At 42.2% G+C, this 60948-nt stretch overlaps 3 protein-coding genes, 3 non-coding genes and 1 pseudogene across 9 annotated transcripts in view; 6 read left to right on the top strand and 1 right to left on the bottom strand.

The window, feature by feature from the left end:
• The window catches only part of LOC129862294 (casein kinase I-like), an 85336-nt gene extending 61962 nt beyond the window's left edge, over nucleotides 1-23374 (top strand). Inside the window, exons 7-14 of one of the 4 annotated variants that reach the window (XM_055933788.1) lie at nucleotides 4999-5084; nucleotides 5444-5528; nucleotides 9022-9170; nucleotides 9470-9577; nucleotides 12886-12999; nucleotides 14769-14875; nucleotides 17415-17438; nucleotides 18065-23374. In XM_055933788.1, the coding sequence (XP_055789763.1) occupies nucleotides 4999-5084; nucleotides 5444-5528; nucleotides 9022-9170; nucleotides 9470-9577; nucleotides 12886-12999; nucleotides 14769-14875; nucleotides 17415-17438; nucleotides 18065-18119 (728 nt within the window). In that variant the 3' untranslated portion in view covers nucleotides 18120-23374. The remainder of the gene's footprint in view (nucleotides 1-4998; nucleotides 5085-5443; nucleotides 5529-9021; nucleotides 9171-9469; nucleotides 9578-12885; nucleotides 13000-14768; nucleotides 14876-17414; nucleotides 17439-18064) is intronic. The other 3 variants (XM_055933790.1, XM_055933789.1, XM_055933791.1) reach the window with 3 other exon arrangements.
• An 8070-nt stretch (nucleotides 23375-31444) lies between these two features.
• Nucleotides 31445-38066, top strand: LOC129862968 (40S ribosomal protein S17-like). Its single transcript, XM_055935063.1, has 5 exons — nucleotides 31445-31597; nucleotides 32483-32634; nucleotides 34101-34206; nucleotides 36273-36338; nucleotides 37607-38066. The coding sequence occupies exons 1-5, from the start codon at nucleotides 31445-31447 to the stop codon at nucleotides 37682-37684; spliced, it is 555 nt and encodes a 184-aa protein (XP_055791038.1). The 3' UTR covers nucleotides 37685-38066.
• On the top strand, nucleotides 32275-32405 carry LOC129863030 (small nucleolar RNA SNORA71). The gene has a single exon (XR_008760900.1). It is a non-coding gene; the product is annotated as a small nucleolar RNA SNORA71 (small nucleolar RNA).
• On the top strand, nucleotides 33810-33934 carry LOC129863034 (small nucleolar RNA SNORA71). The gene has a single exon (XR_008760902.1). It is a non-coding gene; the product is annotated as a small nucleolar RNA SNORA71 (small nucleolar RNA).
• On the top strand, nucleotides 34735-34863 carry LOC129863029 (small nucleolar RNA SNORA71). The gene has a single exon (XR_008760899.1). It is a non-coding gene; the product is annotated as a small nucleolar RNA SNORA71 (small nucleolar RNA).
• LOC129863031 (small nucleolar RNA SNORA71) lies at nucleotides 37340-37462 on the top strand (annotated as a pseudogene).
• A 5604-nt stretch (nucleotides 38067-43670) lies between the features above and the next one.
• On the bottom strand, nucleotides 43671-45015 carry cart2 (cocaine- and amphetamine-regulated transcript 2). The gene is made up of 3 exons (XM_055933795.1): nucleotides 44663-45015; nucleotides 44290-44373; nucleotides 43671-44023 (listed from the first exon to the last, which is right to left on the bottom strand). Exons 1-3 carry the CDS (start codon nucleotides 44825-44827, stop codon nucleotides 43916-43918), a joined length of 357 nt encoding a protein of 118 aa, XP_055789770.1. The 5' UTR covers nucleotides 44828-45015; the 3' UTR covers nucleotides 43671-43915.
• Nucleotides 45016-60948: the final 15933 nt, after the last annotated feature.

The raw sequence follows: 60948 nt of genomic DNA on the forward strand, positions 1-60948 counted from the left end.
GAGTGCCGAGACAGGATTGTGTTGAGGCACAGATCTGGGGAAGGGTACCAAAACATTTCTGCAGCATTGAAGATCCCCAAGAACAAAGTGGCCTCGAGCATTCTTAAATGGAAGAAGTTTGGAACCACCAAGACTCTTCCTTGAGCTGGCCAAACCTGAGAAATCAGGGGAGAAGGGCCTTGGTCAGAGAGGTGACCAAGAACACACTGGTCACTGACAGAGCTACAGAGTTCCTCTGTGGAGATGGGGGAACCTTCCAGAAGGGCAACGATCTCTGCAGCACTCCACCAATCAGGCCTTTTTGGTAGATCGGAAGCCACTCCTCAGTAAAAGGCACATGACGGCCCGCTTGGACTTTGTCAAAAGTTACCTGAAGGACTCTCAGACCATTAGAAACAAGTTTCTCTGGTCTGATGAAAGCAAGATTGATCTCTGGCCTGAGTGCCAAGCGTCACGTCTGGAGGAAACCTGGCACCATCCATATGGTGAATCATGGTGGTGACAGCATCATGCTGTGGGGATGTGTTTCAGCGGCAGGGACTGGGAGGCTAGTCAGGATCGAGGGAAAGATGAACCGAGCAAAGTGCAGAGATCCTTGATGAAAACCTGCTCCAGAGCGCTCAGGACTTCAGACTGGGATGAAGTTTCACCTTCCAACAGGACAATGACCCTAAGCACACAGCTGAGACAACACAGGAGTGGCTTCCTGATTAAACATCTCTGGAGAGACCTGAAAATAGCTGTGCAGCGACGTTCCCCATACAACCTGACAGAGCTTAAGAGGATCTGCAGAGAAGAATGGGAGAAACTCCCCAAATACAGGTTTGCCAAGCTAGTAGTGTCATACATAGGGTTGCAATATTCTAGGAACTTTCAATAAATTACATTGTTTTCCTGAAATCCTGGTAGGCGGTTTCCCGGTATCAGGAAGGAGTGAGCAGGAAATCTGAAATCCTCCAACCAGAATTTTTGGAAAACCAGAGAATTTATTGAAAGTTCCTGGAATTTTGCAACCTTAGTCATACCCAAGAAGACTCAAGGCTGTAATCGCTGCCAAAGGTGCTTCAACAAAGTACTCAGTAAAGGGTCTGAATATTTCAAGTAAAATAAAAATAAATATATATATATATATATTTGCACACAAACTGTTTTTGCTTTGTCATTATGGGGTATTGTCTGTAGATTGATGTGAGACGAAAAGAAAAAAAAATGCATAAAAATATTGAATACATCAAAACTAAGAAATTACAGCTATGGAATCATGTAGTAACCAAAAAATTGTTCAACAAATCAAAATATGTTATTTTTGAGATTCTTTAAAGTAGCCACCCTTTGCCTTGATGACCGCTCGGATATTTTGAAATGGCGTCCACTTCTAGGCCGAGTTGCTGTCATGTTAAATCTTCTCCATTCGTCAATTATTTGCCTCACAGTGGACTGATAGAGCTCAAAACTTTTTGAGATTATTTTATGGCCATCCCCAGACTGATGTGCTCTCACTATCCTCGTCCAGATGTCCTCTGAGATCTCCTTTCCTCTCGGGATGTTGTGCTTTGAATTCACCTGGATGAGTAACACAACTGACCAGGTTTCTTTTCTCTATTTATCCCGCTCAAACTCTTTCCTAAGATCTCTCCTTTGATTGGTTCATTTGGTACCCAATTATTTACCCAACTTATTCCGTTTAAGAATGATGGAGGCTATTGTGTTCTTGGGGACCTTCAATGCTGCAAACATTTTTTGGTAACCTTCCCCAGATCTATGCCTCGACACGATCCTGTCTCGGAGCTCTACGGGCAATTCCTTCGACCTCATGGCTTGGTTGTTACTCTGACAAGCACTGTCAACTGTGGGACCTTTAATAGACAGATGTGTGCCTTTCCAAATCATGTCCAATCAATTGAATTTACCACAGGTGGACTCCAATCAAGTTGTAGAAACATCTCAAGGATGATCAATGGAAACAGGATGCACCTGAGCTCAATTTTGAGTCTCATAGCAAAGCGTCTGAATACTTATGTAAATAAGGTATTTGTTTTTTATCTTTAATACATTTGGAAACATTTCTAAAAAACTGTTTTCATTTTGTCATTATGGGGTATTGTGTGTAGATTGAGGATTTTTTTAATTTAATAGATTTTAGAACAAGGTTGTAACGTAACAATGTGAAAAAGGTCAAGGGGTCTGAGTACTTTCCGAAGGCACTGTGTATATAAACTCAAAACACAAAAAAGAAACTTCCCTTTTTCAGGACCCTGTCTTTTGAAGATAATTCATAAAAATACAAATGACATTTTTTGGTAACCTTCCCCAGATCTATGCCTCGACCTATGCCCAGATCTTCATTGTAAAGGGTTTAAACACTGTTTTCCATGCTTGTTCAATGAACCATGAACATGCACCTGTGGAACGGTCATTAAGACACAAAGCTTACAGACAGTAGGCAATTATGGTCACAGTTATGAAAACTTAGGACACTAAAGAGGCCTTTCTACTGACTGATAAACACCAAAAGAAATATGCCCTGCTCATCTGCATGAACGTGCCTTAGGCATGCAATGTCCGTACTGTGAGACGCCTAAGACAGCGCTACAGGGAGACCGAACGGACAGCTGATCGTCCTCGCAGTGGTAGACCACGTGTAACACCTGCACAGGATCGGTACATCTGAACATCACACCTGCGGGACAGGTACAGGATGGTAACAACTGCCCGAGTTGCATAAGGAACGCACAATCCCTCCATCAGTGCTCAGACTGTACGCAATAGGCTGAGAGGCTGGACTGAGGGCTTGTAGGACTGTTGTAAGGCAGGTCCTCACCAGACGTCACAGGCAACAATGTCGCCTATGTGCACAAACCCACTCGCTGGACCAGATGGCACTGGCAAAAAGTGCTCTTCACTGACGAGTCGCGGTTTTTTCTCACCAGGGGTGATGGTCGGATTCGCGTTTATTGTCGAGGGAATGAGCGTTACACCGAGGCCTGTACTCTGGAGCGGCATCGATTTGGAGATGGAGGGTCCGTCATGGCCTGGGGCGGTGTGTCACAGCATCATCGGACTGAGCTTGTTGTCATTGCAGGCAATCTCAACGCTATGCGTTAAAGGGAAGACATCGTCCTCCCTCATGTGGTACCCTTCCTGCAGGCTCATCCTGACATGACCCTCCAGCATGACAATGCCATACTGCTTGTTCTGTGTGTGATTTCCTACAAGACAGGAATGTCAGTGTTCTGCCATGGCCAGCGAAGAGCCCGGATCTCAATCCCTTTGAGCACGTCTGGAACCTGTTGGATCGGCGGGTGAGGGCTAGGGCCATTACCCCCCCAGAAATGTCTGGGAACTTGCAGGTGCCTTGGTGGAAGAGTGGGGTATCATCTCGCAGCAAGAACGGGCAAATCTGGTGCAGTCTATGAGGAGTAAATGCACTGCAGTACTTAATGCAGCTGGTGGCCACACCAGATAGTGACTTACTTTTCATTTTTGACCCCCCCCCCCCCCCCCCCTTTGTTCAAGAACACATTATTACATTTCTGTTAGTCACATGTCTGTGGAACTTGTTCAGTGTGTCTCAGTTGTTGAATCTTGTTATGTTCATACAAATATTTACACATGTTAAGTTTGTTGAAAATAAACGCAGTTGACTGTCAGAGGACGTTTCTTTTTTTGCTGAGTTTAGATAGATATACAGTACCAGTCAAAAGTTTGGGCACACCTACTCAGACATAAAGACACAAACTATGAAATCATGTAGTAACCAAAAAAGTGTGTATTTTATATTTGAGATTCTTCAAAGTAGGCACCCTTTGCCTTGATGACAGTTTTGCACACTTGGCCTTCTCTCATCCAGCTTCATGAAGTGGAATGCATTTCAATTAACTGGTGTGCCTTGTTAAAAGTACATTTTGAGGAATTGATTTTCTTAATGCGTTTGAGCCACTTGTGCTGTGACAAGGTAGGGGTGATATGCAGAAGATAGCCCTATTTAGTAAAATAAAAAGTCCATATTATGGCATGAACAGCTCAAATAAGCCAAGAATAATGACAGTCCATCATTACTTTTAAGACATGAAGGTCAGTCATCTGGAAAATTGCAAGAACTTTGAAAGATTCTTCCTGCAGTTGCAAAAACCGTCAAGCTCCATGATGAAACTGGCTCATGAGGACCGCCACAGGAAAGGAAGATGCAGCGTTACATCTGCTGCAGAGGATAAGTTCAATACAGTTACCAGCCTCAGAAATGGCAGCCCAAATAAATGCTTCTCAGAGTTCAAGTAACAGACACATCTCAACATCAACTGTTCAGAGGGGACTGTGGGAATCAGGCCTTCATGTTCGAATTGCTGCAAAGAAACCACTACTAAAGGACACCAATAAGAAGACTTGCTTGGGCCAAGGAACACAAGCAATGGACAGTAGATTGGTGGAAATTTGTCCTTTGGGCTGATGAGTCCAAATTTGAGATCCCTTCTGCGCCATCCCTTCTGGTTTGTGCTTAGTGGGACTATAATTTGTTTTTGAACGGGACAATTGCCTATCACACCTCCAGGCTGTGGAAGGGCTATTTGACCAAGATGGAGTGCTGCATCAGATGACCTGGCCTCCACAATCACCCTACCTCAACCCAATTGAGATGGTTTGGGATGAGTTGGTGAAGGAAAAGCAGCCAACAAGTGCTCAGCATATGTGGGAAATCCTTCAAGACTGTAGGAAAAGCATTCCAGGTGAAGATGGTTGAGAGAATGCCAAGTGTGTGCAAAGCTGTCATCAAGGCAAAGGGTAGCTACTTTGAAGATTCTAAAATATGCTAATTGAGTCCATGTGTGTTTTTTCATAGTTTTGATGTCTTCAATTTTATTCTTCAATGTAGAAAATGGTACAAATAATCTTTTGATGTGAGGAGATGTGTGTGGAGCGAGACCTCCAACACAGGAGTATGGTAGATAGGTTATATATTGGTCACAGCTGAAAACGGACACCCCTCCCTTTTTGTTTCAGAGCAAAGTCGACGGGATGACCTGGAAGCCCTGGGCCACATGTTCATGTATTTCCTACGAGGGAGTCTGCCGTGGCAAGGACTCAAGGTAGGGGAGCTAGGCATGATGTCAGCTGGGTCATGTTCAGTAGGCACAAAATGGGGGGGTACTATCTGAGCTCGTCCAATAAGAAATGCTTGTTTATGTTTTTTGTTTGCGAAGCATTTTTCTATGATGTGCCCTTATAATGAACTTTACCCAGATGTTAGAGTGTGATGCGCTACTAGTTGTGATTCAAGTAGGGAGAGAGAGAAGTAATGTTCACCTGAAGGAAGCACAGGAGTGATAAAGTGGGTGATTGAAAGACTGGCTAGGAGGAGGGAAAGCGAAATGTAACATTGGGGTGAAGGGAGGGAGAAAATATGGAAAAGGTGTGTTTGGACTCAATTTGTGCCTTCTACCTACAGGCTGACACCCTGAAAGAGCGATACCAGAAGATTGGCGACACCAAGCGCAACACTCCCATCGAGGTCCTCTGTGAAAGCTTTCCAGGTATAGTGCCAATCTTCCACCCTGACACTAGTGCATGCCTTTGAAATGGTTACATTTCCTAGAACACACACTTTGCACTGCATGTTATGGCAGTTAATAATCGCAATAGAATAATCAAGAGCGAGCTGGACTTAGAAATGTGCTTAAGTGAGCAGAAGATGCTTCTTGAAGGACAGGCGCATTGGAGAGTGAATGAAAGAGCATGTATTTGCAAGACACCACGTTTCCATCCAACCTTTTCATGCGGATGAATTTAGCTGTCGCATGAAAAATGTCACAACTGGGCTGATGGAAACAGGAACTGACGGTTCAATTTTAGAAATGCCGACAGACAATTTGTTCGTTTGACATGGTGGTATCTTTTTGGGTCGGTAAAAATTCATTATACGAAACATTTGCAAATATTGATATAATAACCATCATATCGAAGTAGTCACGCAATATGTTGTGTGGTCCTCCCACACCATACACGACTCGGGAAAGCATGCAGTTTATTAGGCTACAGATTAAATACGTTATGAGAACTTCACAGAGTGTGAATGTGAAAGGGGATGAGCTTGATGCTCATTTTCCAATAAATAGCGAGGGTCTTGTTCTGGTCACATGATTGATGCTTGGCTGCCGTTTGACAGATACAAATAATATCGCTCTTATCCATAATAATCTCATAATATAGGTAGCCTACCTGCACTGTATCTGCAAGCTATTGGCTAAAGAGCATGTGCCAAAACCAGAGTGGGCACATTTGCTATTTAAATCAAATTTGATTTGTGTAGACCTTACAGTGAAATGCTTACTTACAAGCCCTTAACTAACAATGCAGTTTTAAGAAAATAACAACAAAAAATGAATAGATAAGAATAACAAATAATTAAAGAGCAGCAGTAAATAACAATAGCGGGGCTATATACAAGGGGTAACGGTACAGAGTCAATGTGCAGGGGCACCGGTGTAAAAGTAATATGTACATGAAGGTAGTCATTAAAATGACTATGCATAGATAATAAACCGAGAGTAACAGCAATGCAAATAGTCTAGGTAGCAATTTGTTTAATTGTTCAGCAGTCTTATGGCTTGAGGGTAGAGGCTGTTTAGAAGCTTCTGGGACCTAGACTTGGCGCTCCGGTACCGCTTGCCGTGCGGTAGCAGAGAGAACAGTCTGAATCGGGTCGCTGGAGTCTTGGACTATTTTTATGGCTTGGCCCCGGTGATGTACTGGGCTGTACGCACTGCCCTCTGTAGTGCCTTGCGGTCGGAGGCCGAGCAGTTGCCTTACCAGGCAGTGATGCAACCCGTTAGGATGCGCTCGATTGGTGCAGCTGTAGAACCTTTTGAGGATCTGAGGACCCATGCCAAATCTTTTCAGTCTCCTGAGGGGGAATAGGTTTTGTCGTGCCCTCTTCACGACTGTCTTGGTGTGCTTGGATCATGTTAGTTTGTTGGTGACATGAATGCCAAGGAACTTGAAGCTCTCAACCTGCTCCACTACAGCCCCGCCGATGAGAATGGGGGCGTGCTCAGTCCTCCTTTTCCTGTAGTCCACAATCATCTCCTTTGTCTTGGTCACGTTGAGGGAGAGGTTGTTGTCCTTGCACCACACGGTCAGGTCTCTGACCACCTCCCTATAGGCGGTCTCGTCGGTGATCAGGCCTACCATTGCTGTGTCATCGGCAAAGTTAATGCTGGTGTTGGAGTTGTCCCTGGCCGTGGAGTAATGTGTGAACAGGGAGTACAGGAGGGGACTGAGCATGCACCCCTGAGGGGTCCCCGAGTTGAGGATCAGCGTGACAGATGTGTTGTTACCTACCCATACCACCTGGGGGCAGCTAGTCGGGAAGTCCAGGATCCAGTTGCAGAGGCAGGTGTTTAGTCCCAGGGTCCTTAGCTTAGTGATGAGCTATGAGGGCACTATGGTGTTGAACACTGAGCTGTAGTCAATGAATAGCATTCTCGCATAGGTGTTCCTTTTGTCCAGGTGTGAAAGGACAGTGTGGAGTGCAATAGAGCTTGCATCATCTGTGGATCTGTTGGGGCGGTATGCAAATTGTGGGTCTAGTGTTTCTGGGATAATGGTGTTGATGTGAGCCATGACCAGCCTTTCAAAGCATTTCATGGTTACAGGCGTGAGTGCTACAAGTTGGTAGTCATTTAGGAACGCTACCTTAGTGCTCTTGGGCACAGGGACTATGGTGGTATGCTTGGAACATGTTGGTATTACAGACTCAGACAGGGAGAGGTTGAAAATGTCAGTGAAGACACTTGCATGTTGGGAGTACATGTCCTGGTAATCCATCTGGCCCTGCGGCCTTGTGAATGTTGACCTGTTTAAAAGTCTTACTCACATCGGCTGCAGAAAGCGTGATCATTCAGTCGTCCGGAACAGCTGATGCTCTCATGCATGTTTCAGTGTTACTTGCCTTGAAGCAAGCATAGAAGTTGTTTAGCTTGTGTCACTGGTCAGCTCTTGGCTGTGCTTCCCTTTTGTAGTCTGTAATAGTTTGCAAGCCCTGCCACATCCGACGTGCGTCGGTTCGATGTAGTACGATTCGATCTTAGTCCTGTATTGACCCTTTGCCTGTTTGATGGTTTGTCGGAGGGCGTAGCGGGATTTCTTATAAGCTTCCGGGTTAGAGTCCCACTCCTTGAAAGCGGCAGCTCTACCCTTTAGCTCAGTCCGAATGTTGCCTGTAATCCATGGCTTCTGGTTGGGTTATGTACGTACAGTCACTGTGGGGACGACATCCTCAATGCACTTATTGATAAAGCCAGTGACTGATGTGGTGTATTCCTCAATGCCATCGGAAGAATCCCGGAACATGTTCCAGTCTGTGATAGAAAACAGTCCTGTAGTTTAGCATCTGCTTCATCTGACCACTTTTTTTATAGACCGAGTTACTGGTGCTTCCTGCTTTAATTTTTACTTGTAAGCAGGAATCAGGAGGATAGAATTATGGTCAGATTTGCCAAATGGAGGGCGAGGGAGAGCTTTGTACGCGTCTCTGTATGTGGAGTAAGGTTAAGGTTTTAAGTAAGGAGTAACGTTTTTTTCCTCTCTGGTTGCACATTTAACGTGCTGATAGAAATTAGGTAAAACTGAGTTAAGTTTCCCTGAATTAAAGTCCCTGGCCACTAGGAGCGCCGCCTCTTGATGAGCATTTTCCTGTTTGCTTATGGCGGAATACAGCTCATTGAGTGCAGTTTTAGTGCCAGCATCGGTCTGTGGTGGTATGTAGACAGCTACGAAAAATACAGATGAAAACTCTAGGTAGATAGTGTGGTCTACAGTTTATCATGAGATACTTTACCTCAGGCGAGCAAAACCTCGAGACTTCCTTATATAACGTGCACAAGCTGTTTACAAATAAAGCAGCAGTTTTTGTGACAAACCATCAGTAGAGGGGAAAATGCGGCCTTAGTGCACTCAATTGTCAGGTATGACTAGATGGACCTCTTGTTTTGCCTGAACCATGTTGACTGTGTTGCCCCATTGTAGAAGAGATGGCCACCTACCTGAGCTACGTGAGGCGGTTGGACTTCTTTGAGAAGCCCGACTACGAGTATTTGAGGACTCTGTTCACCAAGCTGCTTGAGCGCAAAGGATACACCTTTGACTACACCTACGACTGGGATGGCAGACCGATTGTGAGTAGCTAGCGTTCACGTGCTAAATAGCATAAGTGTAGTGTCACATACAATAGTCATATAGCAGCTGTTGAAAGACTAGAAGAGTAAATGTGCTGATTAGCAGCAGCTTGCTAACTGTTCAGTCCTGTATGTTTTTGTATAATAACTTTGTGTACCGTTCCTAGCTGGAAAGTTGGGAAATCAAAAGTAGAAAATAAATTTAACACAAGTGAAAGAATTAAAAATGTATATTTCCTTGAGCCTTTTTGTTTATCTGTCAGTCTCTCTCTTTCTCTCGCTTTCACTCTTTCTCTCAGCCTACTCCAGTGGGGGCTGTCAACGTGGACTCGGGTGCGTCTGCCATCACGAGAGAAAGCAACACTAACAGAGACAGGCCCTCTCAGCAACAACCCCTACGGAACCAGGTAAACACAATAGTCTCACTCAGCAGTTCACTTCAGCTCTGCCTGTTCATCTGAAAAAGCCAATAATTTCCAGAAAATCTACTGGAATCAACAAATTCATGAATATACAAATCCTCATGAAGAATATGTGCATGGTTCTAGTCAATACTATTTCCATTCCTGTCAGTTGATTTGGACATGGAATTTCTCAATAGGAGAGCCAATTCCTAAATTGAAGGAGATTGAAATGGTGTTGGTCCCCACCTTGCCAGCAACAAGGACAATGAATAAGTATTGCTTGCTTGAACACCTTATATTTGTATAAGTGACCTACTGTAGAATTAGTTTCAATGCTATGGAGTTGCATGGCTTATATTTAGACAATCCCAAACCCATAATCATATCACCTTAGCTCTCAACCAGCTTTACAGTTTACACTACAGTAAATCCAACACCATTTAAATTCGTACAATTTTAAGGCGAAAGAGTAGTAGTCCATATAGTTTTTTTCAAACTGGGTGGCTTTGCTTATGCTCCACACTTCGACCTTTCCTCTCAAATCTTTTTTCGGTTGGTTTGGTGTAATATGTATTCTGCCCTTGACTTGCGTTCCCATGCAAAACTAGACAGATAGCTAACAACTAAGTCTTCAATAAAACTCCCAAGGCGTGACTTTTCTTGAATTAATATATTGTAGCGACCCGCACAGACAGCTGTGTGTTATGTGTTAGGCTAGTAGGTGGTTGTGTTCGCGGGGTCCGACATGTCAGTCAACCTGCTATCTGCCAATCACGGGAATGCCTGGAATGTTCTGATGCCGGGCATCCTGGCGGTTGGCGGAGTGGCGTGGAGGGGGGTTGGGCAGGGGGATGGAGCATTGGAAGTTAAGACCAGGTTTTGCCTTTGTTCTCTCTCTTACGTCTGGGCTTCACAAGAGAAGGTCACGATTGGCTTGTGGGTTATCTTTAATTTATTTGGCGTGGGCTACGGCCAAACAGTAGCCTGTGTAAAGTTGGTTTAATAAACCGTCCATTCGTAAACTCAATCCTCTGTCTGGACAGTCGTTCTTTTATGATCTAGTCAGGTCATTACAATATTGAAAACGTTTATGTTATGAAACTGCAAAATACAGAAAATAATATACTTTAGTATTCAATTCACACGGACATACTGTAGCTGTACATTATATATTTGAAGTTGCATAAATACAAAGCACGTGCTACGGTACCATGCATCTGGCATGATGCCAAACCATATAGCTAAATGTTACTCATATGGTAATTGGCTTACTCCTTTCATTACTCTAATAATGTACAACCAGCTATGTAGAATAACAAAGCATAATACACTAGAAACAGTAACAAAACTACAGTATTGTATATTTTACAATTCGTTCGCATGACGCACGAGCAAAGTAATACAGCTAACGGCATACATGAAAGGCATTGCAATTTGTGTGAGTAAATACAACCAACCAACATTGATATGTAAGCAACTATCAATAACAAGATTATCATCACTAGCTAAATGCTTGAATCGAACTTACAAACATTATACAGTATTTTCCAAGGCTGAAGCGTGACAAGAAATAACTACACTGAAAGACCTGCACCGTAGCGTTGTTTTTAGCTGCTTCTATGCGTGCAGAACGAATTCTCTATTTCCTTTTTGCGTAGTCTTTCTAAGTACCAGAAAGCTCCACTAGGGGGCGAATAACACCATGAAAATACATTTTAACCATTGTAATAAAATAATCTGTTACCTCCTAACAGGATGGCAGCACAATATGGCTTGATTTTCTAACCGTTCTAGTAGAAAATTATATTTCTCAGCATCTCCGAACTTGGAAAAGACCGAAGCAAAAGGAGCTTTCAGGTCGAAATTAGAACCTAACATGTAGTCTCAGCTGATCTTTTAGGTGAGTTGCTGTTGGCACCAAAATACCTCGTCCATCTCCGCCTCTGCCTGGCTGTGTTGAACCGGAAAGAGGCATGGAGAGAAGCAAAAGGAATTTCACAGCTGGAAGTCCTCCAGCTATTGCTCCCAACAGGCAGTGAAGCTTGTCTCAAATTTGATTGGCTGCAGCTAGAGTAGTTTTACGTGAGTGTGTGTGTGGCGCTGCGCCCAGGAGTCCCAGACTTATCTCTAATCATTGCTTCAGCACTGAACAACAACCCACCTGTGTCTCCATTGTTGCTCCAGTATGTGCCAAAAAAGGGATTGTAAGAGCAAGATGGAGAGAGAGAGGGAAGAGGAAGAAATTGAGATGGAGGGGGGATTTAGGTAGAGGGAGAAAGAGGAAAGCAATGGAAGGTGAATAAGGCAGAGTGGTCTTAAAGAAGAGAACTAGAGGTAGAAAAAAGGAGAGAAATGAGAGGGGGAGATAAAGGAAACATCCTTGGTTTTAAGTAGGTCGACGCATATCACCCCATCAGTCTCTCCAAGCACGAGTCGTTTTATTGAGCCAGGACATCAGACACGCAATACAGGACATGACAACCAGTCTGAAATGAACTCGCAGTAATTACCAGTTGAAAGCTCCCAGACTGCGTAAGACCCCTGCAAAAACTTTATTAGTAGCTAATCCCTCAATGTCCTGTCACGTGCAACCTGTCCTGTCACGTACAACCTGTCCTGTCACGTACAACCTGTCCTGTCCAGGGGAACAGTGATGAACGAGATACATGGGGGAGATAAAGCAGTGCCTGCTGGCCCAGACCACTCAATCAATGCAGCCATGACAAAGAAACAATGCAAGTCTCTTAGGAAAGCCACCAGGCCTTTAAAATATGGTAATACTGAAAAAGATGTCAAACATACATACAGGGTTTCTTATAACTGTCTAAAAACGTTTTGCTTTAAAATCACAAATCAAATTAAAGTAGACTCAGTCATATGAAGTAGATTGTGGGTCAATTTCCGCAACAACTTAGTGTTGAAACGTGAGGCTCTACTTCTCCGCTGTTTTGGTCCCGTGGCTACCACGCGGTCACCGCGTGAAGCGAACCCTTGCACATGCGCAGATACTGTATGAGAGTGAAGTGTTGCATATCGCTCATCTCGATATCGGCGATGCTGCTCGTGGCAATGTCATTTTGCTGAGTCTACCTTTAAATTTCTAATTTTAAAGCTATTGATTTTGCCATACTTTTTTTGTTTTGACATGGTTGTTTTCAACTACTTACACTTATTCCCAGCTTCACCACAAGTCTCACCTCTGTTTTTCTTTGTTTTCCTGCGTTGCATGGCCTGTTGGCACCTGCTGCTCTCACTCACTTGCACCGCCCACCCACATCTTGCTCTGCCCATCCGCCTCCCCAACCAACCAGACGGCAGCATCAGACCGCAGAGGGGCATGGGATGCACAGCCCCACCGGCAGACAAACTCCTCCTACCTGAGCAGCTCCCACCTGGCCGCAGACAGGCATGGGGGCTCTGTGCAGGTATTCACCAACCACTGAGATACCGACTATTACTTAGTGGCTGGCTTCCCAACCAAAAAACCTGCTTCGTTGCCTATGTCCTTGATAGCCCTCTAGCCCACAGATCCGAAGGGACGTAAAAGATGAAAGCAATATGGCAGAAACTCTTCATAGGTGGGGCCCTCGCCACATTGCTTTCACCCGCTCTTTGCTCTTAAGATAGATGTTGTACTGTGTATGCGAAGGTGTTCCACATGCTGTTATGATGATCAACAGCAAAGGTTGTTCGACAGGGAGGGACCAGCTTTTTCATAGCAGCATGCAGACATTTAGTCTGAGAAGGAGGCAGATGGGGAGAGACCGGTTCACAAGGCCCACCAGACACATGTTCACTCACACTCGAGCAAGATCCTTTCCCATTAAGGGAGACCGGGAGTCGAGTTAAAGGCTAATGAGCCACATGAATGACACCATACATGGATGTCTGGAAGTGGCTAAGTTGTATGGAGGGAATTCAGTAACTTCACTTTAGTTTATATTTCTGTCATGAGGGCCTACGTATTACTGTCATGTTTGACTGAACGGGAAAGATGCCGTAAGCATTCATTACAGATGTCATAACAGCTTATGACAACTGGCATTACGCTTACTTGAAACTATTAGTTGTAGTTAAGATAGTTGGCTAGAATAGTTTTTAAGAATTCACCGATAAATTGGTCCACATGGATAAACTAAAGACATAGAAACCGTAAATGACTTAGTAACAGGAAATACATTCATTTCCATGACAGAATTAAAAGTCATTTTGGACTGACCAATTTGAAATACATTCAACTTAAGTTACATATCACACAATATTTTGAACATCAGAGCAACCTTGAGGGAATCTTATTTGAGTCAGAAACCAAGACTTAAAATAACTAATATTGGCACAAGATGGGGGGGGGGGGAAGTTGGCGCATAACTAATGAAATTACAGTTAATGAAAATGTATGTCAATGCAGTATAAACTAATGTATAGAATTTATCATACAAGTGAAAAAAATCACATTCTACAGCACAACGGCAGAGTCATGTCTGAAGTGTAAAACTAACAATGATTCAATAATCCATGTTTTCTGGGAATGCTATAAAGTCCAAAATGTATGGGTGGAGCTAGAAAGTTGGCTGTCAGAAGTATTACAATGTAAACTTAATTTTAATCAGTCTGTCTGCATATTAAAAGACATGGCATATGAGGGTATAGTGATACTCAATTGACTGGACGATTCTCATCACTCATCTGGAAAAAACGTATGACAACGTGGGAATCAATTAACACAATGGGAAAATCGAATGATTGATTATTGAAATGGCATCTGCGATCAAGGAAAAACAAATCGGTACAATTTAAGGCCATGTGACAAACAATAATGCAGGCACTAAGGATGGAGGTGTGAGCGTACGGGTCTGGGCAGAGGAGATGTAGTTTCTTTCTGTAAGTTGTTTGCATATTTATGTTTGTATTTGGAGTGGGGGAAAAACATAATTTTTTTAATAAACTAATACAAAATTGAGTTAGCTAGCAGTAGACCTAGCCAACATGCATACATGAGTAACAGTTTTATGTGACTCGTGACAGTGTTAAGTTGGTTGTCACAAGATGTTATCATGACACTTTGGGCTATAGTATGATCATGACCGTGTTTTGTTAATCTTACGACGCAATGTCAAGGTTGGCATTTAGTCATCCTAGCAGAATTATCTTTATTTTTGCATGACTGATATTACTTTTTTCCCATGTGCCTCAGGTGGTCAGCTCCACCAATGGGGAACTGAACGCCGATGACCCAATGACGGCCCATTCCAACGCACCTATCGCAGCGCAGGCCGAAGTGGAGGTGGTGGATGAGGCCAAGTACGTTTCTGCCGCTTTTTCTTCTGTCGTAGCTAGCTTGCTCTCTCCCCATTTTTGCTTGGTCATCTGTCCCTTTCGATAGCACTTCGTTTTTTAGTTGTAATAACATTTTATTTGTCACATGCTTCTTAAACAAGTGCGGACTAACAGTGAAATGCTTACTTTCGGTCCGTTCCCAACAATGCAGAGAGAAAGAAAAGAGAAATAATAGAAAAGTAAAACACTGAATAATATGCTGAACGAAAATATTTTACTGAGACACAATTCATATAAGGAAAACAGTAAATTGAAATAAATGTTTTCGGCCCTGATCTATGGATTTCACATGAATGGGAATACAGATATGCATCTGTTGGTCACAGATACCTTTAAAAATATATATTTTTAATAAGTAGGTGCGTGGATCAGGAAAGTAGTCACTATCTGGTATGACCACCATTTGCCTCATGCAGCACGACATATCTCTTTCGCATAGAGTTGATCAGGCTGTTGATTGTGGCCTGTGGAATGTTGTCCCACTCTTCTTCAATGACTGTGCGAAGTTGCTGGATATTGGCAGGAAACATATTGGCAGAAACATGCTCAATGGGTGACATGTCTGGTGAGTATGCAGGCCATGAAAGAACACAGACATTTTCAGTTTCCAGTAATTGTGTACAGATCCTTGCGACATGGGGCCGTGCATTATCATGCTGAAACATGAGGTGATGGAGGTGGATGAATGGGACGACAACGAGCCTCAGGATCTCGTCACGGTTTCTCTGTCCATTCAAATTGCCATCGATAAAATGCAAATTTGTTTGTTGTCCATAGCTTATGCCTGCCCATACCATAACCCCACTGCCACTGAGTCCCTCTGTTCACAACGTTGACATCAGCAAACTGCTCACCCACACAACGCCGTACACGTGGTCTGCCCTTGAGGCCGTTTGGACGTAGCAGTAGCATATGTCATGAGTAAAAAAAGTTAGTGCAATGCTGATAGTCCATTTAGCTATTTGGTTAACTATTTAACTAACTATTTAGCTGTCTTATGGCTTGGGGGTAAAAGCTATTCAGGGTCCTGTTGGTTCCAGACTTCGGTGCTTTGTTACCGCTTACCGTGCGGTACAATTTTTAGGGCCTTCCTCTGTCACCGCCTGTTGTAGAGGTCCTGGATAGCAGGGAGCTCTGCCCAAGTGATGTACTGGGCCGTACGCACTACCCCTCTGCGCAGCGCCTTGCGGTCGGATGCCAAGTAGTTGACATACCAAGTGGGGATGCAGCCAGTCAAGATGCGCTCAATGGTGAAGCTGTAGACATTGTTGAGGATCTGAGGGCCCATGCCAAATCTTTTCAGCCTCCTGTGGGGGAAGAGGCATTATTGTGTACTCTTCACGACTGCGTTTGTGTGTTTGGACCAAAATTGATCCTTAGAGATGTGGAAACTGAGGAACTTGAAGCTCTCGACTCTCTTCACTTAAGCCCTGTCGATGTGAATGGGGGCATGCTCGGCCCTCCATTTCCTGTAATCCATGATCAGCTCCTTTGTCTTGCTGACGTTGAGGAAGAGGTTGTCCTGGCACCACACTGCCAGGTCTCTGACATCCCTATAGGCTGTCTCGTGGTCATAGGTGATCAGGCCTACCACCGTCGGCATACTTAGTGATGGTAATGGAGTCGTGCGTGGCCACACAGTCGTGGGTGAACAGGGAGTACAGGAGGGAACTAACCACACAACTCTGAGGGTGTGGTTAGTGTGTTGAGGGTCAATGTGATCGATGTGGTGTTGCCTACCCTCACCACCTAGGTGCGTCCCGTCAGGCAGTCCAGGATCCAGTTGCAGATGAAGATATGTCCAGGCTTTCAAAGCATTTCGCGGCTACAGATGAGTGCTACGGGTCAATAGTCATTTAGACAGGTTACCTTGGCGTTCTTGGGCATAGGGACTATAGTGGTCTGCTTGAAACATGTAGGTATTACAGACTGGGTCAGAGAGAGGTTAAAAATGTCACTGAAGATGTTGAAGAAATGTATTGGAAGACGACTTATTAGTGGTATTTTGGGTAATTTCTTTACTATGACTCTTGCTCAGTCCATGAGACTGACTAGCTGTCCAATTCCAACCAGTTTGAAGTACCGTGAAAGTGTATTAGATACAAGAAATCAAACTGCCTGAGCTGGGATAAAATCATGTCCAAACAAGTTGTCTCTTGTGGCAGGAACCTGTCGGGACCGGGTGGTAAACTGATAATCTTTTGGTTCAGTTAGTTTCAAACATTCTTAAAATGTCTGATTATCTGAATTATTTTAGTCTGAAAATACACTTTCTAGCTAAAAAAAAAAAAGAACAAAATTCCCCTGGTATATTTTCACCTGTCTTTGGTTTAGTTTCCCTTGCATGAACTGCGATGATTGTCCTTTCCCCCACTCTGCCCAGACACAATCTTACGTGTGTGTGCATGCATGGAGTTCTACCTTGCACAAGGACTATCTTGCATCGTTGTCTCGATCTCTGTACAGTATTAATCTGTCTTTTTCCCTCACACTCTCTCTGTAGCTGCGTGAAAATGCTCAACCTGTGGTGAGTCCCACTCCCATACACATCAGCCATTCAAAGGGAGTGGACCAGACTAGCACTAAACGAATACCGCCAGGCTAGCACCAGACAACATATCCAGCACTGTGTTGATTTATTGGCTTCACCCTTGACATTCCATTAAACAAATAACAATGTTGCTTTCATATTGGATTTGAGGTTTCTCACATGGAGTGAATAATATCCTTTTCACACTACTAAGAGGAGCTAAAGTATGATTATGTAGCTCAACTGGAAAGACTAAGGCCAAAGCCACACAGTGCTTCTCTCCGTCAAGAACAGATTTGTGATGGCATTCGTATGGGGTTCACAAAGAACTGCAACGTTGGTTATACAGTTACCTGCCTGCAACCTTGTTCGATCTAATTGTAGAACATTACGGAAACATTTTGTGCCAGCTGGGTAGCATACAGTCTGGGTTTATTCCCTCCCCATCACAAGCTCGCTCTGTTCTCACGTCACACTCTCGCACTCCATTTTTATAACTGTTAAATGTTCACATTAATTACATATTTGAAGTTGAGTAAGTTTGGAGTGATTTCAGCATAATATTGAGAGATATAGATTGTCAAGTAACTTTCCTCTTCTGTCTCTTAATCCTTTCTCTTCAGGTGTTGTTGCTTCTTCAAGCGAAAACGGAAGAAGAACTCTCCACGGCAGAAATGATCTCCTGCTACCCTGTCCGGTGTCGCTGAGCGAGTTTGGTTTTAAAGAAACTAATGAAGGGACATTTCTGGGAGGGAGTTGTGAGAGAGACTTGTTATTACAAGAGAAAAAATGGGATTCTTACTGACCTGGACCTACTGAATGGAACTACTATACACATGAAGACCTTGGCCACAAAGTCCTTTCTTTTCTTTTCTTTCTCGGTGGCTGAATGGATGAATGACTAAATTTGACTTTTGACCTTTCCTCTGGATACTGGAGGATGCTTGAGGACATCTCTTCATCTGCCCCAGTTTTTTTTCTTTCTTTTGCTCAAGCGGAGATCAAAAGTCAAGTCTTCCCCTCTCCATTTCTCTTTTCAGGTGTGAGGAGACCAGTCTAGCAGTCTATAGACCTCTATCACCTTTCTCTTTCTTTCTTGTGTCTCCTCTTTCTCTCTCACCAAACCCACTCACATCCACAGTAAAAGCCGGTCTTAAGCTGTCCCTTTTGCTTTTTGTTCATACAAATTCATGTCTGTACATACGTAGGTGTGGATGTTTGTTTGAATGTGCCCTAATGGCTAATTGGTTCATATGCCACGAAGCTCCTCCCACTCAACCCTGTTTGACTGTCTTTTGAAGAAGGCATTATAGATGATGCTTCCTAGTCCTGAAGTAACCTTGCTCCAACCCTAGACACCTCCATGGTCCCTTGTAGATCGGCAAAGATGCCACAGATTCTTTCAAATCTATCAAGAAGGGTCTGCAGGTTGATTTGGGATTGGCATAAGTAGTCAAAGCAAAAGAAGCACTTTTCTAATGGATCCTTGCCAGAAAAAAACCTGATGAGTACCAATTCACCTCTAAACAATCACTAAATTTGCCTGCTGCCTCCATATGTGTTAAAACCAATTGTGCTAATTTCAATGATATGCAAGAAAAATGTTAGACCGCAGCGAGTGACCAAAGGAATGTGTGTGAACAGAGGACCTATTATGTTACCAGATTTAGATTTAACTGAAAATGATTTGTATTCTAGATCCATGTTTGATGCACTGGTCATTATTACCCACCCACTCCTTTTCAGCTTTTCAATTTCAGGCCAATTGTAAAAAAAAAAGTTGGCTAATTGTAAAAAAAAAAAAAATAATTGGCTAATTGTAAAAAATAAAATAAAAATGCTGGCCAATTGTAAAAAAATAAAAATGTTGGCCAATTGTAAAAAATGTTGGGGGGGGGTATCACCAATAGATCTGTTATGAGTTGCATTTCGCATTGCTTTTGGTAACATTGCCGGTACCTGTAAACTGGTCCCTGTTATCCACAAACACCTAACTTTGTTTCTGTGTGGATTTAGGAAAAGTTGCTTCCAAATGCTGATCTAAGGTCAGTTGTAGATTTTTTTTTTTGACCTCTCAATGTTTAAAGCTAGGATTGGGCTAGAGTGAACTGACACCAGATGTACACTTTAGGGAGGCTTCTACCTCCAGTCTGTCTGTTTTGTAATGAATCTGGGACAAGGAGAACAGACTTGGCTCTCCTATTGATTTAGATGCTACTGCTCCTCCTGCTGGCCTTACCATGTAATGCCTTAATCAGACCACATCTCTTCAGAGCCTATCAGGATAGGCATCTGTTCACTGCAACAACACACCAGCCAATAAGAAGACATGTTGACAAGTCTGGTTCCTATAGAGCAGTGTTGCTCAACTGGATTCCTGGGGTATCTTATGGTGTTACATATTTTTGTTCTAGCCCAGCCTGAACACCTGAATCACCTAATTACAGGTTTAATGATTAGTTTAGTATTATTTTTGAATCAGGTGTGTTTGCTGGGCTAGAACAAAAAATGGAGCTACGGTGTGGACGCTCAAGACCTGGACTTAAGAAATGGAACCTGTAGAGAGGGAGACTATACAGCTGCCTCAATGCCCCTTAGAAGTCAAAATTATTTAGCCTGTGGAAATGGTTGCGTTTTAGGAGGTGACACTGTGGTCTCTCACTTTAAATCAATTTTAGCGCAGACAAGGTTGAGAAAGCAGAATTTGAAGGTTTCAAATAGAGGAACCTCAATTTCTTTCCTCTAAGGTCATCAGAGTGAAAGGAAGTGAAGGGCCTTTTATTATTCTTCAGATATGCTTATTTGTGTTTCTCTGCAGTCAAAACATTTGAGGTTGTAAAATGCTACATTTTACAATAATATTCTACCCTCTTGGTAAACCTCATTGTTTACTCCTGAGTTATCTTGTCTGTTTTCAATTTATTTTGTTTTGTGTTGTCAATGTGAACTGAAAATGTATGATGTCCTGTAATTTGTATTTTTTTAATCATTGAATGATCTTGCTTTTTCATGGGGGGAAGTATTTAAACAGCGATTGAGTGCACTACTTATTTTGTACCTACTGTTGACTGCAGTTAGAATGCCAGCCTCGCTCTCTACCATCTAGATACTATCCACTGTTTCACTTGTGTATTATGGAAATGGTGGAAAGAACTCTGTGGCTTTGAGTCAAGCTGGAAGAATTGTCAATTTCCTTATGCTTCTATTGAATAACTCCCTTGTACACAGACAGACACACGGGCTTGTGTGATACGTTCCTATGATACGTTTTTATCTTTGGAGTCAGTTCTCTAGCTGTCTTTTATAGGGATGGACAAACAGAAGCTATGTATATTTTTGAGTAACAAAGCAGTTTTTTTGGTGCTGTGTGCAAATGTTGTATTCTTCTTTGAAAGTGTATGTCTTGAGTAAGTATCTCTGCAGTTTAAATTATTTCAAACGTACTTGAATTGAAAGATGTGGGATGAGTCTTGGTCAAGTAGTGGAATGTCAGGATTTACTCAAATGCCATTGTCTGACTAAATAATGTGCTTGTGAGTGACCTTAATTCATGGATGGTCAGTTGATTCACCCACCTATCATTCAGACTTTCAGACATCGCTGCTGACCACACCAGGATAATTGTGAAGTGGGTAAAAGGCTTAGGCTGTTGTGTCATGTGGTGTCGCTCTCCTTCTCTTGATCTCTCCCTTTCTCTCTCCTTCACCTTGTTGTTTTTGGTGGCTTCCTCCCTTCCTTGAAGTAATTAGTGATATATAACGTGACAGTTGAAAGAAATGGCTTTTCCCGTATGGATTTCACCTGTCTAGTCATGTCCAATCAGTGATTACTTGAAGGAAGAGAGAAAGGACTGTATTTATCCCAGGCCTTTTGACTTTCTATGACACTGGTGCAGCATGGAGGTGCTGACCCCAGTGTTTCTTGAGAGAACAGAGGATATATTTTCCACTAGTTACCACAGCCATATTGTCAAAATTGGCTATATCGTAAAAATGTATGACACTTTTTGGTCTTAATTTAAGGTTAGTGTTATGCATAATATTAGCAGTGTGGTTAGAGGTAGGTTTAAAATTACATTTTTAAGAACATAAATCGTAGAAGTAGGGAGTGTTTATGACTTCGTGGCTAGGGTAACTAGTGAAGACCAGAGGACTTTTACTAGCTTATTCACCGGAGTCCCACACGCCCCCTGATGGCAGTATATATTTGCCCATGCAGCCTTCTGATCCCACTGGGGGTAATTTTGACGCTGCACATTCCTTTTCCTCCATAACATGTTAACGCAACCTCCTCCGATGGCAGGGTTTGTTTGAGATGTCACTCACTGTATCAGGATGCGCTGACTATGAATATGTATACCTCAGAGAAAAGCCATTACTGTCTCTAGCACACACACGCACACACTTTTTGTTCTTTCATCTCAGTCTTTGCTCCCCAGTGCCAGCTTCATGACCTCTAACCTTCCTCTGGTGCCATGGGTGCTGAAATGTTAACATGTTGTAGACATGAGCCCTATTCTCTGCTCTTAAGATGGTGACATTTTGACACTTGCGTTTGGTGGGTTAGCTGTATCATTGCAAGTGCTTTTGGAGAAACCATTCAGAAATATTGTTTTGTTTTTTGCCATGTTATTGCTTACCTGCTGTCTTCCCAGGCCGTGCTTGTGTAACAACCATACCATCTCAGAATTGGTATGGTTATGTAATGTCAAAAATACGCAAAAGGTCTTATTTTGCTTTAGATCATTTACGTGACTAAGAATTCATGAGGCTTCTACTATAGTAGTATTGCTTATGATTACACATCATTTTTTTCAATAAGTATTCTTGACCTGCTTTTCTTGCTTGATCCCAACAACCAAAGTTATTGTTTTGGCATCCTTGTTTTCTTGTCATTGTACTTCCTTAATATTAATGGAACCACTTACTTTAATACATACTTGAAATGTTTTGCCACAGTTTGTGCAACATGTACATATGTACAGTCACTTATAAATGATCTAGATGCTACGGGGGGGCATGACTTGGTACCCTCTCCATCAGCAACTAGAAGACGACACTGAGTCAGATGGCTTTGACCAGTTGTATCCTCGTCATGTCTTCTGCATCTAGGGGTAGATTAATTCAACCTGCGGTTTTCTCATTGGCTTTAAGCACAATTATTATTGTACTGGTATGCTTTTGTGTATTTAAAGAATACTATCTTGCTTGAATGAAACGGGTCCATCAGGGCCTTAATGACCATTTTCATCGTTGCTGGTTCCTTTTTCATTCTCACTGTCATTCCAGACAATCTCTCCACTTCCTCAGTGTTGGAGAGACCATTTATCGATGGTTGCTTGCATTTGTCCACAAATGTGTAGGGCACGAGCTGCAAAGACTGCTCAAGTGAGGTAGACTTTTTCCGACATTACGTTCAGAGTTGTTTAAACTGTAGACCTCCAGTGGTTAGAGACAAGACTGCAATATTGTACTGATTATTTTCAATTGTAAATTATGTAAAGTTGATTATGTTCAAATGGGAGTCTATTTTCTTGATCCGTTTTTCTTTTCTCCCTCTTCAAAGCTGTCTCCTGTTCTGGTAATAGTTTCAAAGCTATGAATATGAGTCAAGTATTACAATTGTATTATGAATATTACTGTGTTGAATCATGAATGTTACTTCAAAATGTATTTGAATGCTTTAACCTGGTTAAGGGCTCCAATCGTGAAGAACCCCTTTTTTTTCAGGTTTTTGAAATAATTTTTTTTTTACAGAAAGAAACGAGGTCTAGACTCTTTCTGTCTTAATGCCTACCCCCTTCGCCCCCAGAAGCCTCAAGTGAAATGTGTCTTGGGACCTTTCCAAAATCTTACTTTTTATTCCCTCCTAACTTAAAGGGGAAATCAAGTTTGCACCCTTTTTTATGTAAAATAAATCTCTCTTAACCTTTACTCTTGGCCCTGTGTTTCCTTCAAAGTTTTTGAAGTCTATTCGGATTCTTGAATACACTTTAGTTTCATTTGATGACAATGTGTTATGAAATTTTATATTTATTTGTGTATATAGCTGCCTTAATGTTGCTGGACCCCAGGAAGAGTGCTAATTGGGATTCTTAATAAAAACAAATTTCCTGACGGGCCGCCCTCAGATGGTGAGGTTAGGCAATAACGCTTCCGCCACACTGATTCTCCACACGGGTGCCCCCCAGGGGTGTGTGCTCAGCCCCCTCCTACACTCCCTGTTTACCCATGACTGCGTGGCCACGCATGACTCGAACTCAATTATCAAGTTGGCTGACAACATGACAGTGGTAGGCCTGATTACAAACAATGACGAGATGGCCTACAAGGAGGAGGTTAGAGCCTTTGCGGAGTGGTGCCAGGAAAATAACCTATCCCTCAACAAAACAATGGAGCTGATCATGGACAACAGGGAGCACCATCCTCATTGACGGAGCCGCAGTGGATAGGGTCAAAAGCTTCAACTTCCTTGGCCTGCACGTCACTAAGGACCTGAAATGGTCTCACCACACTGACAGTGTTGCCTGTTTTGCATGTTATTTTGGAATGAATGTGTCACGTATCAGTTGGGAAACAAAGTAAAGACAATTGTATTGAGTGAATGAAGTCACATACAGTCTCTTGCTTTCTAAAGGCAGGTGTTTCAGTCTAGCTCAGTGCTTTCGGTGGTGGAGGGGCAGCCAGTGGAAAATACAGAGCGTAGACATTGGTAATCTTCTCTAGTTGTGCCGTGATTGGCTCAGTGTTCTATCCCTCATGGGGACACTAGGTCATTGCAGAATCTGCAGGGAGAGCTTGAAACTTCAAGCCCCTTGGGTGCTGCCATAGATTTACATTAGAAGTGCCTGTCCAATAAGGGTCAAGGTCATTAGCCACAGATAAAATCACTTTATAGCTAGACAAGCAGTCATCGTGAATCACATCGACAATCTACTGGCAAAGCAATCACTATTTTGCTTCCCCTGCCTGCTATTTGGTGGAGAGGATTTGTGGGCCAAGTCTGGGTTTAAGAATTTAAAACATGTCTGAAAGGGTCTCTTTTCCGAGCTTAAAATGATAAACAAACATTCACACGCAACACCATGGGACAGAAAAGGTTGAATACATTGGCCATGCTGTCAATCCAGCATGACTTCTGCCGAGTTAAGACAATTTGGAACTCGGGGAAAAACGTTTTGAACTGTCATCCAACTCGGAATACAAGTCGGGAACTCTGGCTTTTTTCTAGAGCTCTGACCTGAAGATCACCGACGTCATGATTCGACCTTGTTTGTCTTGAAAGTACCATAAATCCAGAGAATGACAGACTTTGATGACAGTATTTGCCCACGAAGGACCGCCACACCACCTTCCTGTTCAAGTGAGCACAGCACAACAGCGCTGAGTCCAAAAATGTCTTGCATGCTGCTGCATAAATGATGTAATATGCCAGGGAGATATGTATACTGTAGCTAAGAAAGTAATACTAAGTGTATGTTGTGTAGTAAGATGTTAGTAGCCTATATGCCTCACCCTAATAATTTGGTCTATTTACCCCACTTAATTTCGCCTAGTGTTCTAACTTGGTGGTGCACATGTGGTCTATAACCTGTTTTAGAGAAATGTAATCATTGAATATTGTAAGAGCTTTCATTGTCTGCTTATATGCCCCCTTTATTTATCCTACGGTTCTGACTTGGTGTACAGGGAGAACACAGTAAGAACGTCCCATGTTCTGAATTCTGTTGCTGTACATTTCAAAAGTGCTAAAGAAATAGTTATTGACTAACGTTACGTCTGTCCTAGCTCGCTCAATGTCTTAATCGAAATTACGGATTGCCTCTTATCCACTTGTCGTCCCCTTATGCCATACTTTGTACATCTCAATTGTCATTAGAATCCACATTTGTTCAAGCAAGTCAGCCATATCAGCTATGTTTTTTTTAAAGGCAGTAAATGAAAATGAATTAACTGTTTCGCTGCCAGACAAGGCTCCGCTGATAGCCAGTTGTAGCAGTGGTCAGATGCTAGGACTGCTGTTGGGACAGCTTTATGAAGGCCCGAACAGTTTGTGGGCACCATGTCACTCATATAGTGCAATTAATGCATTGTTTAGTGTTGTTACATCCTAAAATCGCCACTGAATACTTTATTTACAGTTTATACACCCCACATTTATTTATATACTAGATTCTTGGCATAGCTCACTCTATATCTACTGCTGTACATAACATTGTTAGTATATCTTGTGTAAATGTATCTGGTGTACATTGGGCTCCCGAGTGCCTCAGTGGCCTAAGTCACTGCATCTCAGTGCTAGAGGCGTAACTACAGATCCTGTGAGGAGCCAATAACATAAGCATTTCGCTGCACCCGCTATAGAGTACCACAGTAGGAGTCATAATACCCATAAAACCTAGCAGTCAAATAGGGAAACGCTTCCAATTGTTTTTCCACCATTCATTTTTAGAAACACTTCAAATAAGGGCTGTGTTTGGCGTAGGCTTACACAGGCGTGACATTTGATAACCGTGTAAATTTCTCTAGGAGAAAGTGACTTATCAATATATTTGCCTGTATTATCTGCAAAAAATGAAATGCTAATTCGCTGCTAATGTGGCTATTATAAAGAACTGCAGAAACTGATCTGGATGAGACTGCCAAATCGAGGCAAAGGTAAGAATCTCTGGATTAACTATCAAATGTTAGCTAAATGTAGTCATGAATAAATTGTCAAAATTTCTTTAAATTAACAATTCTGTGAACTGTCTTGTGCAAGTTTTAAATTGACAATATATGTTCGCAAAGGTTTCAGCTAGAGATGATGTGCAGGAGCTAGCAGGTATTTGTAGTCTTGCATGATGTCTATTTTGATGCCAATTAGCTTTTTTGAATGTGAGAATAAATAGAGCCGAATACATTGAGTCACCATGTCCGAGAGAGATTTACATTGTTATCAAAACGTCACACCAGGGTAAGCCTACATGCAACACAGCCCTTATTTGAAGTGTTTCTAAAATCCCCTATGGGAAATATGAATGGTATAAAAAAGATTGGAACCATTTCCCTGATTGACCGCTAGGTTTTATGGGTATTAATGACACCTCCACTGTGGGGTTCAATAACATCTGCTAAACTGTAACTATGCCACCAATAAACTTAGAATTGATATGCATTGTGTAAAATGTGTAACCCTTTAAGCATATTTCCCAAAACATGTTAATGAACTGGAGGTGTAAAAATATGACTGAAAATATGAACATGGGAATACTGCATATACTGTATTTCACTAATATACACTAGAACAAAGTGTTAACTTATAATGATGACATGTCATGATCACCTGAATGAAAAGCAAAGCATTGGCAGAATGATTACATATGAATCAGACAGATGGAATTGGATTCTCATGTTATGCTTCGGAAAGTATTCAGAAACCCTTCACTTTTTCCACATTGTTACGTTACAGCCTTATTCTAAAATGTATTATCATTTTTTCCCTCATCAATCTACACACAATACCCAATAATGACAAAGCAAAAACATTTGACGTAAAAATTTTACATTTACATAAGTATTCAGACACTTTACTCAGCACTTTGTTGAAGCACCTTTGGTAGCAATCACAGCATTGTGTCTTCTTGGGTATGACGCTACAAGCTTGGCATGCCTGTATTTGGGGAGTTTCTCCCATTCTTCTCTGCAAATCCGCAAACTGTCAGATTGGATGGGGAGCATTGCTGCACAGCTATTTTCAAGTCTCTCCAGAGATGGCAAATCAAATTGTATTTGTTACATGCGCCGAATACAACAGGTGTAGACCTTACAGTGAAATCCTTACTTACCAACAATGCAGTTTTAAGAAAATACCCCCCCCAAAAAGTAAGAGATAAGAATAAAAAATAATTAAAGAGCAGCAGTAAATAACAATAGCGGGGCTATATACAGGGTGTACCGGCACAGAGTCAATGTCAATGCGCGGAGGTAATATGTACATGTAGGTAGAGTTATTGAAGTGACTATGCTTGGCCCCTGTGATGCACTGGGCCGTACGCACTACCCTCTGTAGTGACTTGCAGTCGGAGGCCAAGCAGTTGCCATACCAGGCAGTGATGCAACCCGTCAGGATGCTCTCGGTGGTGCAGCAGTAAAACCTTTTGAGGATCTGAGGACCATTTGCCAAATATTTTCAGTCTCCTGAGGAGGAATAGGTTTTGTCATGCCCTCTTCACGACTGTCTTGGTGTGCTTGGATCATGTTTGTTGGTGATGTGGACACCAAGCTCTCAACCTGCTCCACTACAGCCCCGTCGATGAGAATGGGGGCGTGCTCAGCCCTCCTTTTCCTGTAGTCCACAATCATCTCCTTTGTCTTGATCACATTGAGGGAGAGGGGGTTGTCCTTGAACCACACGGTCAGGTCTCTGACCTCCTCCCTATAGGCTGTCTCATCATTGTCGGTGATCAGGCCTACCACTGTTGTGTCATCAGCAAACATGCCTGTTGTGTCATCAGGAGTCGTGCAGTCATGAGTTAATAGCATTCTCACATAGGTGTTCCTTTTGTCCAGGTGTGAAAGGACAGTGTGGAGTGCAATAGAGCTTGCATCATCTGTGGATCTGTTGGTGCAGTATGCAAATTGGAGTGTGTCTAAGGTTTCTGGGATAATGGTGTTGATGTGAGCCATGATCAGCCTTTCAATGCATTTCATGGCTACAGACGTGAGTGGTACGGGTCGGTAGTCATTTAGGCACGTTACCTTAGTGTTCTTGGGCATGGACTATGGTGGTCTGCTTGAAACGTGTTGGTATTACAGACTCAGACAGGGAGAGGTTGAAAATGTCAGTGAAGACACTTGCCAGTTGGTCAGCGCATGCTTGGAGTACACGTCCTGGTAATCCGTCTGGCCCTGCGCCCTTGTGAATGTTGACCTGTTTGAAGGTCTTACTCACATCGGCTGCGGAGAGTGTGATCAGTCATCCGGAACAGCTGATGCTCTCACGCATGTTTCAGTGTTACTTGCCTCGAAGCGAGCATAGAAGTGATTTAGGCTCGTGTTGTATTGTCTGGTAGGCTCGTGTCACTTGGCAACTCTCGGCTGTGCTTCCCTTTGGTGTCTGTAATAGTTTGCAAGCCCTGCAAAGCTTCAGAGCCGGTGTAGTACGATTCAATCTTAGTCCTATATTGATGCTTTGCCTGTTTGATGGTTCCTCGGAGGGTATAGCGGGATTTCTTATAAGCTTCCGGGTTAGAGTCCCGCTCCTTGAAAGCGGCAGCTCTATCCTTTAGCTCAGTCCGAATGTTGCCTGTAATCCATGGCTTCTGGTTGGGTTATGTACTGTATGTACAATCGCCGTGGGGACGACATCCTCGATGCACTTATTGATAAATCCAGTGACTGATGGCTTTATCAAAGCCAGTGACTGATGTACTCCTCAATGCTATCGGAAGAATCGCGTTACATATTCCAGTCTGTGCTAGCAAAGCAGTTCTGTAGTTAGCATCTGCTTCATCTGACCACTTTTTAATGACCTAGTCACTGGTGCTTCATGCGCTAATTTTTGCTTGTAAGCAGGAATCAGGAGAATCTAATTATGGTCAGATTTGCTAAAATGGAGGGCGAAGGAGAGCTTTGTAAGCATCTCTGTGTGTGGAGTAAAGGTGGTCTATAAACATTTATATCTGGTTGCACATTTAATGTTCTGATAGAAATTAGGTAAAACTGATTTAAGTTTCCCTGCATTATACTCCCCGGCCACTTCTGGATGAGCATTTTCCTGTTTGCTTATGGCGGTATACAGCTTTTAGTGCCAGCATCGGTCTGTGGTGGAATGTAGACAGCTACGAAAAATACAGATAAACTCTCTAGGTAGATAGTGTGGTCTACAGCTTATCATGAGATACTCTACCTCAGGCACGCAAAACCTTGAGACTTCCTTAAATATCATGCACCAGCTGTTATTCACATATATGCATAGGCCCCCACCCCGTGTCTTACCAGAGGCTGCTGTTCTGTCCTGCCGATGGAGTGTATAACCCGCCAGCTGTTTGTTCTTAATGTCGTCGTTCAGCCACGACTCTGTGAAACATAAAATATTACAGTTTTTAATGTCCCGTTGGTAGGATATACGTGCTTTCAGCTTTGTCCCATTTATTTTCCAGCGATTGAACATTGGCTAGCAGGACGGAAGGCAAGTGCAGATTAGCCACTCGTCACCTGATTCTCAAGGCACGCTGATCTTTTTCCACTAAATCTCTGTTTCCTTCTCCAGCGAATCACGGGGATCTGTTGCCTGGTCCGGTTTCTGTAGTAGTATATTCCTCCCATCCGACTCATTGAAGAAGAACTCTTCGTACAGTTTGAGGTGAGCAATCACAGTTCTAATGCCCAGACGCTATTTTCGGTCATAAGAGACGGTAGCAGCAACATTATGTATAAAACAAGTTATGAACATCATGAAAAAACAAACATAATAGCATGGTTGGTTAAGAGCCGATAAGACGGCAGCCCTCCTCTCCGGCGCCATTGTAACAATGCTCGATCGGGTTGAAGTCCGGGCTCTGGCTGGGCCACTCAAGGACATTCAGAGACTTGTCCCGAAGCCAATCCTGCTTTGTCTTGGCTGTGTGGTCATTGTCCTGTTGGAAGGTGAACCTTCACCCCAGTCTGAGGTCCTGGGTGATCTGGAGCAGGTTTTCATCAAGGATCTCTCTGTACTTTGCTCCGTTGATCTTTGCCTCAACCCTGGCTAGTCTCCCAGTCCCTGCTGCTGAAAAATATCCCCACACCATGATGCTGCCATCACCATGCTTCACCGTAGGGATGGTGTCATGTTTCTTCCAGACGTGACGCTGGTTTTTGCTCAGACATGCACTGTCAACTGTGGGACCTTATATAGACAGGTTTGTGCCTTTGCAAATCATGTCCAATCAATTGAATTTACTACAGGTGGACTCCAATCAAGTTGTAGTAACATTTCAAGGATGACCAATGGAAACAGGATGCACCTGAGCTCAATTTCATGTCTCATAGCAAAGTGTCTGAATACTTATGTAAATAAGATATGTGTTTTATTTGTAATACATTTGCACAAATTTCTAAAATCCTGTTTTTGCTTTGTCATTATAGGGTATTGTGTGTAGATAGCTGAGGATAAAAAAAAATTTTTTTTTTAGAATAAGGCTGTAACGTAACATAAAAATACTTTCCGAAGGCACAGTATACGCAACATGCAAAAATGTAAACGCTTTTACTGAGTTACAGTTCATAGAAGGGAATCAATCAATTAAAAATAAATTCTTTAGGCCCTAATCTATATATTTCACATAACTGGGCAGGGGCCGGCCATGGGTGGGCCTGGGACAGCATAGGCCCACCCACTTGGGAGCCAGGTCCATCCACTGGAGAGCCAGGCCCGGCAAATCAGAATGAGTTTTTCCCCACGAAAGGGCTTCATTCCAGACAGAAATAATCCTGAGCAACATCCCCCCCCCTGCCTTGTCTTATTTCACACATAGGCTACAAATGTTTATTGGATGTTTTTTTGCATATCCCATTCCCACTGAGAGTGGAGTCATGGCCTGGGATTAGCCATTATTGACAGCGACCCTGGAGCAATTAGGGTTAAGTGGGCTCCCGAGTGGCGCAACGGTCTAAGGCACTGCATTTTAGTGCTAGAGGCGTCACTAGAGACCCTGGTTTGATTCCAGGCTGTATCACAGCCTCTCGTGATTGGGAGTCCCATAGGGCGGCGCACAATTGGCCCAGCGTTGGTTAGGGTTTGGCCGGGGTAGGGCGTCATTGTAAATAAAAATTTGTTCTTAACTGACTTGCCTAGTTAAATAAAGGTTAAATAAAAAAGTGAAGAGCACATCGAAACTTTTCCCCCTAGTCAGCTCGGGGATAGAACCAGCGGCCTTTCGCTTACTTGGCCAAAGCTCTTAATCGCTAAACTAACCGCCGCACTTATGCGCAATAATTTCACTCAACTGGGGAAACCACATGTACAGTAATATAGCTGTGATGAACTGCAAGTCTGGTTATATATTTTTACGAATTCGTCTACCACTAGGGGGCGGCACCCTTTCCCCTTGGTTTCCCACATCCGCGTGCCCTCTTATTACACTTCCGCTGAAGCGCTTGTATAGTCCTCTTCTACCAGCCCGATTCAACATGGTGGGTACTTCAACATTTACAACCCCTCTAAATCTATCGTAATCCTCCGTGTTTTTACTAGCCATAATGTTATTTATCTCTAGAATAGTGAAATGGTGTATGTATTACTCAATCGCAGTGACATATTGCGTTAGGATGCCCTTCCTGGCAGACTTTATGAACAATATGAGGGTTCTCCGAGATGCTAACGGAAGAAGCATTATGCTAGCATTTGGCTGCACATGAACAACCACGTTTTCCATGTCTTGATTTGATTACAATCAGTAGAGAACTGGCCATGCCTTTAATATTGTACATATTATCCGCAGGGTGGTTAGTGGTGTAGGACGTTGGTTTCAGCTGTTTGTAAGAAATACATTTTGTTCCGTGATACTGATTAGCATAGCTAGCTGATTGCGAAATCATCCCACTAGCTAATTAACCATCGGTGGTCTGTTTTCCCAATGTAGGGGACCCATTGTTTCTGACTTACTCACCGGTGTAGTTAATCGTGAGATCCATTTACTAGCATGTAGGTAGTTGGCTAGGTAGTCAGTCTGCGCAAAGTTGCTAGCTCGTTAGTATTAGGTACGACCTTGTATGTTAGATCCAAATGTAGCTTGCCTGGTCATGCCAGCCGTTGGTATACTTATACCTCCTAAAATGTCAACCGCTTTTGAAATGTAATTTACGTTGAACCCTGTATCGAAAGTGGCTATGGCTTTGATTTAAGTGGCCAGGTCATTGATAGTACAGGAAAAGTGAATTGAGGGGCTTTCCCGTGTTCGATGGGTCCTAAGTCCCTACCGAACCCTGGTTTTCTCAGATATTTTAAATTCATAAAATGTAAGCCCATTCAGGAGATGAGAATAACCTAGTCATTTGCACAACTCCTTTGTTCCACAGGGACGAGTCAGGACCAAGACGGTGAAAAAAGCCGCCCGGGTCATCATTGAGAAGTACTACACCCGGCTGGGAAATGACTTCCACACCAACAAGAGGGTGTGTGAAGAGATCGCTATCATCCCCAGCAAGAAGCTGCGCAACAAGATCGCTGGGTGAGTCTGGTTTCTTTAGCTTTATTGTCTCTAATAGCCAAGCGGACTCGAACCTCGGCGGCATATATAAAGCTTGTCTGGGGTCAAGCAGCAGATGTTGCGTAGACAACGCTGTACAGCAACGTTCAACCAACCTTGGGGATATTTTCTTCGTTCTCAATTTGGAGTCTCCTGGGTCTAGTTTCAGGTGTAGCCAGCAGATCCGACACCTTACGCTTGCTCACAGCTGCACTACAGGGTCAGACCCGCAATTTATAAAATTAAGTCACCACGGAGCCAGCACGAGACATGGCTCGGGAAACGTACCGCAATCATGGATGAGAAATGCGTTGTACTCTGAATTGTCCTGTTATTCCAGCTGTTATACTGAGAAGATGAAATGACTGCTTGTTTTTCTGGAAACTGCCCTTTTCATCCTCATGATAGGTAGCAGAAGCCACAGCAGCCATTTTTGGTATGTCGGTGTCAGCTAATTGGCTCCTTTGCTTTTTTCAATGTTGAAGTATCTCATTAATTTCATATTTATTGAATCACATTTATTTATATAGCCCTTACATCAGCTGTGGTCACAAAATGCTGTACAGAAACCCAGCCTAAACCCCCAAACAGCAAGCAATGCAGGTGTAGAAGCACGGTGGCTAGGAAAAACTCCCTAGAAAGGCCAAAACCTAGGAAGAAACCTAGAGAGAAACCAGGCTATGAGGGGTGGCCAGTCCTCTTCTGGCTGTGCCTGGTGAAGATGATAACAGAACATGGCCAAGATGTTCAAATGTTCATAGATGACCAGCATGGTCAAATAATAATAATCACAGGGGTGCAACAGGTCAGCACCTCAGGAGTAAATGTCAGTTGGCTTTTCATAGCCGATAATTCAGAGTATCTCTACCGCTACTGCTGTCTCTATAAAGAGTTGAAAACAGCAGGTCCGGGTTCCATAGCCACAGGCAGAACAGTTGAAACTGGAGCAGCAGCACGGCCAGGTGGACTGGGACAGCATGGAGTCATCAGGCCAGGTAGTCTCAGGTCCTCTGAGAAAGATGTTTCATATGACATGTACTATGCTGCACTTCAATCAGGTTGTATTTCAAAACACTACTAATAGCATGGCTTGGATGGAGTTATTGATTCTATCATATCCCTGACCTAGCTGATTATTGCTAGTTTGCCACCCAAAACCCTATATCGAAAGTGACTATGGTACAACTGTTACCATAGTCATTGATGTTACGGGAATTGTGACTGAAATATTTCCCCATGTTTGTTGGAATACCTTTTCCTGTCAAACCCTGTCTTTCAAACATCTTTCTCGTCCGCAGCAACCTAAACTTGAGTGAAACCTAATTCTCATGCTAGACTAGTTTTCAGTGATCTAGCATAAATATTTGTTTGAACCCATGGTCTGATCTAATGCTGTTACAATTGTGATGTTGTACATGAATTAACTGAATTCTGGTTTGTGCTCTTAGGTATGTGACCCATCTGATGAAGCGCATCCAGAGGGGTCCCGTCAGAGGCATCTCCATCAAGCTGCAGGAGGAGGAGAGGGAGAGGAGGGACAACTACGTCCCAGAGGTAAGTGTGTCCACCCACACTTCTGAGCATCAGAGCACAGTGCATCTATACTTGCTGGCACCGCAAAGGTTGTGGGTTCGATTCCCACGGGCATCACATACAACAAAAAGGTATGCATTAACTGAACTATATGTTGGTTTGGTTAATCAGTGGCATATGTTTCTTGATAGGTCTTGATGGCAATGGACTTAACACAATATTTATTGATGCATAACAAGCATCAATAAATAATGTGTATAGTCCATTGCCATCAAGATCTGGATGGTGTGCTTATCAATTTAATGGGCTCTATAGGCATGCCTTGCTGATGTGTGCATGTTTGATTTGTTGTCCAGTAAGGAGTTGTATTGCTGTGTCCTTACCTGCGAACAGTCATGATTAAAGCTATGCAGGTTTCTACTTTGCCTTGGGTCATAAGCTGCTTTGGGTCACCATTTATCTCCTTTATTTGCTGCCATTGGTTATCTTTGGTGTATAGTTGGGATGTGAAATACCTTTTGAGTCAGTCAAATATCATTCTTTGATTTGCCCTGTATCGAAAGTGACTATGGCATGACTTTTGCCATAGTCATTGATAGTACAGGAATAGTGATCTTGAAAGCTTTTCCCGTGTTTGTTGGAATACTGGTTCCTGTCAAACCCTGTATCTTTCAAACAATGTGGTAACATCGTAAACCCAGACCTGCCAACTCGCACGCATTTTGCGTTCCAACTACGCAATTTTCTGTCCAGGTACGAGATCGATTAAAAGTACGCAGAAATGAATAGGGCCTGATTTTATTTTTATATATATTTTAATAAAATATTTACTCTGCGAATTTAACATCCCGATTCTCAAGCTGCAACACAGACATGTACGGAGTTGTCAACGGACATGGAGATTAATACATCATTATTCAACGTAGCTACCCGGTGTCTGCCCCTCCTGTTGTGATGCTGAGTTTGCCAACTATCAGCTGTATGTAAACACATGGACAAATCCCTTTCACTGTGTGTGTTGTGGAAAGGTAAACACTAATTGTTTCAAGCAAACGTAAGATGGAGATTCGTTGGACTCTAAAGTGCAGGCAGTTCACTCGCATTTCTAGTGAAAGAAATTAAATGCAAATACGAAAAATAACTGGTCGTATTTGTGCGAGTGTGATATACATTTCATTCTGCGTCCCATTAGTTGTTTTCGACATAACATTACGTGGATCACGCAACCTAATAGATTGTAACTGTAATTGAGCCACGTCACAAAGCATTACAAAAGTATAATAAAAAAAAATATAAACGTCTTGGCATTAAATGGAGTCTGAGTGCAGACTGCGAACAAATATTCAGTCTCGTTTCCAAGAACAAAACCCAGTACTGACTTGCTGAGTGCCCTCATTACCAAGAAGGTTTCAATGGTTGCCAGAGGAACTGTTTGCCACAGAGAAGTCTACCCTGATGTCCTGCTGCGGAAGGTTCAATCTGCTAGCTACCAGGCAAATGTGTCGAAATAATTTCCTGGACATTTTAAAGGTCTCCAGAAGATTTGTTCTCACCCACTGTTTCCTATCATAGCTTTTTCGTTTTTATGAATAACATGTTTATTTGATGCTCTACTTCAAACATTTGGAATATCAGAGTAAATATTTTTATTGTGGATAAGACATTTGTACATTTTGTTTTAATAAATTTGTACATTTTAATTAATAAAATTAAACTCCAATAATAAAGGCCCTTGGTGTGTTCTTTCGAATTAGAAAGAACTTCGTGACTTTTACATATGTGTAAATGGAATGCGGTCAAGAAAGTATTCCAACCATATATAGACTTGATTTAGTACAATTTTCTATTTGCGATAAGACTCATGCACGAGCGTGCGGGGGGGGGGGAGAAAATCCCAATTTGCTGCGCGTGTCTGGTACTCTAAAAAGTTGGCAGGCCTGTAACCATTGCCCCAGGCAGTCAGTAACTGTACGCTCTGTTGAATTGATGTATTTAACTGTTGCCAGTTTACTGTGCACACTATTACTAATGTGTTTGGACAGTGTTGACATAATGCATTACCACTAACTTAACTTTTCTGTTTACAGGTTTCTGCTCTTGACCAAGAGATCATAGAGGTGGACCCTGACACCAAGGAGATGCTCAAACTACTGGTAAGTCCCTCACAGGCAGTTACGTTTGGTGTCTTCATGATGAATAAACACTACCTGATCCAAAGTATGTGGACACCTGCTTGTGTATGGAACTCGCTTTGTGCACAGTGGCATTGTCATGCTGAAACAGGAAAGGGCCTTCCCCAAACGGTTGCCACAAAGTTCGAAGCACAGATTCGTCTAGAATGTCATTGTTTGCTGTAGCGTTAAGATTTCCCTTCACTGGAATTAAGGGGCCTAGCCCGACCCATGAAAAACAGCCCCAGACCAGATCCTCATCCACCAAACTTTACAGTTGGCACTATGCTTTCAGGCAGTTAGCCTTCTCCTGGCATCCGCCAAACCTAGATTAGTCTGTCGGACTGCCAGATGGTGAAGCATGATTCATCACTCCAGAGAACGCTTTTGCACTGCGCCAGAGTCAAATTGGCGGCGAGCTTTACACCACTCAAGCCGATGCTTGGCATGGTGATTTTAGGCTTGTGTGTGGCTGCTTTGCCATGAAAACCCATTTCATGAAGCTCCCGACGAACAGTTCTTGTGCTGATGTTATTTCCAGAGGCAGTTTGGAACTCTGTAGTGAGTGTTGCAACCGAGGACAGGAGATTAAAATTAAAATAACAAGCTTCAGCACTCGGCGGTCCTGTTCTGTGAGCTTGTGTGGCCTACCACTTCGCAACTGAGCCGTTGTCGAGCTTAGACGTTTCCGCTTCACAAAAACAGCACTTAGTTTACAGGGGCAGCTCTAGTAGGGCATACATTTGACAAACTGACTTGTTGGAAAGGTGGCATCCTATGATGGTGCCACGTTGAAAGTCACTGAGCTCTGTTCAGTAAGGCCATTCTACTGACAATGTTTGTCTATGGAGATTGCATGGCTTTGTACTCAATTTTATACACCAGTCAGCAAAGGGTATGGCTGAAATAGCCAAATCAACTCATTTGAAGGGGGGTCCACATACACAAGTATGTTTAGCCTTAAGATAACACCATGGCTTAAACACTGTATTGAAAGTGACTATGGCATGACTTGCCATAGTCATTGATAGTACAGGAACAGTGACTTTGAAAAATGTTCCCGTGTTTGTTGGAATACCGGTTCCTGTCAAACCCTGTATTCAACATCTTCCACAATCTTAACTTCAGGGTGAAACTACTCACCGATAAGAGACCAGGCTTCTGTGGTTTACATCGTTAGCATGAACTTGTGGTGTATTCTGGTGGTTACTTGATGGTGAAATGGAATTTTATTTTTCTCTTTCCTCCAGGACTTCGGAAGTCTGTCCAACCTGCAGGTCACCCAGCCAACTGTCGGAATGAACTTTAAGACACCCAGAGGAGTCTAGGCATTTGTAATATATCTCTTAATAAATACAAAATGTACAAAAAAAGCAATAAGTCTCCTAGTGGTCTTGCTGTTTAGAACAAGTAGATGCGTATGCTAGATTGATGGAAATGTTAATTGGATAAGCGCTTGGTCCTCATGTCCTTGACTCAATTGAACTGTAATTTCAGGCTTTGTGCAATAAAGTTTAGTTCATATACTATAGAGCATTTGGAAAGTATTCAGACCCCACAACTTTTTCCATATTTTGTTACATTACAGCCTTATTCTAAAGTGGATTCAATTGTTTTTTGTTATCTACATGCAATAACCCCATAATGACAAAGCAAAAAACGTTTTTTTATAAGTGTTGCAAGTGTATTAAAATATCATATACATAAGTATTCAGACCCTTTACTCAGTACTTTGTTGAAGTGCCTTTGGCAGGTATGACGCTACAAGCTTGGCACACCTGTATTGGGAGTTTCTCCCATACCTCTGCAGATTCTCACAAGCTCTGTCAGGTTGGATGGGGAGCGTCACTGCAGAGCTATTTGCAGGTCTTGAGAGATGTTCGATCAGGTTCAAGTTCGGGCTCTGGCTGGGCCATGCAAGGACATTGAGACTTGTCTAGGGTTCCCACGGGTCCTTGAAAGTTTGTGAATTTGAGAGAGAAAATCAAGGCCTTAAAGTTTTTGAAAATAGACATGGGTCATTGAAAGTGCTTGAATTTATACATTTTTGGAAGAATAGAAATTGCAGTTATCAGATGATTATTTTTTACGTCAGTAATGGGCTACTTCCGCTGTCTGTATGTGTCTTTCGCCGTTTGTGTGTCCTTGTTTCACGCGCCACCTGCCCCGAGAAAGTGCGACGGTTACGTGCATGAGTTATTAAACAGAGGCAAGTAAGCGAGAAAGCTAACGTTAAGCGAAACTTAAGCTATGCCTGGAAATGTCAATTCCGGGGCACGTGGCTCTCTAAAGACATTTACAAAGACTGGCTTGTTAAAGATCCGCGGGACATCCATATGGCCCGATGCAGAGCCTGCAGCAAATCAACAAAAGATCACGCCATGGGCGAAGCAGCTGCGACGAGCCATGCTGCTGGTGCTTCATACATGACGGCACTCCACACGTTAAAAGCGGTTAGGTCCTACCCCTGGTAACATGTAGAAAGGAATACAACAACCATACTTAGTTAATTAGTTAGCTAGATTATTCCGTCTCTTCGTGATTTGGTAAATTAACTTTTAACGTTACAGAACTATTCGGTCAAATTAACGTTTGCTATGTTTGTAGCTAACGTTATCTAGAAGCCTCAATTCTCCCACAATCACATTTATCGTGCTAGCTAGCTAACATTAGCTAAGCTGTTAACGTTACGTTAGCCAACTTGCGGCAAGCAGAGCTGGACAGTGAACATTTGAAATAAATGACAGTTTTCTAACGTTAGCTGAAAGTTTACGTTTAGTTAAAGGACGTTCACTAGAGTTGTTAGTGACAACGTTTAATGACTAATGCTAGCTAGTCGTTCATCAGACTTGGAGACTTATTTTCCTACAGCTCCCAATCAATTGAACTATGTGGAAAAGTCATCATCTACATCACCACCTAGACAATCTTCTACAACTACTACCACATTCAAAAACCACAAGACAGTCCGTCTTAACTGGCGTTCCCAAAGAGGACACATTGTGGTGTCTGAATATGATCGAGTGTCTACTCTTTCCACTCTAGTGAACGCACGGGTGAGTGGCATGGTTTATAAACTGTCACCTGTAACATTACATTAGTTTTAGGAACATGTTATGTTTGTTTTCATATTTCATGTTCTCTCTCTGTAACACACATTCACACACAGGCTAGAAACAGAAATAAGTGTTTGATTTAAACATCTTTTAGTTTTTTTTTACTCCTTAGGTGTGCTGCTCTCAGAGATGTTCCCAGACAGTGCAATAGCCAAGACCTCAACATGTGGGGCAACAAAGTCCAGCTATTTGTGCACACATGGCTTGGCTCTTCATTTCAAGCACTTGTCTAAAAAACAGTCTGCTGGGGAGGAGGACTATGTACTTCTCTTTGATGAGCCTTAACAGAAAAACACAGTCAAAGCAGTGTGACTTTCATGTCCGTTTATGGGATGAGGACAAAGTTGTAACGAGATTTTATGATTCTAAATTTGTGGGACATGCGACTGCGTTGTACCTTAAAGCTGTCTATGAGAAGAGCACCGAAGTTCTACCAAAGAAAAACATGGTTCAGATCTCCATGGATGTACCAAATGTAAATTGGTCATTTTACTCAAAGGTTGAGAAGTCCCTCCTAGATTTTGATGTACACCTTATAAACATTGGCAGTTGCGGTCTCCATATTGTACGTGGAGCATTTCAGAAGGGAGTAGAAGTGACAGAGTGGGAAGTCGACAGTGTACTGCATGCTATGTACCAACTTCTGAAGGATACACCAGCCCGCAGGGAGGACTGCTTTAACATCATCAGATACCCCAATGCCACTTAAGTTTTGCAAGACACGGTGGGTTGAAATTGCGCCCATGCTTGAAAGAGCTTTAGAGTTTTTGCCCCATATGGCAACATATGTGAAGGCTGTAGAGAAGAGAGGTCCAAATGCAGGCACAAAGTCCTTTGAGGTGATTCAGGAGGCTGTTAAGGACCCTCATGACAGCAAAACTGAATTTCATCTTGTCAGTGAGCAAAGAAGTGACACCATTTCTTACACGCTACCAGACCGATAAGCCCATGGTGCCATTTCTCTCTACAGACTTGTTCAAGGTGCTTAAGAGCTTGATGAGCAGATTAATTAAGCCAGACCTCATGAAAGAAGCGAAGACCCCTCAAAAACATATTGATGTCGAGGTGAGACAGTCATCCAATCACATCTACTCCTCACATGTCGACTTGGGCTTTGTTACTCAAAGAATTGTGAGAGACTTGTCCGCAGGGAAGAAGATTGGACAGAAAACATTGCTGGACTTCAAAATCGCTTGCAAGAAGTGTATGCTCACAACTGTTTACAAACTCATTGAGAAATTTCCATTGAAGTACTCTCTGTTCTCACATCTTTTATTTTGGATCCAAGGGAAATGGCAGGCACAAAAAGAAAGATGCTGTGTACAGCAAAATTGAAGAAGGCCCTGACCTACCTTGTAAATAGTCATCGGGTGAAGGAAGAAGATTGTGATGACATCTTTCGACAATACTCACATTTTATTGATGACATTGTCCAGGCCCAACACTCAGAGTTTGTAAACTTTGATCCTGTCCAAGACAGATTGGACACATTTTTACATGAGTATATGTCAAAGGACAAAGAGCTCATAAATCTATGGAGACTTTGCGCCAACTCCTCTCACTGTCACACAGGCAAGCCTCAGTAGAGCGCGCATTCTCCATCAATCGGCAGATTGAAGTGGAGAACTTGAAAGAAGATTCATATGTAGCACAGAGATGTATAGTTGACCACATAAGAGCTGTGGGTGGCATACATAATGTGTGCATTGACAGACCGCTGCTTATGTCAGTGGCATCTGCAAGGCAGAGGTATGTGACACATCAAGAAGAACAGACAGAGAAGAATGGATGAGCAAAAAAACAGAAACAGAATAGATGAATAGACCTTATAGATGAAATAGATTAACTTAAAGGGAAGAAAAGAAGACTGACAGATGACATAAATGCTCTCGAGACCTCAGCAGACAAATTTGCACTCAGAGGAGAGCACAGGCAACCTCACTCTTATTGCCAAGTCCAATAGCCTGAGAAAGGGTGGTAAAGATAAAAGAGCACAAGCAGCTGAAATAGAAACACTACTCAATGAAAAATTGAATGACATGAAAAGCAAATGAAGGGGCATAGCAGCAAAAAGCAAGGGTTGGGCACTGTTTTAACAGTTTGAGAAAGGGCAAAACACTACTCAATGAGTAAGCGAGAAAAAAAGGGGGGAAAAGAAAAGCAAATGAACCAAAAAGGCCAACAACCCCAGAACACAATGGTTGGGGAAATGTTTTATTTATTTTTAATTTTCATCTTTTATTGTTGCAAAACATTTTATTTATGGCCATGTGTTTTTTATTTGCCTATTTATTTGATCATGTTCATGTAAAAACAAGGTAATGTTTTTGCTCCGCGACATGTTTTGTGTTGTTAAGCTGGTGCTAATGAAATAAACAAGGAGTTACTTAGCTCTTCAACTCGTAAATAAGTCTCTGTCTCAACTTACACAATATATTGTTTTGCTGTGCCGTGTTAGAGAAGGCAAGAGACCATGTAGTCTGCCATCATTGTAACATAGCATAATTGAGAAGTGTTCACACATTCAAGACTCTTTCTCTTTTTAATTGTTGTCTGTGAGCTTCTGTAAAGCCTGCTAGTTCTTATTATAAAAATCATCAGTGTTGTAACAGTAATTAACCTTGATCCGTGTCTCAAACTATGCCATGTTGGGCCCTTTGAATTTGAGGGAATTGGGCCTGGAAAGTCTTTGAAAAGTTTTTGAATTTGATGTTTAAGAAGGTATGGGAACCCTGGACTTGTCCCGAAGTCACTGCTGTGTTGTCTTGGCTGTGAACTTAGGGTCGTTGTCCTATTGGAAGGTGAACCTTCGCCCCAATCAGGTCCTGAGCGCTCTGGAACAGTTTTTCATCACGGATCTCTGTACTTTCCCTCGATCCTGACTAGTCTTCCAGTCCACAGGAAATGACCATCGAGTAAATGACCATCGAGTTCTTGTTCACCTCCCTGACCAAAGCCCTTCTCCCCTGATTGCTCAGTTTGGCCGGGTGGCCAGCTCTTGGAAGGGTTGGTGGTTCCAAACTTATTCCATTTAAGAAAAATTGAGGCCACTGTGTTCTTGGAACTTCAATGCTTCAGAAAGGTTTTGGTACACTTCACTGTGTCTTGACCCAATCCTGTCTCGGAGCTCTACGGACAATTCCTTCGACCCCATGGCTTGGTTTTTGCTCTGACATGCACTGTCAACTGTGGGACCTTATATAGACAGGTGTGTGCCTTTTCAAATCACGTCCAATCAATTGAATTTACCACAGTTGGACTCCAATCAAGTTGTAGAAATATCATGGACGATCAATGAAAACAGGATGCACCTGAGTTTCAAGTCTCATAGCAAAGGGTCTGAATACTTATGTAAATAACGTATTTCTGTTTTTTATTTCTTATAAATTTGCCAATTTCTAAAAACCTGTTTTTGGTATTATGGGGTATTGTTTGTAGATGGATGAAACAAATTCAATATTTAATCAATTTTAGAATAAGGCTATAACGTAATGAAATGTGAAAAAAGTCAAGGTTTTTGAATACTTTCTGAATGCACTATACTTCTAGTATTACACACTCACGACTACAGCACCATTGTGAGTCCGGTGTGCGATTTACATTACTTAACATTTTAGAGATCTTGAGTGTTGATTGAGTCTATTAGAACGAACATTCCCTTTGACAAATTCAGTCAAATTTGAAACTGTCAGTTCCCTCTGAGATCAAATGGCATCTTTATATTTTGTTTTCCTACTTATGTGAAGATGGAATGTCATAAATTTTTGGAACACGTTACATTTGTAATATAGCTTATGGAAAAACATGACTATAATTAAAGTATGTAATTGAAGTACAGTTTTAGATCCAACCAAGTTTGTGATCCTGACTAATTTTCACTAAATTAGTTCTCCAGCTTGCACTCAGGCTGAAGACTGCTTTAGTACGCCTTAATTTCCCTAATTCATCACCTCTAACATGTACGTTTTTGCTATACTGTGAAAGGAAACGTGTCAGGAAATTGAAGTTTGTGTGGTTTGAGGTACAGTTGAAATTCTGAATAGGATCTTTGTATCATGAGAACAGCATATTAACACATTTACTAATCCTAACTAACCTTTTAATAAGAGGCTTCATGATGCATTTATTAATACATTCTATTGCACAAATATTTAACTAGAAAAAGAGAATTCCGAGACCAAAAATACTGATTACGAAAGAAGTTGTGAGACACTTTATTGCACAATATAGAGAGTTCAGTAACACTTAGGTGACACAAATGTTTAATCTAACTCCAGGAAACGATAGGATGTACCATTATCTAATTGGTGGTCCCACCATAACATTGACAATTATAGTCCGCCTGTATTTGAAAAATATTCATAAAAATAATGACATATGTTACATTATTATCCCTCTTTTAAATAACACAATGATAGGGGATTGAATCCAATAAACCTACATTCACAAGCACTTCAACAGAAAGAAGTTGCAGAAAGCTCCCCGTGGACAGTCGCACATTTTGCCGATTCGAGCGCCTTTCCTCACTGCGCAATGCTCCCCCACGTCGCACTGAAAAAGATGAATGTCAAATTGTTAAATGAAAACAATGAGGATACTGTAGGTTATAATATCATCCTGTAAATCGTTTCAAAACACCACGCATTTATTAAATAATCCGACGACATGTTTAAGGAACTTCCAATAGCCTAGTTAAGACCACAAGAACACTGGACCAAAATAAAATAATCTTGTCATTCTGCATTTGGTAATTATTCGTCATTTAAAAAAAAAAAAGTAATACCTTCTCTGAACAGAGAAAGAGTGTAAAATCTTACAGTGGGAACTTGTCCAAATTTCTTTTCCCATGGATTAATTCTTTTGGTCTGCAGTTTTTTGAGAACTTCGTGTAGAGCGCCAAGCTATGGAAACAGTAAGAAATACACAATTACAATACATAACTGTCAGAGCTTGAAGTGCTGTCTTGTCATTGTGTAGCATTACTACAGTTCCTTGAGTCAATATTCACATTTTGACCAACAAAACCTAAAACACCATTCACGTTCTCAATAACAATGTGCTTTTTATTTTGTATATAGCATAATTTAGCCTACTCTTTATTTATCGAGGTAGTCGAATGTAAATTCCAAAAGCTACCCGCGGACATAAGCATTCATGCATACAGTTTACAGACAATATAGCTAGACTTACAAGACGTTTTTCGTTCGTTAGATTCGGATTTTGTGGATAGAAGTCGTGAATGTTTCTCATTTCCAAATCCACTTCCATTTCTGAGTCGCTCGTTTCAGCACCACAGAGGATGGACAGCAGCGCTGTACAAACTACCGCTATCGTCCACAGTTTAGAGCTCTCCATGGTCCTGATCTGGAGAAGTGCTTTGCTTTACGAGCGCGCGAAGTTGTTTCCTATTTCAACTCAATTGACCAATCCCTGCAGTTTTGCCTCCTTTTGTTTGCTCTTCAGTGTTTGTATTCTCATTGATATTGAATTGCTCCGCCTTGAGCATTGATCTCCTTATATACGTAAGAGAAATAATAACCTACGTAAGAAGCCCATTACGCTGTCCAAATTGTCTCAGCAAATGCCCTTCAGAATTAGTTTTGCTCTTGTGGTCTTTGCTAGTGCACAGAGTACAGCCATGGGTAGTTTAATATTTTATTATATTATCTGATTGCTAATTTTTATTGCAATTAACAAAACGTAATCTGATGGTCTTGAAAGTTAGTTATATTTTCAGAGGTTCTTCAGTAAATAGCCCACCAAGTTGTGCTACATTTTGTACAGAATTTGGAACTTCAGAATTTAGGGCTGGTTTGCCGGACACAGATTAAGCCTAGTCCAAGACTAAAATGCTTGTTCAATGGATATTTGCCATTAAAAGTGCTTCTTAGTCCATTACTAGGCTTAATATGTGTGTGGGAAACTGCCCCTTTGAGTTTAAAACATGTTCTCACTGGCTTATTTTTTAATTAATCTCTTTGAGGAGATGGGTTCTGAATGATAAAAGGAGGATAATCCAATGATGATGCCTGAAGCTCTGAGATTAGCTTGATTATGGATATTTGTTTGTGACGCACTTCTGTACCCAGGGGAACAGTGCACAGATAAGGTGTCATGTTTTCCACCCGTCTCCCGGGTGGTGCAGTGGTCTAGGGCACTGCATCGCAGTGCTAGCTGCGCCACCAGAGTCTCTGGGTTCGCGCCCAGGCTCTGTCGCAGCTGGCCGCAACCGGGAGGTCCGTGGGGCGACGCACAATTGGCATAGCGTCGTCCGGGTTAGGGAGGGTTTGGCCGGTAGGGGTATCCTTGTCTCAGTATGTAAAAATGTAATAAAAATGTATGCACTCTACTGTAAGTCGCTCTGGATAAGAGCGTCTGCTAAATGACTAAAATGTAAATGTAAAATGTTTTCAGTTTAAATAAACCCTACGCCAATTTCTAATAGTATAGCCTATATACAGCTATACGTTAAAGTTTCTTTCATTTGTGACATAACTAATGTGAATAATATTTCTGACAAACACTTGCAAAAGGCATAATATATAATACACCACAGGTTAAAAAGGTCACTGCCATGTATCAAGAAATCTGAAGTTACCAAGGCCTTGTAAACAAACAGTGTTGTTTGTGTGCATCAGACACAGCAGGCACATAATAGGAGCAAACTATCTTTGTGTATCCCTAGATAAATCCCTTTCCGGTGACCTGATTGCTGCTAAAATTATTTGTACAATTTTGAACAAATGTAAATGTTTATATAAACTGCTTGTCTCAACCTTGATCCAGTGTCATTTTTATTATGCTGCTCTGCTTGGTATATTGGGCTATCAAAACAGCTGAAAAGGAGAATGCAGGTCAAGCACAATAATGTTATCAGGTATATGCTGAATGTCCCCCTATGTTCCACATACATACAGTTGAAGTCTGAAGTTTACATACACCTTAGCCAAATACATCTAACATTTAATCCTAGTAAAAAATCCCTGTTTTAGGTCAGTTAGGATCACCACTTTATTTTAAAAATGTGAAATGTCAGAATAATAGTCGAGAGAATGATTTATTTCAGCTTTTATTTCTTTCATCACATTCCCAGTGGGTCAGAAGTTTACATACACTCAATTAGTATTTGGTAGCATTGCCTTTAAATTGTTTAACTTGGGTCAAATGTTTCGGGTAACCTTCCACAAGCTTCTCACAATACGTTGGGTGAATTTTGGCCCAATCCTCCTGACAGAGCTGGTGTAACTGAGACAGGTTTGTAGGCCTTGCTCGCACATGCTTTTCAGTTCCGCCCACAAATGTTCTATAGGATTGAGGTCAGGGCTTTGTGATGGCCACTCCAATACCTTGACTTTGTTGTCCTTAAGCCATTTTGCCACAACTTTGGAAGTATGCTTTGGGTCATTGTCCATTTGGAAGACCCATTTGCGACCAAGTTTTAACTTCCTGACTGATGTCTAGAGATGTTGCTTCAATATATCCACATAATTTTGTGCACCAGTCCCTCCTGCAGCAATGCACCCCCACACCATGATGCTGTGTTCTTTGGCTTGCAAGCCTCCCCCTTTTGCCTCCAAACATAACGGTCATTATGGCCAAACAGTTCTATGGTGGTTTTGGAGGAGTGACTTCTTCCTTGCTGATCGGCCTTTCAGGTTATGTCGATATAGGACTCGTTTTACTGTGGATATAAATACTTTTGTACCTATATCCTCCATCATCTTCACAAGGTTGTTGTTCTAGGATTGATTTGCACTTTTCGCACTAAAGTACGTTCATCTCTGAGAGACAGAACACGTCTCCTTCCTGAGCAGTATGACGGCTGCGTTGTCCCATTGTGTTTATACTTGCGTACTATTGTTTGTACAGATAAACGTGGTACCTTCAGGCTTTTGGAAATTGCTCCCAAGGATGAACCAGACTTGTGGAGGTCTACAAAAAAAATGGAGGTCTTGTCTGATTTATTTTGATTTTCCCATGATGTTAAGCAGAGGCACTGAGTTTGAAGGTAGGCCTTGAAATACATCCACAGGTACATCTCCAATTGACTCAAATTATGTCAATTAGCCTATCAGAAGCTTCTAAAGCCATGACATAATTTTCTTGAATTTTCCAAGCTGTTTAAAGGCACAGTCAACTTAGTGTATGTAAACTTCTGACCCACTGGAATTATGATACAGTGAATTATAAGTGAAATAATCTGTCTGTAAACAATTGTTGGAAAAATGAGTTGTGTCATGCACAAAGTAGATGTCCTAACTGACTTGCCAAAACTATAGTTTGTTAACAAGACATTTGTGGAGTGGTTGAAAAACGAGTTTTAATGACTCTAACCTAAGTGTATATAAACTTTCGACTTCAACTGTAAGAGTACAGGAGTTCCGGGAGGTGAGCTTGTTGCCTTTGGAGTCCAGTGGACCAACTTAAACTTAATCATATGTTCCACATCTTAAATGATTGTGCCCCAGGTTATATGAAAAACCACATTGATTTGGTCTATTACCATCCTAGTTACAATACCAGAGGTAGTGTTATGTCTTGTAAAATCCCAAGGATAAACAGTACCGTGAGGAACATGTTTTTTTTATACAGGTATTTGTCTATGGAATAGTCTCCCCTTGGAAAAATTTGAAATCTCTTTAAAAAGCAGGCAAATGTTTTCTTTTGGACAAGGTTGTCTAAGTCAGAGACACCACTCCAGTGCCGCTTGTGCCCCCTAGTGCTGGTCAGGTGTATTTATTTGAATGATTGATGTGATGTGCAATCAACAGATTATTTTTTAAGGTCGAAATGTGAAATTATTATCGTTGATTTTTAAGGTTAGGGAAAAGTGCCGTGAATAGTGACACATCCTAGGATGTCAATGTAAATGAATGTATTTATGGTTGTTTGTAATTTTGACTTGCCTTTTAATCATTAAATGTGTTATTGATTTTTACCATTGAGGACCACTTTGTAAACAACCATTTTAATTCATATCCTTTTAAGTTTTATCTTCTTGGTTCACATTGTACATGTTGTTGTCTGTTACCCAAATAAATTGAATTCAATTCAATAAAGTGACAACTGTGCATTTGTATTTGGAGGATAACATTTTGGTTTGGTTAATATGTCATAGCTCCTGCCTGGGCCAATCAACATTTAATGTTATGTTCAGAATCATTGTTTGGCAGCGAGAGCAGCGTGCTAGACAAATCACAAAATATCCACACAAATACACATCAGCCTGGGTTAGTTTGGTTTTCAATTTACAATCCGGAAAAATCTATTAAACTGAGCCAAATGGGAAGCGCACTTCAAGCGGCACCCAAGGAGTTCATTCATATCCACTTGGCGGGAGCATATGCCACACAGACAGAGGGGTATAATTGTTCCAGGCTCTTACGCAAGCAGAGGCAAGTCAGCTCTCCACATGAGTTCCAGCCAGCTCACTCCAGCTCACTTTCATTGACTTTAAAATGCTCAGATTGATTCAGCCTTTACGCAATCAACATTCAATATGTGGCACGGAATCGTGGCATTTGCAATAAAAATAGATCTTCCATGAAGACATGGTAGGTCATGACTTGTGGCATCTGTCAGGCCACAAAATTATTCAGCCGCTCTGCATTTTATTCAGCGTTTGATACCACAGAGGCCAGAGGAAACTGTGATTCAGTCAAAACCATTACTCTTAACCTAATTATAAAGAAGACCTATTGTAAAACCACGTTATAATTCAATGACCCCTGAAGATAAGGCTAGGTAAACATATTGCACTCAGCAAACAGCATAATGGGAAATTAGGGTGACATCTGCACACTTCAATCAACAGTCGGGAGAAAATCATGTCAAATAATACTTGAGAAGATACACAACAACAAACGAGCAGCCATACCACCTTGCATCCCACTGCTGTTGGGATAAGTTAGGATTGGTCAGTCCTTGGATGAGAGATCAGATTCTGGATGTGGTGTTCGAGGGCCAGTAGAGGGTGACCCTTTCCTCTGATGTCTTATTGTGGGGTTTATTTTTCCAGACACTTCTATATGACAGTCTTTAAGTTCACAAAAACAAGGCTCCATTTCATGCTACATTTATTTGTTTTATGGGCTGTGATGAATAGCATATGCTGGTGTCCAGTGACAGGTTATGGGTCTGGTTAAGTGAAAGGATGGCCCCAGGCCAATCAGTAGAGATTGAGATGGGGGGTTGGGGGGGTTACTGTGAGATTAAGCAGTTTCTACTTACCCAGAGTCAGATGAACTTGTGGATACCATTTTTATGGCTTTGAGTGCAGTATAAAGGAAGTTAGAGGTAGTTTGGCAAGCCAATGCTAACAAGCGTTACCCAAGACTAGCTGTACCTGTAGACTTCCAGTCATTGGCTAGCAAAACTACCTCTAACTTCCTTCATACTGCATGACTTAAAACCTGAAATATTACATTTACATAAGTATTCAGAACCTTTACTCAGTACTTTGTTCACGTTTGTCAGCGAATACAGCCTCAAGTTTTCTTGGGTATGACGCTACAAGCTTGGCACACCTGTATTTGGGGAGTTTCTCCCATTCTTCTCAGTAGAAGCGTCGCTGCGCAGCTATTTTCAGGTCTCTCCAGAGATGTTAGATCAGGTTCATGTCTGGGCTCTGGCTGGGCCACTCAAGGACATTCAGAGACTTGTCCCTTAGCCACTCCTGTGTTGTCTTCGCTGTGTGCTTAGTGTCATTGTCCTGTTGGAAAGGGAACCTTGGCCCCAGTCTGAGGTCCTGTGTGATCTGGAGCAGGTATTCATCAAGGATCTCTCTGTACTTTGCTCCGTTCATCTTTCACTCGATCCTGACTAGTCTCCCAGTCCCTGCCGCTGAACAACGTCCATATGCTTCACCATAGGGATGGTGCCAGGTTTCCTCCAGACGTGACGCTTGGCATTCAGGCCAAAGAATTCAATCTTGGTTTCATCAGACGAGAGAAACGTGTTTCTCATGGTCTGAGAGTTCTTTAGGTGCCTTTTGGCAAACTCCAAGCGGGCTGTCACTTGCCTTTTACTGAGGAGTGGCTTCCGTCTGGCCACTCTATCATAAAGGCCTGATTGGTGGGGTGCTGCAGAGATTGTTGCCCTTCTGCAAGGTTCTCCCATCTCCACAGAGGAACTCTGGAGCTCTGTCAGAGTGACCCTTGTGTTTTTGGTCACCTCCCTGACCAAGGCTCTTCTACCCCGTTTGCTCAGTTTGGCCGGGCGGCCACCTCTAGGAAGAATCTTGGTGGTTCCAAACTTCTTCATTTAAGAATGATGGAGGCCACTGTGTTCTTGTGGACCTTTAATGCCGCAGATATTTTTTGCTACCTTTCCCCAGATCTGTGCCTCGACACAATCCTGTCTCGGAGCTCTACGGACAATTCACTTCGACCCCATGGCTTGGTTTTGCTCTGACATGCACTGTCAACTGTTGGACCTTATATAGACAGGTGTGTGCCTTTCCAAATCATGTCCAATCAATTGAATTTACCACAGGTGGACTCCAATCAAGTTGTAGAAACATCTCAAGGTTGATCAATGGAAACAGGATGCACCTGAGCTCAACTTCGAGTCTAATAGCAAAGGGTCTGAATAAATAAGGTATTTCTGTTTTGTATTTTTAATACATTTGCAAAAAATTCTAAAAACCTGTTTTTGCTTTGTCATTATGGACTATTGTGTGTAGATTGATGAGGATTTTATTTTATTTTATCAATTTTAGAATAAGTCTGTAGTGTAACAAAATCTGGAAAAAGTCAAGGGGTCTGAATACTTTCCGAATGCACTGTATGTGTTTGTAGCCTATTTTTCATCATTAGATAGGGCAGATTACCAACTTGAATCACAAGTATGTCACTCAAACTTTCGGTGAAATCTTGCATTGATATTCAAATTTTTTACCCCAAAATATGAGTTTATTTAAATCAGGGTTCGGCATCATGTACTCTCGTCTTAAGCAAAAGCATCAGGGATGAAAGCCAAATCTTATTTGCCAGTTCCATGTGCCAGGGGCACAGTAAAAATGGCTTTTGCACTATTCAGTGCTGTAAAACCTGCTATAAATAACCATCCAGAGAGGGGTGAGTAAAGGGGTTTAAAATCCTCCCCTTGTTCCTCTGCCACTTTCCGCCTGGCTATGAGGCACGATTTGGTTCCCCACGATCAGCTTAGCTCTGCCCTCATAGCCCGTCTTCAAAACTCACTGAGCTCACATCCCATCACCGCATCCATCCCTCCACCCCTTTCTCCAACAAACCCACAACCCTCAGACAGCTTCCCTCTTCAATCCCTTATGTGAAGAAAATACTATTTAAAAGGAGCAAGACTACCAGGGAAATCTCATAGAGATTAGTTTACCTATTCAGAATTAGTCATGTACTCCTAGTAGTAGAGGAGAACCTACGTCACTACCAGATGAGAGGACTGAAAAAACACAGACTGATGCAATCCATCTCAATTCACCTCCAGAGACAGAAATAGCAATTCACCTCCGTAACAACAAAATCAATCACATTGACTTCCTCCATTGATCAAAGGGAAAGTTCACAGACCAACCTGCTTCATGAACAAGACAGGGTCTCTTATCAGTTAACACACTCATTCAGTGTTTCACCCCTAATTGCTTTTTGGTATTGCTTTAATTTAGCATTTAGTTTGCTATAGAGTTTTCTTCAAAGTTGACCTCACCTCACCCATCCTAATAAAATGATTGACGTGTCTCAAGAACACTTGTCTGTTCCACTGCATGTTGAACATCATTCTTTGGCAGTTTGAAAATAGCAGCGTCATGTGATGTTCTATGCCCAGAGGAGACTCTCTGACAGGATCTGTCACTGTAATTGAGAGGTTTGTAAAATTGTGCCAGATGAAAACTCACTAACAAGAAAAACACACAATTAAACATGTTATAATTGTTAGTGGAACTTGTAAACTGTCAGGTCACATCAATGTTCATCTAAACTTACTCTGTTAAATTGAGATGAGTGAGATGATGACTCAGGTCAAAGGCCACACAGTCCTCAGAAGGCTCAGGGGGACATTTTGTTTCGTCTTTCTTCCCCAGACAGGCCTGTCTACATGGCTGAAACTGTCACGTCTCTTTATCCACTTGTCCATATTAGCTGTTTATTATACACAAGAGGTGCTTTTTATGTCTAAAATATTTCCCCAGACACCACAGAGAAGACGCCGGGCACAAAACAGGCTCCTGGTGTTCCCACGGCCTGAAATTTAAAGTCCATGTCACTCGCAGCTCTTCACGGTGTCTGCACTATCCCTCATCCTGACAAGCAGCTCAAGGCCAAAGACAGGCGCCACCAAAGAAACAGTTAACACAGCCACTCGAGGGAGACCAGTTATTTTATGTGTCATTCATTGCAGTTTTAGTGGAACATTATGTGGAAAGTACACTGAACAAAAACATAAACACAACATGCAACAATCTCAAAGATTTTACTGAGTTACAGTTTATATAAGGAAATCAGTCCTTGAAATTGAAATGAATTGAAATAAATTCATTAGGCCCTGATCTATCAATTTCACATGACTGGGAATACAGATACAGTGGGGCAAAAAAGTATTTTGTCAGCCACCAATTGTGCAAGTTCTCCCACTTAAAAAGATGAGAGAGGCCTGTAATTTTCATCATAGGTACACTTCAACTATGACAGACAAAATGAGAAAAAAAATTCAGAAAATCACATTGTAGGATTTTTAATGAATTTATTTGCAAATTATGGTGGAAAATAAGTATTTGGTCACCTACAAACAAGCAAGATTTCTGGCTCTCACAGACCTGTAACTTCTTCTTTAAGAGGCTCCTCTGTCCTCCACTCGTTACCTGTATTAATGGCACCTGTTAGAACTTGTTATCAGTATAAAAGACACCTGTCCACAACCTCAAACAGTCACACTCCAAACTCCACTATGGTCAAGACCAAAGAGCTGTCAAAGGACACCAGAAACAAAATTGTAGACCTGCACCAGGCTGGGAAGACTGAATCTGCAATAGGTAAGCAGCTTGTTTTGAAGAAATCAACTGTGGGAGCAATTATTAAGAAATGGAAGACATACAAGACCACTGATAATCTCCCTCGATCTGGGGCTCCACGCAAGATCTCACCCCGTGGGGTCAAAATGATCACAAGAACGGTGAGCAAAAATCCCAGAACCACACGGGGGGACCTAGTGAATGACCTGCAGAGAGCTGGGACCAAAGTAACAAAGCCTACCATCAGTAACACACTACGCCGCCAAGGACTCAAATCCTGCAGTGCCAGACGTGTCCCCCTGCTTAAGCCAGTACATGTCCAGGCCCGTCTGAAGTTTGCTAGAGAGCATTTGGATGATCCAGAAGAAGATTGGGAGAATGTCATATGGTCAGATGAAACCAAAATAGCACTTTTTGGTAAAAACTCAAACTCGTGTTTGGAGGACAAAGAATGCTGAGTTGCATCCAAAGAACACCATACCTACTGTGAAGCATGGGGGTGGAAACATCATGCTTTGGGGCTGTTTTTCTGCAAAGGGACCAGGACGACTGATCCGTGTAAAGGAAAGAATGAATGGGGCCATGTATCGTGAGATTTTGAGTGAAAACCTCCTTCCATCAGCAAGGGCATTGAAGATGAAACGTGGCTAGTTCTTTCAGCATGACAATGATCCCAAACACACCGCCCGGGCAACGAAGGAGTGGCTTCGTAAGAAGCATTTCAAGGTCCTGGAGTGGCCTAGCCAGTCTCCAGATCTCAACCCCATAGAAAATCTTTGGAGGGAGTTGAAAGTCCGTGTTGCCCAGCAACAGCCCCAAAACAGCACTGCTCTAGAGGAGATCTGCATGGAGGAATGGGCCAAAATACCAGCAACAGTGTGTGAAAACCTTGTGAAGACTTACAGAAAACGTTTGACCTCTGTCATTGCCAACAAAGGGTATATAACAAAGTATTGAGATAAACTTTTGTTATTGACCAAATACTTATTTTCCACCATAATTTGCAAATAAATTCATTAAACATCCTACAATGTGATTTTCTGGATTTTTTTTCTCATTTTGTCTGTCATAGTTGAAGTGTACCTATGATGAAAATTACAGGCCTCTCATCTTTTTAAGTGGGAGAACTTGCACAATTGGTGGCTGACTAAATACTTTTTTGCCCCACTGTATGCATATGTTGGTCACAGATACCTTTAAAAAAAAAAAAGGTAGGGGCGTGGGTCAGAAAACCAGTCAGTATCTGTTGTGACCACCATTTGCCTCATGTAGCGTGACACGTCTCCTTCGCATAGAGTTGATCAGGCTGTTGATTGTGGCTTGTGGAATGTTGTCCCACTCCTCTTCAATGGCTGAGTGAAGTTGCTGGATATTGGCAGGAACTGGAACACGCTGTCGACCACATCGTCAATCCAGAGCATCCCAAACATGCTCAGTGGGTGATGTGTCTGGTAAGTATGCATGCCATGGAAGAACTGGGACATTTTCAGCTTCCAGAAATTGTGTAAAGATCCTTGTGACATGGGGCCGTACATTATCATGCTGAAACATGAGGTGATGGCGGCGGATGAATGGCACGACAATGGGCCTCAGGATCTCGTCATGGTATCTCTGTGCATTCAAATTGCCATCGATAAAATGCAATTGTGTTTGTTGTCCGTAGCTTATGCCTGCCTATACCATAACCCCATAACCATGGGGAACTCAGTTCGCAACATTGACATCAGCAAACTGCTCGCCCACACGACGCCGTACACGCTGTCTGCCATCTGCTCAGTACAGTTGAAACCGGGATTCATTCATGAAGAGCACACTTCTCCAGCGTGCCAGTAGCCATCGAAGGTGTGCATTTGCCCACTGAAGTCAGTTATGATGCCGAACTGCAGTCAGGTCAAGTCCCTGGTGAGGATGACAAGCACACAGATAAGCTTCCCTGAGACGGGTTCTGACAGTTTGTACAGAAATTCTTCAGTTGTGCAAACCCACAATTTCATCAGCTGTCCAGGTGTATTGAATGTACATTCAATTCTATGGCAACAGCTCTGGTGGACATTCTTGCAGTCAGCATGCCAATTGCACGTTCCCTCAACTTGAGACATCTGTGGCATTGTGTTGTGTGACAAAACTGCATATTTTAGAGTGGCCTTTTATTGTCCCCAGCACAACGTGCACCTGTGTAATGATCATGCTGTTACATCAGCTTCTTGATATGCCACACCTGTCAGGTGGATGGATTATCTTGGCAAATGAGAAATGCTCACTAACATGGATGTAAAACAATTTGTGCACAAACTCTGGGAGAAATAAGCTTTTTATGCGTATGGAACCATCCATGATATCACAATTATAGTTTTATTCTTTACAGTGTTTGTTTACATTTACTTTGTTTATAAACATTGGAGTAAAACAAGCTTATATTTTAGGTACTGATGGGGAACGACAGTTGAACTAAGCTCATGAGGTATTTATACGTTTTATTCTTCAAGAATCAATGTGTACATTTAATTAATTTATAAGTCCAAAAATTGATGTAGCAACTGCTGATTGCCCCTTTAATAGATGAACCACCTTGTTGAGAATTCTCTTCTCCAAAGTTGTCAAAGTGTTATCTGATCTCCTAGTTCTTTCTAAGTTGAGGGTCATGCCAGCAGTTTGACGTTCCTTCCGGTCATGCAGAACTGTAAAGTAGTCTGAATGGAGACCAAATAAAATCTCTCTCTGCTGTGCTTTCATCAAATCCTCGGTCTTCTTTCCACCAGTGTGTGTGCATAGCCCTTTGAAGCTGATTCCCAGTTGAAACCGCTTTCTCTGAGTGGGAGACTTGCCTCATTATTTACTCACTGATTCATTAGCTTCTGCTTGATCTTACAGATATTTTTTTAATCTTTGACATTCTGAGTCCCCTTTCGTTATGCAGAACCCTCACACCACGCCCTCTACACCCACACGCTTACTCTCATATCCTGCACGTGTAGCCCCATGGGAAGTTTTGTTTCACATGCTGAGCTGCCCTAATGCCACTATTAGGTATGCGAGGGCATGAGATTTAAACCATGATGTCCCGTTTGATATTTACATATAGACATATATATTTACATATATTCCTCCAAGTGGGAGAAAATATCATACAACAGTACACAAAGACAGAGTTTGTCTTTGCATTATGTGTTTGCAATGGTTATTAGGAAAAAATGAATGGGGCATCTGAACAAACATTAAATTACCTAGTAAGGCTGACTCGTTGCATGAAGTAACATATCTCTCGCACATTAAGAACTTTTTAAAAGATCCAGCACATGATTTTAGGACTAAAACATATACATCTCACCTAGCTATCCTCTCTCCAGTCATGCATTAGTCACGTTAGTCAAATTGTCACTGTCTGGACAGAGCAAAGCGTTCTGTCTCATACAGAGCCGGTCCTGGCTGTTCTGTGCCCTAGGCAAGACAAAAAGAAATGCAGCCCCTGCTAATATAGAAAAGTCCCAGTAAGCAAAATGACGTTGAAAAGATGTCTAAAATACGCATTTTATAGATGTTGAAGTTAGGTTCAATTTAGGTTTTGAATGAAAGGTGAAAAGACGTCCTTTCCGGGCGTTGAAATCAGGTTCATTTCCGGTTCTGAGTGAACATTTTTAGACATCTATGTTTGGGCCAAATCAAGGCTGGTCCAGACCGGACGAAATATGAACCAAACATAGACGTCTATGATTAGTTCAGATTTGGTCCAGACCTGACCAAAAACCAATGTCCGTGGACGTCCAGTCCGGACAGGACCAAAAAAAGATGTCCAAAAGCCATCAGCGTCGGTCCGTACTTACTGAGATATAGCCTACAGTGTCAGCTGAAATTTAATTTTAGGAATGCCCATTTTTGTGGTATGCCTACCATTTGTAAAACACCAAAAAAAGACGGACGGTCAGGACAGGACCAAAGAAAGACGTCCAAAAGACGTTGGCGTCAGTCCGTGCTTACTGGGGTGTAGCCTACCATGTAGGCTGCAATGGAATATTATGAATGCCCATCCATATGGTAGGTCCACCATTTGTAAAACAGGCCGTTGTATTGGCTTTATTAGTCTTCATTCCTGTGACTAATTAAATGGCTATTTAACCTCTGCATATCAGCTACCCAACTTTATCAGAAGGAGTTATCCTGAGCCTATTTGCAATGTGTTTACACAGTGTGAAATGCAGAAGTATTTTCTTTTTCGCTATGATCAACTTGTCAAAAGTTGACGGATGCAAACTTGAAACCACTGATCATGACAATTTAGCCAATGGGATGAAACTCATAGACAGCTATTGTGAGTAGCCTGATTGTCCATTCCATATTGTTCCATTTACTTTGACCTGTACTGTTTTTAGGATATGTTGTTTGTTAACATGTTGGCGCATTTCTTTTTTGATTGGGCACAATTTAGGTTAGGTAATTTGATCGGAGAAACGAGCATGATGTAGAAAGTTTCCGTCTCATTACATTGTCATACATTTTATCTCCTGCCTATAGGCTACAGAAAATACCCCATACAGAAAACATCACATACTCTTTCAACCATATGCTATATCTGCTACATGATTTATGTTAGATACAATTTTTTACGGAATGTTGGTGGCGTGCCGCGGTGATGCATCTCTCCAACAGCACACTGAAGAGGCGCCCTGGGAATGGACAAGATAAATAAGGGCAAATTTAACAAAGTGGGCACTGCTTATTACAGGGCAGCATCAGCGCGCACATAAAAAGACCATATGCCACTGGTTGAGAGAAAATGTCATTATTTTGGGGGAGAATTATGTGATGTTTTATGTGTTGTTGGAAGTGCATCTTGGTCAGTTTAGATCAGAAAAGGCAGCCCTTGTCAATCTGTCGCCATAGGCGGCCACTTAATCTTGCCTAATGAGTGGGCCGGCCCTGGCCTTAATGCTGAAGCACATCTCACCCTTCAGATGCAGCATTACTTTCCAGATTACATAGTCCTGACAGCACCAGCAATGAAAAGTCGTTCATCACTTTTCACAGTCAGAGGTCTTGGTATCAGGCATTAACATAGCACTCTGCATTGGTTAAATTCATCCTGCTAAGTAGCGGTGCACGTCATTAAGTTCAAATAGTAAAGTTTGGGACCAGTTGCCAGGTTTTTAGCTACTTACATGGGATGGCTCACTGACAGGGCGACTTAAGAGGCTAAAGGACTCGAGAGTTCTGGAGACGAAGGAATATTAAAATGATTTATTTGCCTGGTGCAGTGCGTTCGGAAAGTATTCCGACCCCTTGACTTTTTCCAGATTTTGTCACGCTACAGCCTTATTCTAAAATTTATTAAATAAATAAAAACTCACCAATCTACACACAATACCACATAATGACAAAGCAAAAACAGGTTTTTAGAAATGTTTGTATTAAAAATAAAAAAACAGAAATACCTTATTTACATAAGTAGTCAGACCATTTGCTATGAGACTCGAAATTGAGCTCAGGTGCATCCTGTTTCCATTGATCATCCTTGAGATGTGTCTACAACTTGATTTACTACACCTGTTGTAAATTCAATTGATTGGACATGATTTGGAACGGCACACACCTGTCTATATAAGGTCCCACAGTTGACAATGCATGTCAGAGCAAAAACCAAGCCATGAGGTCAAAGGAATTGTTCATAGTGCTTTGAGACAGGATTGTGTTGAGGCACAGATCTGGGGAAGGGTAGAAAATAATGTCTGCGGCATTGAAGGTACCCAAGAACACAGTGGCCTCCATTATTCTTAGTAAATGGAAGAAGTTTGGAACCACCAAGACTCTTCCTAGAACTGGCCGCACGGACAAATTGAGCAATCAGGGGAGAAGGACTTTGGTCAGGGAGGTGACCAAGAACCACTCTGCCACTCTGACAGAGCTCCAGAGTTCCTCTGTGGAGATGGGAGAACCTTCCAGAAGGGCAACAATCTCTGCAGCACTCCAACAATCAGGCCGTTATGATAGAGTGGCCAGATGGAAGCCACTCCTCAGTAAAAGGCTCATGACAGCCTGCTTGGAGTTTGTCAAAAGGCACCTAAAGAACTCTCAGACCATGAGAAACAAGTTTCTCTGGTCTGATGAAATTAAGATTGAACTCTTTGGCCTGAATGCCAAGCGTCATGTCTGGAGGAAACCTGGCACCATACCTACGGTGAACCACGGGGTTGTTTTTCAGCAGCAGGGACTGGAAGACTAGTCAGGATCAAGGGAAAGATGAATGGAGAAAATTACATAGAGATCTTTGATGAAAATCTGTTCCAGAGTGTTCAGGACCTCAGACTAGAGCAAAGGTCAGAGACCTGGGCGTGTGGTGCCAGGATAACAACCTCTCCCTCAACGTGATCAAGACAAAGGAGATGATTGTGGACTACAGAAAAAGGAGGGCCGAGGCCGTCCCCATTCTCATCGACAAGGCTGTAGTGAGGCAGGTTGAGAGCTTCAAGTTCCTTGGTGTCCACATCACCAACAAACTATCATGGTCCAAACACACGTGAAGAGAGCACGACAAAGCCTATTCCCCCTCAGGAGACTGAAAAGATTTGGCATGGGTCCTCAGATCCTCAAAAAGTTCTACAGCTGCACCATTGAGAGCATCCTGACTGGTTGCATCACTGCCTGGTAAGGCAACTGCTCGGCCTCAACCGCAAGGCACTACACAGGGTAGTGCGTACGGCCCAGTACATCACTGGGGCCAAGCTTCCTGCCATCCAGGACCTCTATACCAGGCGGTGTCAGAGGAAGGCCCTGAAAATTGTCAAAGACTCCAGCCACCCTAGTCATAGACTGTTCTCTCAGCTACCGCATGACAAGCGGTACCAGAGTGCCAAGTCTAGGTCCAAAAGGCTTCTTAACAGCTTCTACCCCAAGCCATAAGACTCCTGAACAGCTATTCAAATGGCTACCCAGACTATTTGCAGTGAATTTCCAAGACAGATTCAACCACAAAGACCAGAGAGGTTGTACAATGCCTAGCAAAGAAGGGCACCTATTGTTAGATGGGCAAAAACAAAAAAGCAGACATTGAATATCCCTTTGAGTATGGTGAAGTTATTAATTACACTTTGGATGGTGTATCAATACACCCAGTCACTACAAGGTTTCCTTCCTAACTCAGTTGTCGGAGAGGAAGGAAACCACTTAGGGATTTCACCATTAGGTCAATGGTGACTTTAAAACAGTGAACGGAGTTTAATGGCTGCGATATGAGTACTGAAGATGGCTCAACAACATTGTAGTTACTCCACAATACTAACCTAATTGACAGAGTGGAAAGAAGGAAGAATGTACAGACTAAAAGTATTCCAAAACATGCATCCGGGTTGCAACAAGGCACTTAAGTAATATAACATATTATTGAGTACCACTCTCCATATGTTCAAGCATAGTGGTGGCTGCATCATGTTATGGGTATGTTTGTAATCGTGAAGGACTGGGGAGTTATTCAGGTTAAAAAAGAAACGGAACGGAGCTA

Source organism: Salvelinus fontinalis, chromosome 9, assembly GCF_029448725.1.
Source record: "Salvelinus fontinalis isolate EN_2023a chromosome 9, ASM2944872v1, whole genome shotgun sequence".
NCBI classification, from domain to species: domain Eukaryota; kingdom Metazoa; phylum Chordata; class Actinopteri; order Salmoniformes; family Salmonidae; genus Salvelinus; species Salvelinus fontinalis.

Bases quoted from the DNA above. Each gene is read 5' to 3' on its own strand.
- LOC129862968 (XM_055935063.1), top strand. From the start codon at position 31,445: ATGAACTGCAAGTCTGGTTATATATTTTTACGAATTCGTCTACCACTA. The intron at 32,635-34,100 runs GTGAGTCTGGTT...TTGTGCTCTTAG, and splicing joins CTGCGCAACAAGATCGCTGG to GTATGTGACCCATCTGATGA. The intron at 36,339-37,606 runs GTAAGTCCCTCA...TCTTTCCTCCAG, and splicing joins AGGAGATGCTCAAACTACTG to GACTTCGGAAGTCTGTCCAA.
- cart2 (XM_055933795.1), bottom strand. From the start codon at position 44,827: ATGGAGAGCTCTAAACTGTGGACGATAGCGGTAGTTTGTACAGCGCTG. The intron at 44,374-44,662 runs GTAAGTCTAGCT...CTGTTTCCATAG, and splicing joins TAACGAACGAAAAACGTCTT to CTTGGCGCTCTACACGAAGT. The intron at 44,024-44,289 runs GTAAGATTTTAC...CATCTTTTTCAG, and splicing joins AATTTGGACAAGTTCCCACT to TGCGACGTGGGGGAGCATTG.